Source organism: Triturus cristatus, chromosome 5_2 (genome assembly GCF_964204655.1).
Source record: "Triturus cristatus chromosome 5_2, aTriCri1.1, whole genome shotgun sequence".
Lineage (NCBI taxonomy): Eukaryota > Metazoa > Chordata > Amphibia > Caudata > Salamandridae > Triturus > Triturus cristatus.
Genome location: NC_140588.1, coordinates 1,044,108,768 through 1,044,180,856, shown reverse-complemented (window position 1 = coordinate 1,044,180,856; position 72,089 = coordinate 1,044,108,768).

The following is a 72,089-nucleotide window of genomic DNA, read 5'->3' as shown; positions in this document are numbered from 1 at the left end:
ACACAAAATGTCTCCGAGTAAATCGTAGTACTGTCTGAGCGAAGTGCAGTATTTGAGTCACCGAATTGAAAAAGGCAAGAGAAAGGTGTTACCAGATCGTATTGACGCTATTATGAATATGCCTGTGCCTACCACTCAGAGAGAAGTTCGAATGTTTTTGGGAATGGTTGGCTACTGTCGCCAGTGGATTCCCAATTTCTTCTTTGAAGCAAAGCCCTTACAACGGCTGACGCACAAGGATGTGAGTGATCCGGTACCATGGGACGAAGACTGTTTGAGATCATTTTTGAGGCTGAGAGAAGCCCTGTGTTGCGCTCCAGCTTTGGGGATCCCTGATTACAATAAGGCATTCACGTTGTTCTGTTGCGAGAGAGAAGGTTGTGCATTGGCAGTTCTGACTCAGAATCATGGAGGTATCAGTAGACCAGTTGCCTACTTTTCAGCTACTTTAGATCCAGTAGCTTCTGCGTTGCCCGGATGTCTTAATTCCGTTGCTGCAACAGGTGTCAGTATTGAAAGATGTGAGAGTATTGTAATGGGACATCCACTTACAGTTTATGTGCCACACTCTGTTGAACTGTTGATGACAAGGACTAAAACACAGCACCTCACGAACAACAGGTTGACACATTATAAGCAAGTTATACTTGCTGCAGAGAATGTGACTTTAAAGAGGTGTTCTGTTTTAAATCCTGCGACCTTGATGCCTATTCCAAATGTAGATGACGAAGATTGTGATGATCACGACTGTCTCGATGTGACTGAACTGTGCACCAAACCAAGACCAGACATTGTCGATGAACCGCTCCTTGATCCTGCCGAAATCTTCTTTGTGGACGGTTCATGCTTCCATGTCGGTCGATTGAGAGCAGCATTTGCTGTATGTACCATCACCGGGGTGGTTGAAGCTGCTTGCCTACAGGGAGTACACTCCGCACAGGTAGCTGAAATCATTGCCTTGACCCGTGCCTGTTTGGCTGCTGATCAGATTCGGAAAACGATTTATACCGATAGTCAGTACGGGTTTGGTGTCGTTCACAACTTCGGACAGTTATGGTCACAGAGGGGGTTCATGACATCTTCGGGTTCACCCATCAGAAATGGGGAATATGTGAGATTGCTGTCGTCAAATGTTCAGCTCATTCCAAGGGAAACAACTTTGTATCAATGGGAAATAACTACGCTGACGAAGTTGCCCGGTTTTGTGCAGAACAAGGATGTATCTTTACTGGAGGGTATACAGGAGAAAGCCAAGAAAGAACTGATCTCAGCATGATGCTAGCCATGGCTGATACATGGGAGGAGCTAAAATGACTGCAGGATGAGGTTTCTGATCAAGAAAGGGATGGCTGTATAAGATTGGGATGTGAGAAAGGAGATGTGGATGTGTGATGGACGAGCAGTGCTACCAGAATGTCTATTGAGTCCGATGGCAAGATTGTTACATGGTGCAGTACATCTTGGTAGAGATGCGATGGCGCGAGTGTTCCGACAGACATGGTATAATCCGAAGTTCCGCGCAGTAGCTGAGGCTGTGTGTCAAAGGTGTGTTACATGCCAGCAGATGAATGCAGGAAAGAGAACTGCTGTGACGTTGAGCCACATTGGGAGGTCAGGAGGGCCTTTCAATAGGATGCAGTTGGACTTCATTGAGATGCCGAAGTGCAATGGGTTGAGGTACATCTTAGTTGTGGTATGTGTCTTTTCAAGGTGGGTGGAGGCTTACCCAACACGTAGATGCGACACACTCGCTGTAGCTAAACTGTTGCTGAGAGAGCTTATCCCGAGGTTCGGTTTCCCGACCTCTTTGGAGTCGGATAGAGGGACACATTTCCATTTTGAGATCATGAAGTTGCTCTGTGCTGCCTTGAATGTGGATCAAAGACTACATTGTAGTTACCGACCAGAGGCTTCTGGGATAGTGGAACAAGTTAATGGGACTTTGAAAGCACGGATGGCAAAAGTGTGTTCTTCGACATCCCTGAAATGGCCTGACGCACTGCCCTTGGTCCTCATGAGCCTTCGTAGTGTTCCTGATAGGAGGACTGGGTTGTCACCTCATGAAATCATAATGGGGAGGGCAATGCGAGTACCAGCGATACCTGCCAATGCTTTGATTAACATCACTGATGACTTGATTCTCGACTACTGTAAAGGACTGGCTGACGTAGTCCGTTCTGTGTCCCAGCAGGTGCAAGCAGCAACTGTTCCAGCCGCAGGTGACCTGTGCCACGACTTGTGCCCGGTAGATTGGGTGCTCGTGCGTAAACACGTGAGGAAGAGTTGTCTGGATGTTCGTTGGCGTGGTCCGTACCAGGTAATACTGGTCACAAACACGGCAGTGAAGTGTAGGGGACTGCCGAACTGGGTGCATGTCTCCCATACCCGCAGAGTTCCAGCACCCTTGGAAGATACAGCCCCTCTCGTAAATGAAAATCCAGCTGAGGTGGCAGAGCCATCTGAGAGGGCAAGTCAAGCTGTGAGGGTTGCTGATGCAGTTGGTTGTGCACTAGATTGAACAGAAAGGGGTTGTGCAAATCGAAGCCCCAAATTTGACTCAGACGGAGAAAGTGTTGCTGTGGTTGGAGTAGAGTCAAATTCTGTTGAAGAAGGAAGTAGTGCACAGGGTATTCGAAGGGAGAGCAGAAGTGCCACAGAAGCAGAAAGAGTTTGGCCCGTGAGTCAGAGGTGGCTGAACTTGAGATTGGCACCTGAAAGAGACCTTGTCCCAGTTTCTGAAACGTCTGAATCCGAACAAAGTGACGAGGAGCAAGCTCGAGCCAACCTGAGAAGGTCGTGGAGAGCAAGAGTGCCATGTCAAAGGTACGCCTCACCTGAGTGGACTTACGCTGTGACTGATGCCAGGCGTATTGAGCACGGGGAGGCTGAGGTCTTTGACGCTGATCAGCAATTCTCCGAACCTAAAAATAGATGTGTTGTTACTGGTTCCAGGGGTGGAAATCGAAGGAATACTGACCCTCAATATTCCGAATCCACCACTTCTGAGTAAGGTCCGTGAGCTGATATTGGAGACGCTGGTTTTTCCGACTTTTGGTATTGTACCACCACACCAGGAGTTAGTGATACTTCGTCTTGGAATTCTGCAAGGTGTCTTAGAAATTTTGGGAGCTGATCTTATTCTGGATTGAAGACAAAGACTTTGCTGTACATAAAAGTCCAAAAGAGAAGATAACCTAGGCCTGAGTGGAAGAAGAATAAAGTTAGGGACTTTCCGTTGAGACGACGAAAGAGGGCTAGGGAAGTCTTTTGTGGAGTGTGTAAATAGAGAACTGAAAATTGCAAGGGGATTTCCAGCTTGAGGCGTTGTTTGAACTGGTTGACAAGCAATATACAGAGGAGAAAGAGACTCTTAGTTGTTGTGGTCGAGCCATGAACTTTGAGAACTTTGCAACATGGCAGATGCTGGGAGTAACCACCGTAGAGCTAAATTAGTAATAGGTACACTTTTGGGGCTAGTGATAGTTGCTATAATTGCGATAGTTGTAGCTTCATATGTCATTTCACATGAGCAGGAGGGGGAGGTACAGGGGACACCTACACCTACCACCTCTAGCCAGACAGAGGATACTAAAGGAGCTCAAAGAGCTTTGCTGCTAGAAGAGAGTCGTAGATTTCATATAGATCTGTCTAGAAGTGATTTTAAGCTTAATGCTTATGTAAAACTGTTGTATGAATATGTGGATGCAATGGATGCGAAAGATTGCTATGTGTGCATGCAGCTACCTTCTTCTGTAGATGAGGGTATTAGATACCATCATCTTCCATTAACTTATGGAATTTCTTGTAGTTTGTTGCTTAGTATTTTCTATGAGAGAAAACAATTTGAGTATTTCTTTTCCAATTACGATGCAGTACTTCCAGCTTATAAGCATTTGAATAAATGCGATTATTACAAGTCGGAGGACAGGCTTCGGAAGTATTTCATACCATCTTTGGAACTGGATATAGCTTATGCTCATCAACATAATTTGACATGTTCATTGTCAGATACTGAGAAGAAGTTTATAGGTCAAGTAGAAGATAGATATAGAAAACTAACACAGACACGAAATACAGGAGATAGTCCAGTAGATTGGACAAATGAGGAGAGATTGCACAGGTCCAAGGGAAGTTATGGACCCATAGCATTAGATCAGGTGCAAAAGGGGAAGTTGTGTGTGAGACGTCCTCAGACCTATTATGAAAAGGTTTCGGTAAGACAAAGTACGTGTGATCATATCTTTACCATGGAGGACTCTGCTAAGAACTTTTTGCAAGGTCCAGTGCAAGTGATTCCAACTGTGTATTATGTGTGTGGAAGGAATGCTTATGTAGGGTTACCTGCAAATTGGTATGGTACATGTTACTTGGCTATTATTTTTCTTAAAATCTATCATGCAGAGGATTTAAATCTTCTGGAGACTGGACATCATTCAAAGGTACGGAGGGCTGCAAGTGCAGGAGCAGTGATTGGTGATATCTTTGGAGCGATGATACAGAGTCTGGGTGTGATTCTGAATGATGTGAAGATCAGAAGGTTGGCGACTGTGGTTGATGAATTGTCAATGAATACTGCAAGATCCCTGTTGCTACTGGATGGAGAGATGTTGTCGATAAGGATGATGGTTTTGCAGAATCGTCTTGCTTTAGACGTATTATTGGCAAAAGAGGGTGGAGTCTGTTAACTATTAAAAGTTCAGGAATGTTGCACGTATATTCCAGATAATAGCAAGGATCTGGAGAAATATATAGACAACATTACTACGATTCATCAAGAGATTGCGGATCTGACTGAGGAGGGTGTGTGGGAAAAGATTGGTAAGGGATTTGGTCGAGTGGGAAGTTGGTTTGCAAGCTTGGGAAAAGGGTTCCTTGGATTCGTTCTTAAGCCTCTCATTATTGTTGTGGTTTGTGTGATCTGCTTGTGGGGTCTTATCAGAGCCTATAAGTGGTACAGGAGAAACAGAATTGAAAGCGCTCTCAGAGCGAGTGAGAGGCGAATGGCTAGACTGCAGGACAGTCAATATCAGAACCTCAAGAGGATGGAAGGGTTCCGAAAGGGGAGAATGGCGACACGCACTGTTTAGGTCGGTTCTTTCTCCAAGGGAAGTGATTGTGAGATGGTGTGATGACTTTTGTCATCAAAGGGGGGAACTGATAGAGCGTCATGTGATCCTGAAATCTGTAGGGGTGCATCATATTAGTTAGTCATCACCCGCATATTATTCGATGTGTGTTAAGAAGCGTCATAGAAATGTAACGCTGTAATCGTTTAACATAGAGGTGATTAGAAATGTAATAATGCTTTTGTGAAGAGTAACGCTGTAAGCTAACGTGAATATATCAGCAAACGCATAGTGATTATGTTTATGTAATGCAAAGTATTAGGTTGAACGCGTACCATGTTAAAATTATAAGTATAAGTTGCTTACTCACTTATATGAGAATCAATTAATGCTTAGAGTGTGATTTAACTGTGTGTTTAAGAGTAAAGGCCTGAATCGCATATACGTAGAGAGAAAGGCCTGTTCATTTCTTATGTTAGCTAAACGTTGTAGGCCAATAATGATTTCCCTTGTAGAGGCTTTGGGTTGCAGGGAGATGCCAAATCTTGGAGACTTGAAATTCTTTCCGTTCCCATGTTTCTGTTGCAGGTGCAAGGACATTTAGCTCGTTAGGGAGACTAGGTCTTTGTTTTAGGAGTTAGGATGCTGCGAGAAGCCAACAGGGGAGTACACTGGAATGCGAGGATGATACTTTCAGCGGAGAAGGTGCCTGGGACCCAAGGTCAAGCTAACCGTCGTTGGATGCCGGTCAAACCTGATGGAAAACTACTGGGAGAAGACCTGGCTGAATAGGTGTGCCGAAGGGCGTGTTCTATGATTTTAGGGTTTTGTATTAGGGACAGTGCCCCGTGGGTTGAGCAGTTGAGGTTTAGACGGGAAGCTAGAGAGAGCATCTTAGATCGAGCTCTGACTAAGTGAATGTACTTCTTAGAAAGTCTTCACTCTGACACCTTTTTGATACTCTTGCCTGGGAAAGGGAAATGCTAAGTAGGGATGTCACTCTAGAGATAGAGTAGGGATAGATTAATGTTTTGTCCTTTGACTAATGATTCCTAATTTAGAAATCGGATTAACTATAGTCTTTTTGATGATTTTGGAGTCAGTAATTCTTTTCGTTCTGAGTCGGATGAGAATCCTTCGTAGGCTTGCATTTGTATTAGTGCCCATTTACCTTTTACATCTCGTATTGAGGTGTCTATATGTTCAGTTATTTCTGGTTGTAATAAAATCTTATACATTTTAGATTCGGAGTTAGTGGTCCTTCCCAAATGAAGTCTAATTTTGGTAATTATGTTTTGATAATTGTATTTCCTCCCCTCCACACTATTTAGCAGATAAAAAGATCCTGGCGACCTAAGAGGATTCTTGGAGATAACCAGGTAGGCAAGAATCCGGCCCCATCACATGCAAATAAAACAAATTAATCTAGTCTCGGGAAGGTTCATAGATACATGTGGTCATTTGAGTATAATTGTATATTAGCCTACATCATTTTGACCTCTGCATAAATTTGAAGGTCATCTTCCGGACTTCTGATCAATTTAAGAGCTCTCATGAGAGCAGGGCAGGAAGGAGTTCCTCATCGATGTCATACGGGGGGCAAAAGTCATATAACAGGAGAAACATTTTAAATGTAGGGGACTTGTGATAGCCCTTGAGAGTAGAATTAGGGAGCAGGTTGTGTGGCTAGGGAGAAAAAAACAAATCCAGCACCTACATCCATTCTTGGCCAGAATAAAGGCACGAAAAATGTGCCCCCCCCTGGTGAAGTGTCGTCACGGTCCATCGAATGGCCAAGTATGGGCCCAATTAAAGGGTTAACTCACATAAAGCAAGGGAAAATGTGTTCATCTACGTGTAGAATGAATCTTCTGTCACCATAATCCAAACAATTGCGTGGTAACCAACAATGGCCATTCTTGGTAACTGATGCGTAGGTCCAGACATGGGCTTCATGTTTACTGTGCCCCAGGACTCAAGCTGCAGTACACTGAAAAGACTGAAGAACCTCGAAACTGGTCTGGGATTGTTTGTGTTCCCTTATGAAGGAGACCCTCCCTGGCTGTTTGGGATGGGCCATTCTTTTTGGAGCAGGACAAAGATTGATCTGCATAAACCATTCCTTCCATCACCTTGTTCTTTGTGCAGTGCACACCATTACTCAGAAACCTGCCTGTTCTGCTTGGGTTTTCGGAACCCGCTCAACAGAGCCTCTCTAACCCAAACCAGAACGTTACCCCCTCCCTAGGGCCTATTTACACCTAAATAACCACATATATATACCACCTAAGGACAGGGAATTCCTATTACATACATATATACCAAGACCTTACAGCCTCGCGGTCCCAAACGGACCCAGGACTTCCTGCCCAGACGGCAGCCACAGCCTCGCGGTCCCAAACGGACCCAGGACTTCCTGCCCAGACGGCAGCCACAGCCTCGCGGTCCCAAACGGACCCAGGACTTCCTGCCCAGACGGCAGCCACAGCCTCGCGGTCCCAAACGGACCCAGGACTTCCTGCCCAGACGGCAGCCACAGCCTCGCGGTCCCAAACGGACCCAGGACTTCCTGCCCAGACGGCAGCCTTAGCCTATCACGAGTTCATCCTATCATTACCACGACATACAACAAGGGAATTAATCAGTGTTACTATGTATCAGATCACACAAAGACGGCTAGTTGAGCACAACCTGTTCCCCAGTTCGAGGGGCTCCTTTCTCCCTTATTCAGTTACCACCTACCTGATCAGGATTAACATCTGTTCATGTCAAGTCACAGCTGACTAGAAGAATAGGTTACCCTCTTACACAAGAACACGTAGCACATATTGCTTTACTACAAACTGAATACTTTATTTAGTTATTACATGCACACTCACGGAACATAATACATATCACATAACCTGCAAAGAAAAGTGAAAGATTAAGTTGTACACTCTAATAGTAAGGGGTTGACATCACCTTGGTCGTATGTAGCCTGCACTCAATGGTCATCTAGGTTCACTTCTCGTCTACGCCTCGGCTTCGCCTGGAAGTCACACCTCCGCAATCACGGATTTACTCCCGTCTCCCTCTCCGAGTCACTGGGACCTCTTCCTCATCGGCTACTCTCTTCTCTTTGGAATATCTATTTCTCGGTTTTTCTCCACCTTCAAGTTTGTCATCTGTCTTCCCTGGAATAAGTAGTAGCTTTACTGCTAACGGCCAGGTGCCGCCTATGGACTAAAAGCAAGTGCCAGTATCTGCCTCAAACTTTTACTAATATAGATGTGCATTTCCTCATGGAAAATTCCAGCCCGTAACCTGCCGCCCACCAAATTCTTGTACCCCCCCGTGCCAAGGACACGTTCCCAGCCGGCCGGCCTGATGTAGTGTCTTCGGCATGAAGAAAAATACAATCCTTCGATAAGGGCCGGCCTGAACCGGTTCTCTCCAAGCGAATAACACCTCATAACTAAAACATCACCCTCGACCAAAAACATCCCAAGCTGCCGGAGCAGAAAGAAAGATGGAGTCTCTCCTGATTGAGGCCTACCAGGCCTGAATTCAGCACGGCTCCATGAAATACCCTCACTACAGGACAGGTTACCCCTAATACTAACGAATCTATCCCCTAGGCTATGTGTGCAAGCCCTGATCTATGGGGAAGAACACAGGATCATGTCGAAGTGCCTAGTAAATAGGCTCTATACACTACTCTAACCCTTAAACTTGAATGGAAAGAGACTGAAGTCATATTGGTCCCTCTTTAACACAAGAAAGGCCGGGAAAATCGAGCAGTACATTTCACCCTTGACTTCAGTCTATTATACATTCATTAAATGGAGCTAACATCTGTGGAAGAATAATATGAAACAAAGCTAACTGATCTATGTCTAGTACCAAGTGTGCAGAATTGAAGTAGTGAAGGAATACACTGAATAAAGCAACAGATAGAAATCAAAACAGCAACAGCAATCAAAATACCACCTAATGTTTGGCGTAGCATGTGTATATCGGGTAACCAATTAAAGAGCCAGTCAAACCAGCCCTGGTCAATGTGTTTTTAACTTCTTCTGTTAAGTCACGCAACTTGTCGATGTGAGCACGAATGGATTGTGTATGGTCAGACAAGTTAAAACAACAGAGACCTTCGAAGTCGGAGCAATCATGTCCATGTTTAAGCAAAAGATAATCAATGGCTGCTCTATTTTGCAAAATGGCCCTACGTTCACCCTGGGCGTCTAATAGCATGTCAGACAAGATTGTAGAAGTATGATTAATAGATTTCACCATCCAGCAAGCCATTTTCCCAATAGATTTGGCATTATAAACCGCCAAAGCAGGAACACCAATAATTGAAACAGCTAAGCTAAGGTATTCAGACTTGGAATATAAATGCAAAGATGGGTCACAATCCTCCTGTAACATTACAGTATCTCGAAGCACACGAGAGTTGGCATTCGGATGTGATGCGAACATCAGCAAACTGAGTCTCGTAATGGCACAAGGGCCTCCGGAGATGTTTGCAGGGACATATGGCCAGGAAGTATTACCACATGAGAAAAGCCATCCGGCAGGTAGTAACATCGTGCGATAGTGACTGGGGGTAACTACCAAACTATTACAAGTCATATTGTTCTGAACTGAAACACATGTGGTCGGTGTCCTTTGAAAGCACAAAGTCCGTTCATGAGCTGTAAATGAAGTGGCGCCTTTTAGTTTTAGGCGCAGACATTCAGAGATCGCACTAGGATTACACGTAAGAAAGAAGCACAAATCACCTTGTGTGATATTATAAGTAAGTATTTGGGACTGGATGGGGGTTTGCTCGTTCGGCAGTTCAATACATAGGGGGCAATATACATGGGTAGCAAAATCACCCAGGAGAATATTGGGACGGGCCTTCGAAACATTAAAAATATGAATTAAAGTTTCCAATGAGGCGGGGACAGCAACCAGACAGGTCGCCAGAATGTCATGTACAGATCTCATCGGTGTCAAACAGAAGTGAGGGGCGTCAGTCACCCTCTTGGCTAGAGCTGTCCAAAAGTTCGATGATGAATCCCACGCAGCGAAGGAACGCAACACTCGGGTTCCCAGTTCATCCCAGGTTGATAGGATCCCTCCTTTCTCGTCGTACCAGTCCGAAAACAGTCCGGCTCCGACACATCCTGCAGCAACAATCCAAAGAATGATCTGAAAGAGAACCAAATACAGGCATTAATCATTCTCGTAAATAACATTTATCAGCCGGGACCGCTTCCCAGCTATCTTTCCCTGGTCTCATAACCAAAATGGTATTGTCCTGACCGGTGGCAATGACCTCTGCTTGTTCAGGGGGATTCTTAGGCGACTGCACCCAAACTCTGGCCCCAGGATTATCCGTGGAGCCAAAACCTTTCTGGCCTCGTACAGTTAGCAACGTTGGAGCAGTGCCTTTCATTAATGCACCACTGAAAACAGGCATTATGAGTAATTGAGCCACTCGGTCAGTGCGATGTATCAGTAAGTCAACCTCACTGCTATTCAGCAGGAGCACCTTAATCTCTCCCTGATAATCACTGTCGATAATTCCTCCAAGCACCTGAATGCCTTTTACAGCCAGCCCCGATCTAGGGGCGATCAATCCGAAATTTCCAGGTGGTATCTGAACACCAACACCTGTCTCTATGATGACTTGATCTCTACTTTTTATAACAATGTCATCCATAGCATGCAAGTCTAAACCTGCCGACCCTGGGGTCGCTCTACATGGAGCCAAAGCTCCGGGAGTAATTTCCCAATACATCACAGTTTCTCTGATTTCATTAGGCATAGCCTCAACATTCGGGGGAAACAAACGCATAAGTGGAGATTCAGCATTTAAAAAAGGACGATTATTCAAAATCAATAGTGCTTGGGGCAAAAAGTCTCGCCAATTTTTATACTTGTCATCTGTTAACTTACGCAGCTGGTCCTTTAGCAGGCCATTCAATCTCTCCACCAGGCCCGAGGCCTGTGGGTAGTAGGGTATATGGAATATCCATTCAATATTATTTTCCGCACAGAATTCCTGTACCAATCTTCCACGAAAATGGGATGCATTATCAGATTGAATTTGGAATGGCACACCATAGTACATCATAATCAATTCTAATGTTTTAATGGTATTCAATTGGGTAGCTTGCTTACAGGGAAGGGCTACCAGCAGGCCACTGTATGTATCAACAATAGTGCAAACATATTGACAATTCCTACTCATGGGAAGTGGACCAATGTAATCAATCTGCCAAATTTGAGCGGGCAGTTTTCCGCGATGTAAATGACCTTTAACAATTTGGGGCACCTTACGCTGTCTGATATGCTGACAAACGGGGCTTTGTAAAATAACATTTTTAATTAGATCTAGGGGAATATAAATTCCTCGATCAGCAGCCCACCTGCTAGTGGCCTTCTCTCCAAAATGTCCTGCCTTCTGGTGTGCCCATTTCGCCAATCCCGCAATATCAGAATCTTGCCTGTCCACCACTGCCTCAGCAATTTTAGACTTCTCATCTGCAATGTTATGAAAAAATTTGTCAAGAGAATCTATCGGGGTGTGAGCATCCACATGGAAGATTGTAACAGTACTCTGTGGGAGCATCTCCCAAATCTCTTGCCATAACTCTTTTCCCCATAATTCTTTGGAGTGTAACTTCCAATTATGGGAATGCCAAGTTGGCAACCAAACAGCCAGTCCATTGGCAGTAGACCAAGAATCGGTGAAAATATGACATGTACCAGGTAACTCTTGTTTCAAAACTTGGTAAACAGCGTAAAGCTCGGCAAATTGGCTGCTTTTACCCTCACCAGTTGTGCTCAACAATTTCTGTGTAATCGGATTATAGGACACCGCCTTCCAGTGCCGTGTCATCCCTATAAACCTCGCTGAACCATCAGTGAACCAAACATGGTTTCTTTCCGCTGCGGACAAATCATCAAAAGGCTTACCCCACTTGACAGGAGACTCCTGTGCTAAAGGTACGGAACATTCACTCTCAGTCTCAGTCGATGGCGCTCGCGCCACATGCTCATGTAAAGAAGCAACTCCTTTCGGGCCCACACGTGCCCTGTCTTGTATGTACCATTTCCATTTAATCACACTCGCCTCTTGAGCGTGTCCAATTCGGTGAGTTTTCGGCGAACTCAGAACCCACTGCATGATAGGAATTTCCGGACGCAGAACTATATCATGTTCCAAAGTCAATTGCTCGGTATCCACCAGAGCCCAATAACAAGCAAGTAACTGTTTCTCAAAGGGTGTGTAACGCTCACCAGCATCAGGTAACTTTTTGGTCCAAAAACCTAACGGTACTTTACTCCTGCCTTGTTTCTGCCACAAACTCCAATTTGCATAAAGGCCCTGTACAGACACATTCAAATCCACGTCACCATCACGTACAGGCCATAAATCCAGAGCATGTTGAATTGCCTCTTTTGCCAGACTAAACGCATCTTGCTGTGGTTTATCCCATTCAAATGCATTCTTTTTACGCGTGACCCGGTACAAGGGGGCCAATATTTGACTCAAATGAGGAATATGCTGGCGCCAAAAGCCAAACAGACCAATGAAGCTCTGGGCTTCTTTCCTATTTCTAGGAACTGCAAAATCAAGAATCTTCTGTTTAACCTGAGGGATCACTTCACGGTGCCCTTCATGCCAATTAATACCCAAAAATTTTACAGCCTGGGACGGACCTTGCAATTTATCTGGGTTGATTTCCCAACCTTTCTCACGCAGGCACTCAATGACTCTGTCTAATTGGGTCTGAACTTCCTCTTGTGTTTCGCCCTGGATCAAAACATCATCAATATAATGACATATCTGAATTTGGGGATGAACCGGTACCTCAGCCAAATGCTCTGCCACCAGCCGGTGACATATCGTAGGACTATGCACATAGCCCTGGGGAAGACTTCTAAACGTCATCTGACGCCCGTTCCACGTAAAACTGAATTGTTCCTGACACTCTGGGGCAATCGGAATCGAAAAGAAAGCATTAGCAATATCAATGAACGCATACCATGTACCTGGATGCTTTTGGATTCTCTCAATTAGTGTAATAACATCCGGTACTGCAACAGTCAAAGAGGGTGTGTGACTGTTCAATTCTCGATAATCAACGGTCATGCGCCAAGAGTCATCACTCTTACGCACCGGCCAAACAGGATTATTCCAAGCAGAAGTAACTGGGGTTATGACTCCTGCATCCACCAACTCCTGAATAGTGGTACTAATCTCCTCATGACCACCTGGAATACGATACTGCTTCTGACAAACCACTTTTGTCGCCTGGGGAACTTGTATGGGGGGCATTCTTAAACGACCAACCCGTATAGGTCTGGACGATATATAATGCGTTGTTCCAAATTGGTAACATCCGTCATCTAGATGCAAAGTCATTCCTTTCAAAATATCAATCCCAATTATGAATTCTAGGAGTGGCACTACTAGTACAGAATACTCTTTTCTAGGAATTCTACCTATTCTCATTTCAAGCAAAGTTTGAACTGCAGGGGTTTCTTTTCCACCTAATCCGGTAATAGTAAAAGGCTGACCTGTAAACTTCTTCGATTTTCCATGAATAAGAGTGGCCTCCGCTCCTGTATCTACCAATGCTCGGGCCCTTTGGATATTACGATGTCTCCAATAAATTTCAATATCTACATAGGGTCTATTATCTCTGTGAGCCCATCTGTGTACCGGAGCTTGACCTATTTCCTAATCATTCTTACTGCATTCTGTATACCAGGATAAATCAGGATAAAGACTCTCACGCTTCTTAGGTATCGGTACCTCCTGTTCATATCCATTCCCAGTACGGAACGGATTCGTATCTTCTGCATTGTACTGCGGGTTACGATCGACCAAACTGTGACGATCCTCTCTCCTCCTCAACTCAGGGGATTGATCCCTATCATCTCTACGTCTGCTGTAAACATAGTCAGTTCTCCCCCTTTCTCTTTCCCCCTCTCTCTCCCTGTCTCTCTCTCGACGGGGGGACACATCACGTACAGAACGTCGATCATCACGACGAACAGAGCGCCCACGGCGGTCGTCATCACCGCTACCGTCAGAACCACCACGATCACACTCAGTGGTCCGAACACGCCGGGCACCCTCCTTTCGATCCAAGCCACGTTTGCGAAACAACTCCCACAAACGAGCGGTAGTCTCACCATCAATGTCCTCCCTCCGCACACCATCAGCCAGAAGACCAGAAAAAATATCACGTCTAGTAAGTTTATTTTCACCAGGAGTACGAGTGTCAGGCCGGGACTGACGTTCAGGTTTAAACCACTCACCCAACTCACCGAGTTGGCGCACCGATTCCAAAACCGTAGATAACACGTTACCAGTCTGATTAATCAATAAAGTCATCATGACCTGCTTATAGGCAACAGGGGAAGATCGAATGATACGGTTCCGCACAGAAGATGTCAACAAACCATCAAGCAATCTGTCAGCAGTACCCAGAAAAATTGCCGTTTTCATCACCTCCTCTTTGAGACGTTGAGCAGCATCACGCAAAGTATACCACGGCTTGTCATTCACAGGCCAGTCAGATTCAGTAGGATATTTTTGATTACAACCCTCAGTCGCCAATTGGAGTAAAGAAATCTGACCACCACCATTATAGTTACGAAAATGATCCTGCACAGTAGAATCCAAACTCAAGGAACAGAACTTTAAACAATCGCCAGTATCCAACATAATACCAGCAGCGCCCAGTTCATAAAGGCGCACCATCCATGTGAGCAAGGACTCACCAGCTCGCTGCCGAAATCGCTGCAAAATATCACTAATTTCCTGTTGAGTAAAGTCTTCTAAACAGTCCAAAGAAATACCCTGCGGAGCATTGGGAGACTGCTGCAACTTCCGACGGAAAACTGGATGCGCAGAAACCGCGGGACGAGCATCACAAGGAGCCCGATCAGTACTCGTAGAGGGACAATCAGTGTAAGAGGCATTGATCCCACTCGAAGAACGAGCGTAATCACGGGGTGCACCATCAGAGGTGCAAGAAGCAGACTTACAATCATGGCGGGAGCGAGAAGACTCGCGCTTGGCAGACTCCTCACCCGAGGAACAAGAATCAGTCGAGTTCCAGATATTACCATCCCATTCATCAGGATTCCAATCCAGCCCGGCTGTCGCCACGACCAGACGCACCTTTCGCGTCGAAACCCGACCGCGCCTGTTCTTGTATTTATAACGAGCAATTCGCACAGCCGCCCGTTCGGCAATAGTTTGGTAAGTCTCAAGTTTATCAGCAAGCAACCTATTTTGACACCGCAACAAAGTATGAGAATTCTGAATCTCAACAAAGTGCGCTTCCACATCTTTAAGAGATGTCTGTAACTTCAACAATCTCTCATGTAGAATCCTGTACGCAGACAAAACAATCCAACCTCTGCGCCCCAAAATGGGAATCTCCTCACCCTTCGATACGGGTGCCTTCTGCAAACAAGCAATCACATTAGCCGGCTCTGCCAGCTCCAAAGAAGAATTCCAATTCTCACTCAAACCAGTAGAATCAGCCCACTCACGGGCCAAGGCTTCATAAGGCGTTGAATCCCATCCGGGAATATCAACGGGCAACTTAAAAGTAGATTTAGACCTTCTAGAAAACATCGTGAAAAAGGAAAAAGAAGAAAAGAAGAAGAGAAAAAAAAAAGGAAGAAGAAAAAAAACTACACACACAATTATACAAAAATAAAATGCAAACAAAACCACGCACGCGCCGAAAGCAAACACAATAGAACACAACGCACACAGGTTTCGTAAACGGTTCGTGACGCCAAATGTTCTGCTTGGGTTTTCGGAACCCGCTCAACAGAGCCTCTCTAACCCAAACCAGAACGTTACCCCCTCCCTAGGGCCTATTTACACCTAAATAACCACATATATATACCACCTAAGGACAGGGAATTCCTATTACATACATATATACCAAGACCTTACAGCCTCGCGGTCCCAAACGGACCCAGGACTTCCTGCCCAGACGGCAGCCACAGCCTCGCGGTCCCAAACGGACCCAGGACTTCCTGCCCAGACGGCAGCCACAGCCTCGCGGTCCCAAACGGACCCAGGACTTCCTGCCCAGACGGCAGCCACAGCCTCGCGGTCCCAAATGGACCCAGGACTTCCTGCCCAGACGGCAGCCACAGCCTCGCGGTCCCAAACGGACCCAGGACTTCCTGCCCAGACGGCAGCCTTAGCCTATCACGAGTTCATCCTATCATTACCACGACATACAACAAGGGAATTAATCAGTGTTACTATGTATCAGATCACACAAAGACGGCTAGTTGAGCACAACCTGTTCCCCAGTTCGAGGGGCTCCTTTCTCCCCTATTCAGTTACCACCTACCTGATCAGGATTAACATCTGTTCATGTCAAGTCACAGCTGACTAGAAGAATAGGTTACCCTCTTACACAAGAACACGTAGCACATATTGCTTTACTACAAACTGAATACTTTATTTAGTTATTACATGCACACTCACGGAACATAATACATATCACATAACCTGCAAAGAAAAGTGAAAGATTAAGTTGTACACTCTAATAGTAAGGGGTTGACATCACCTTGGTCGTATGTAGCCTGCACTCAATGGTCATCTAGGTTCCCTTCTCGTCTACGCCTCGGCTTCGCCTGGAAGTCACACCTCCGCAATCACGGATTTACTCCCGTCTCCCTCTCCGAGTCACTGGGACCTCTTCCTCATCGGCTACTCTCTTCTCTTTGGAATATCTATTTCTCGGTTTTTCTCCACCTTCAAGTTTGTCATCTGTCTTCCCTGGAATAAGTAGTAGCTTTACTGCTAACGGCCAGGTGCCGCCTATGGACTAAAAGCAAGTGCCAGTATCTGCCTCAAACTTTTACTAATATAGATGTGCATTTCCTCATGGAAAATTCCAGCCCGTAACCTGCCGCCCACCAAATTCTTGTACCTCCCCGTGCCAAGGACACGTTCCCAGCCGGCCGGCCTGATGTAGTGTCTTCGGCATGAAGAAAAATACAATCCTTCGATAAGGGCCGGCCTGAACCGGTTCTCTCCAAGCGAATAACACCTCATAACTAAAACATCACCCTCGACCTAAAAACATCCCAAGCTGCCGGAGCAGAAAGAAAGATGGAGTCTCTCCTGATTGAGGCCTACCAGGCCTGAATTCAGCACGGCTCCATGAAATACCCTCACTACAGGACAGGTTACCCCTAATACTAACGAATCTATCCCCTAGGCTATGTGTGCAAGCCCTGATCTATGGGGAAGAACACAGGATCATGTCGAAGTGCCTAGTAAATAGGCTCTATACACTACTCTAACCCTTAAACTTGAATGGAAAGAGACTGAAGTCATATTGGTCCCTCTTTAACACAAGAAAGGCCGGGAAAATCGAGCAGTACACTGCCACGTTTTGCTTTTTATACACCTTTTTGCTACATGGCATCGGCTAATGGATGCACTGATCCTGTTGGACGGAGGGGCATGTTATTATTGTATGCACTTTGCTTTGCACACTGTAACTGGAGAATTTCAGGGCTTTTTCTGCTTTGTTTTTCTGAACCATAAGTTACCTTCAACTGTGTTTTTTTTGCGAATTTCATTAATTTCACAATGTGGATTGGTCACATTTTCTGACTGGTCATGCTCTGGGAAATATTTGCTAACTGCCTCATTTAATAAACATTCATGAAAACCAAGCCAAAAGATTTTTGTGACTTAAACTTTTATTGCCCCCATTTATCTGTGCCCCAGCCTTGATGACTCTGCTCATAAATTGATATAACCAACAGAAAGCTAAACCTGCTAATTGCCTGCCAGATTTCAAGTGGTTACCTCAATGGTGCCAAATGTATGACCATTTAAACACTTTCTTGACCCTTCCCTTTAAATCCACCTCCCTTTGATGGACCTGCATGAAACTAAGAAAGCCAGGAGTGGGATAAACATCCTAAATCTCTGCTCCATTTGGTGCTGATCCATTAAGGCGTTCCAAAATTATTAGAAATCAAATCATTTTGGCCAGCCCCATTTAACTTCCCCTCCCTCCATTGGATGTGCATGGAACCTGAAGTACCTGACCTGAGTGTCACCTGCTAACTGCTTTTGATGCAGATTCATCAAACAGTGCTAAAGTTAGACAAAAAAATGTAAATTGTATTGCCCCTCCCCCCTCAGCTTCAACCCGTCTTCATGGATTGGCACAAAAATTGGCGTACCAGTAGAAAACCAGTCATGCAAAGCTTTTGCCAAATGCTGTACAGATTTATTACACAATGTGATTAACAAAAAAAATGTTTTACTCCCCACGGCTCTTCATGGATCTGCAAGGGTAGGTAAATGTGCTAACTCACTACTAGATTTTGTGCAGATCCATCACATGATATTAATAAATCAATACATCAATAATAGATTGACCTCCATCAATACATTTCCTCCACTGCGTTGCATCTGCACAATCCCTCAAATACATGCACTGGCTGTGACTTGCTAACTGCTGCCACATTTCATGCAGATGCATCCACCGGGGCCAAAATTATAAGCCGCTGAATATGTTCATGTTCATCCCCGTCCTTTCGTGTCCCTTTGATGGATTAGCACAAAACATGACACACCAATAGAAAACTGAACCTTTCAAGGTTCTGCCAAATCTATGCACATTAGTCCCACAGTGCCAAAGCTATTAGCGAATGAACATGATTTAATGTGTACTTCAGGCTGCAGGGGGTATTACGTCTGCCATCCTGAAGGACTACCGTCTGTCAAATTTACAATCACCCCCTGGCCCAAAGGTGATCTCTGCACCATAAAAGGAAACACCATCATGGCGGTTCCTGTCAAGGCACAACAATCTTGGCAGATGGCTACCCTATGTTTCGACAGCCATCCTCCACAATTGAACAAAGTTTTTGTTTTTCAAAAACAAACTTCCAAAGTAGGAGATGAAAAAGATAAAAACTAATGACGCAATACCCAGGGAGTATTTTTTCTCTGGTTGTGAGGGTCATTAGTTGCTTTTTTCTGTCCATTACCACCAGTTATTACCTTTTTAGGTTGAACTTGATCGACCTGTTATATCTAATCTGTGGGGTTTGGCACACCCACCGGTTGCCATTGGCTCTTATCTGGGTAATTTACAATTGCTGACTTGTTATTGGTGCAGTTGCTTAAATGTCCCTCCTTTGTGGGCTTATCTCCCTCGCTGGCGATGTCACTGTTTATCCATCACAGGGTACAGGGTGTGATGGCCTCTCCTCCTCGCGCTCCTATTGGATGTCCTCTTGTCACATGAGAATTGTTGCCTTTGCAGTGCTTTTTGTTTGTAGTTCTATATAGTGTGAACTGAAGGCATTAGAGCGCTTTACATAACACTATTTAAATTACCAACAAACATTAATTATTTGGGGAGATTAGGAGATTTGCCCAGAATCACCGGATGGTGAGCCGACGCCGAGGATCGAACCGGTTCTGTAGCTCGAAAGTCTGCAGCTGTGGTCGTAAGGCCACATCCTCGCCCCTCACAGCAACAGACACAAAAGTGGGCTTTCACGCGCATTGTTTAAGTAGCTTTTCCTCTGAAACATGCTTTTCTTAGCTGGCTAGCACTCTGTCCCTTTTCCGGTCATGGCACGCGGAACAGAGGCAGTGCCGGGTAGTTTATATGTGAGCAGGTGAGCGCGTCTGAATTCTGGTGTGCCTGCATCAGCTGATATAGGTGGGCCACTGCCGGGTGGCAGTGCTAACATTCCTGAATAGCCCCTTAATAGGCAGTGATGTGGAACGTTTGGGTGGTCGTAGACCACTTGCTATAATACAAATTATCATTAACAGTGTGCGCTCTTTTCCACTGGAAATCGTCACTCTGATTTCAACAGTTCCATAACTCACACACACTTAAGGGACACGCACTTAAAACACGAGCACAAAATACGAGCACGCCTGAACAATGCAGTAGTGCAGAGCATGAGAGCCACTCCTAAGTCTCGAGGCACTTTGGAAAGTTTGTGGGCACGTTGAACAACCTGGGGCTGGTGAAAGGCAGAAGGGGCGTATTTGATCATTAGTGAGTGCAGGAGGAATCTAACTGTGGTAAGACGTGCAGGGTGCGTTACAAAGCAGGCAGCAGCGCCGGTCTCCCCACACATAGTGATAGTGAGTGTGAGCTTTCAAGTGCAGGAGGGGCTGGGGGGAAGAGGGGTGGCTTCTGTTGCCTCCGGGAATGGAAAGTGGGTTATGCATTGCTTGATGTGCAGATAGACCTTCAGGCACCGAGGTAAATGGCAGGAACCCACACAGCGCTCTCAGCACGCTACACATGTGAAAGTTCAATATCTGTTATTTCCAGCTTCTAGAATCGATAAAAGAGCTGTAAGAAGCGCTAAGTTAAAAAAAAAAACATGTTCAGATTAATGTCAATGTATTGCGCTGTAAATGTTCTGTAGCAGGCGCATAAACCCAGTGAGCGATCTCACAAGTTGCTGGTACCAGACAGTGCTTGGATACCACCTATCTGAGCGCTATAATAAAACATGTCTAATTTAAAAAAAAGCGTTTGCAATGCAATAGGTCTCGCATTTAAGCAAGTTTAAGGTATTGGCATTGTAAATGACAATGCCTACTATTTTTGTTTTTTAAAACATAAATAAAAGGCATTGTTATTTACAATGGCAATTGCTTAAACTCACGTAAATGCGAGACCTATTGCATTGCACATGCTTGTTAACATTTGCGTCAGAGTACCCTGTCTGCCAAACTCTAAATCACCCCCTAAGTGTCTTCCAGATTTCATGCATATTTGTCAAACAGTGCAACAGTTATAATGAAATCAATAAAAGGGTTTTCAACTGACAATATAGACAAGAGTTTTAAATCTTTCAAACCCAACTGGCACCTTTTTCAAACTGTAATATATCAAAACTACTGAAAGGATTTACATCAAACTACAAAAGGTGTGCATGCTGAGTAATGTTCTAATTGAATGTGAAGTTCAGCAGTTTTTGCTGTAGCATATTCAAAACACATCAAGCATATTTACAAGCCCCTTGCGCCACCGGAGTGTCACTTTTTTTGATGCTCTGGTGGCGCACAATGCTGAGGCCTGCGTGGCTTTTCATGCCCTTGTAAATATGGCCTCCTTTTCAAGTATTGCTCTTCGTGAAAAGAATGTTCCATGGGTGTTGCTGTGGGTTTCCCCAAGCAACACCCATGAATTCTGACGCATTCTCAGATTTACAAGGTTTCATAAACCTGATCATGCATTAGATTCTAACACCTCCCCTGGCGAGGTGGTAAAGTGGAGCAACGAGGAGAAACACCTTTATTTCTCCTCATCTTTTACTCTTTCTATGTGTGCTGCATTCTGGAGGAAAACGCCATTAATGATTGTTTTTGTGCAGGAAGGTATCCATTCCTGCACACAAACAATCATCCCTGCAACGCAGGCACCTTTGCTCCATGGTGCAAGGGTGCCTGCATTGGCGCTAGGCAGCCAATTGTGCGCCAACGAAGAGGAAAGCATAGGGATATGCTGTATTGCTGTAAATACGATGTATATCTGCACTTTCCTAATGATGCAGCTCGGTGCAGCAAGTTGGCTTGAAGCGCCGCGCTGCGTCACTTTCTAGAAAATATGCCCCATCCTTTTTTGATGCCCTCTTTAACTTTTCTTCCCATTTACTGAGTTCTAGGTAAATCAAAAAATACCCTTTCAATAGAAAATGTGGCTGAACTATAACTATACAGTGGCGACACTCTGCAATAGGATTAACAAGCCAATGTATAGAAATTCAATGAAAAAATCAAAGGTTACAGTAAAGGTATAGTTGTGTTGCATACAAAAACGAACATTTAAAAACAGAAAAAAACACCACCATGCACTGCTTATGACTTCACACATTACATCACACATGACATCATTGATGGCATCATTTAATCATAGTGACGCTGTCCCGTAGGATTTGTGGAATTGAAGTAATTTAACACACTACACGAATGGACAATTTCGCTGTTTTGCGGTACTCCCATGGTACTGCTGTCCAAGCTTTACCTCCATGGTACTGCTGGATAGTGCATGCTTTATCTATGGAAGCGTGCATTTTCCAGTGGTACGGATTGTGCAGGAGTACGGCGATATCTCACAGGAGGGCCAGGCTGGGTCCCATGGTAGTACCACGGGTATAAGAATTTTTTCTTTTACTTCTTCGGCCCTGTGGGGTTCCTCTGATACCCCATCATGAGTGACAAGCGGTTAGGGTGTCTATACCATGCCCCCTCATATGTTTTGTACAGTTCAGGACATGGCCTGCCAATCAGATTTTTCTGTGCCATGGGAACGGTACCTGTCCCTCTGGACCAAAAAGGCAGATGGGAGAAAAAAGATTTCTAAGCCAATCAGAAGCCCTTGTGTCTTTAAATTTATGGTACCATGCCTTTATTTTATAAATTTGCAGTACCACAGGACTCCCTTGGGACCAACCATCTAAATATCATTAACATTTTAACCACTTCCCGGCCACCCAGAGGACATCTTTAAATGCGAATTTCTTGAAATTGGCTGAACGAATTCACACCAAATTATGAAAAGGACTCTTTCTGGGTAAAACTCTAACCTAATGCCAAATTAGTTTTAATTTTAAAATATGTTTTTATATTGCGCAAACTTGACCCAAAGGTATTGGGTATCAGAGCACTTTACATGGGCACCATGACACATTCAAAATTTGTTTGGCACAGGGAGATTAAGTGATTTGCCCAGAATCACATGATGTTGCGCGTCCTGGCTGAGACTCGAACCTGGTTCCCCAGATTGGAGGTCGACCGCCCTTTCCTTTAGGCCAACTCCTCTCCCAAAGGTAATTCCGTTGAGCCGTTTCAGTGTATCGCTTTCCCAAATTTTTTAAATAATTAACATGAAAATCAATGTTTTGGAACCTATCTTTTTCTGTTCCCCCATTTTACAGATTACCAGAAGACTTTCCAGAAAAGAGCTACCGTGGATGAACTTTTTGGGGGAAAGTTTTTTGAAGATTTATCAAATGGCGCCAATGTTATTAGTGAAACAGAAAACACAGCGGCAACCACCAATGAGCAATGTTTACGTTATGTTTTGCTGACACGGTTCTCTATTTACAATGTTTATTTATACATACACTGGGAGTTTCATTGACAGATGGGGTGAGCTTGTCAGGTGCGCTCATTAATGGTTTAAGAGCACTGCTGTTGCAAATGAGTTTTTTTATCAGCACTGAAACCAAGACAAAATACTGTATTTAATGCTAAATGTTGCTATGTGACACAAGATAAACTGCATATAATTCACCACTGTGAATTACAGGAAATAATTCACAGTTATACCTCAGAGAGAGAGAACGAGAGAGAGAGAGAGAGAGGTGTAGTGAGTTCAAAGCTAAACAGAGAAAAACATTAACAAAATATATTGTATAATACTTCCTTGGAGAAAGGAAATTTCACAGGCTACAAGTCAATTTTCTTTCATGGCTGCCTGCTAGCTAAGATTGTATCTTCTGACTTTGTAAGACTGATGTGCCAATGTCTGAAAGCAAAAACCTTTACATTTTGGACGGCTAGCTCTGTGGAAGGTGGCGACTGAGCAATCATCACCGAACACCCAGTGGGACATCTGTACCTTATTACTTATTAAAGAAGCTGCCTACAGGAACACCAAAGCCACACTTCTTTTCAAGTTATTAGACTAACACAAGGGCTGAGCCCAAGAGAAAACAAGAAACTGTAGTTTAGTAAACAAGTGATGAAAATCTGAAGAGCTGCCTCGATGCCACCGGTGGAACCCACTATTGCCAGTTGAATATAGTTAAACGGGAATTCACACTCATCTTCGTAGTCACCCTGGAACGTATTCTCCACTAGAATTTGGCAAATGACAAGCTGCCTCCACCGAAATGTAATTTGATCTTGGAAGATAGAGGGTAGCAGTCTAGCCGACGACAGGGGGGGTGAAATAATTAACATTAGCGATAGACCATCTACGCCGTATCTTCCTCCACACTGAATACATTGAGCTTCGGACTTATTTAGTTAAACTTTCGAATAACACCCCTACTTTGTTTGTGAAGCATAACCTTATGGACATGATCTTGAAGAACTCGCGGATAGGGCAGCTCTATCAAAATTTATTGCTAGGCCTCCCCGATGATCTCTTCCTCTATAATACTAAATGGGGAGCTAAGTTAGGTAAGGCTAGTATAGTTATTACTCATTCATTAGAGCTGTCTAGTACGGTTTTAATTTCAGGGAGCTTACGCTCCCAAAGCTACATGGCCCTATTCGACCTTTATTACACCCCAGCTAAAATATCTAAAGGGGGTGGTAGGGGCCTGCATAGTTGCCCAAGATGTGGTTTAGCGGCAGCTAACGATGTACATATGTTTTTTACTTGCTCAAAATTGGTTCCATTTCTTCAAGATGTTCAGTTATTTATGAATACAAGCCTTAAAATTCCAGTGGAGCTATCTCCCAAACTAGTAATATTAGGATGTGAGACAGATTCTTTGGTACTAAGAGCGAGTCAAATGACAGCTCTAATATTTATTGCTATGTCTGTCACACGATTGTGTATTACATCGAAATGGGTTAGTCCTACTCCTCCTACCTTTTTGAATTGGAGAGCTAGGATGCTAGCTCTCCATAATCTAGAATTAGCTGTGTTTATGAGGGGTGGTAGGAGGAGACATGAAAGGGGGGTAAGAATCTGGGCACCTGTAATGCAATGGATGAATAGTTGATGGAAATATTCAGTCCCGTCACTGGGTAATTGCATTCTTTCTTTCTCTCTTTTCTCTTTTTTTTTCTTTTTTTGTCTTTCCCCTTTTTCCTTCTTTTTTTCTTTTTTTTCTTTTTCTCTGCCACTGTTCATTTTTTTTCCACAAAGTAGCTAGCTGTGCTTTGTGATATGTATAATTTCCAATTTTTAACCATACTTAATGACACCTATGATGTATTAATATTTTATGAATTATTGTATTACTTTCAAGCTGCTCAATAAAAAAAATTAAAAAAAAATAAAAAAGAATTTGGCAAATGAGGTCAGTCTTTAACGCTAAACTAAGGGGCAAATTCACAAGATAATAATGCAGTGCGACGCTGCAAGCCATCTTGCTCTGCCGAGCCGTGTCATCAGGAAAATGCAGGGATGCGTCGTTTTTAAAACAACACAACGCATCCCTGTGCTTTCCTCTTCACTTGCGGACAATAGGCTGCCAAGCACCAACGCAGGTATCCTTGCACCAAAAATGATTGTTTTTGTGCAGGAAGAGACAACTTCCTGCACAAACAATAATTGATGGCATTTCCCTCCTTCTATGTGTGCTGCAGAATGCAGCGCACACAGAAAGAGGGAACAATTAGGCAAAATAAAGGTATTTCCCTCGTTGCGCCGCTTTTACGCCTTCCCTGGGGAGGCGTTAGTATCTGACGCTTTCCCAGGTTTACGAAACCTTGTACATCTGGGAATGCATCAGAATCCATGGGTGGTGCTTGAGAACACCCACATCAACACCCATGGAACATGCAGAGTAATGCGTGTATGGGGGCCACGTAAACACGGGCCAGCATTTTGCGACCCCAAAAAAAGCGAATCTCCGGTAGCACAAGGGGGTTGTTAATATGCTCCCAAGTTCAGACGACCGAGCCTTTGATCGAGTATCCCTCGCGCTTCAGCAGCCCAGCAACAGATGATTGCGGCGCAGTGATCCGGTGATCTGGATATAATCATCTTTTCTTACAAACCTTCTTTAGACACCAATATCAGGGAAAGTCTATACTCTATTATGCTTGTAAATTTGGTCGTAAACAACATTTAATGACTGAATTTACCATTTTTATGACTACAAAAATTATAAATGGATTGCTGTCAAGCCAACCCCGTTTATGGATGCAGAAATATCCCCCATATGGAGAGCTCAGCCGCCGTAAATACGATTTCAGGGTGAGGAGAGTGCGTGTTTCCACGCGTCGTTTTCCACACGAGTTTAAGAACACTCACAAACTCGGAAGTTTGAAGGCATTCCCAAACTCTAACCCATCCCTGTTCCAACGTGGAAAAGGTTGAAATTCACTCCAGTGCAGAGTTGGTATCACTTCCTCTCCACTGTGGATAGAGGAATAAGACATACCCAGGATAGCGGTGGGTGTGGCGCAATTCATTTCATCACTAGGGAAAATATTTTAGCTGTAGCCAATTTTTTTGAAGTGCATTTTAACAGGGGATCCAGGCCATAATTCTGGAAATGCGTGTATTGCAAAAGAAGAACAAGCATTGGCATAGCCAATAGGTCTCGTCTTTTGGACCTTATAAGTGTAGCACATTATGCTGGGTGCTGTGCCGGCAGGGATTGAAGAGCTATACACACTGCCGGTGGCCACTGGTACAGAGCGTAGAGCTAAGCCGGTGGTCCCTCTTTCCGAACGTAGAGCACCTGCGGTGTCCCCTTATGCAGATGGTACAGCGCTGCCGGGGGGCCCTCATTCAGAGTGCTGCCGGTGGCACCTCTTTCCCAGCACAGAGCACGCTGGTGGCCCCTCGTTCAGACCGCAGACTGCTGCCGGTGTCCCCTCATGCGGAGGGTACAGCGCTGCCGGGGGGCCCTCATTCAGAGCGCTGCCATTGGCCCCTCTTTCCCAGCGTAGAGCGTACCACTGGCCCCTCGTTCAGAGCGCAGTGCACTGCCGGTGTCCCCTCATGCAGAGGATAGAGCGCTGCCGGTGGTCCCTCATTCAGAGCGTGTCGCTGGCCCCTCGTTCAGAGCGCAGTGCGCTGCCAGTGTCCCCTCATGCAGAGGATAGAGCGCTGCCGGTGGCCCCTCATTCAGAGCGTGCCGCTGGCCCCTGGTTCGAAGCGCTGCTGGCGGCCGCTTGTTCAGAGCGTAGAGCGCTGCCCCCTCATGCAGAGCGCAAGCATAACCAGGCACTGAACACCGCTTCCGCTAATCACATCGATTGGCAGAAACTTAATTGCAGCAACAGAGAGGTGTCAACAGGTTTCCACTTCGATTGTTTGAGCGCATCTCATGTGCCCCGAGTGTGCCCCAGGGTGCCCGTCGTGGAGATGAGTCCTGGTAAAAGTATGCCAGGGGCGGGATGTGTCCCTGGTGTTGACATGTGGCACAGAGGTGTGCAGTGGGAAGGTATGCTTAAAGTGCAGCAGTGTCGCCTGTAATAGGCAACGTTATGTTCATGGTATAAGGGTGGTCATGCGCGGGACCAGGTTGTACCCAGGGTGCAGATGCGACATCGGCACAGGGGTGCAATGGGTGCCCTGGTAAAGGCAGGTCATGGTACAGAAGTGCCGCTCGCACAGAGCTGTCGGTGCCATAGCGTGATGGAGCTATGCCATGGCACAGATGGGAATGTCCACAGATGTGCGCGTGCTAAAGATGTGTGTAAGCCATGTGTGTTTTCATAACACGCTGCACTTAAACCCTGAACTGCACTCTATCACTGACCTGCACTCCATGCTTCTACTGCACTGCACTCCTGCCCTCCACCTCGGCATCACACCCCACCCCTGCTCTGAACTCCTCCCGTGTACTGCACTCTAACCCACAACTGCAGTGCACTCCTGCAATGGGTAGAGTTGATAAATACAGTAAGGCACATTCTGCGGTCTTAGGTAGAATAATACAGCTAACCAGACCTCATAGGGTTGGATAGCAGCGCCTTCACACAGGTGATGGAAACCTTACAGGTTCAAGCAGTGATGGTATACCATCTACCCAAAAATATCCTCTGCGGAGGAAGACGATCGCTGGCATTCCGGATGATACTAGGTTCACCAAGCACTCTAACTACGAGACTCTGCACAGGGCTTCAATGCATAGCCTGGCCCCTTACATACCAAAACTGTGTTTGTTCTGTCAATCACTCCCTCTCCCCCACAGCAGTCACCTACACTAAGGACAGCAGCGGACTGTTATTACATACCACATCTCTGCCATGCCCGCAGCTCCATATTTATAGGTGCATCGCGAACAAAATAGGAAGACAGCCTCTCTTTCCTTATTTAGTTGCTTCCCTGTGAAATGGATCCAAAAAAGAACAATCCCGCGAGTAGTGCGCGCACGCGTGCCACAGCGAGACATGTGGTTTCAATTATCGCGCCAGTGTCTAGGCACGATAATTGAAACCACATGGTGGTTGGGGGCATTCCTGCTGAGACCCTATTTAAATCACCCCATGCAAGCGCGCAGCGCGCGCGCGCAGCGGGCGCACCGATGGTGCACCGGAGGCGCGCCAGAGTCAAGCCCGTCTGCGCCCGTCCGCGCCTCGGACGTCGCCAGCGCCAGTAACCCTACACGGTTAAACTGCGAGCTAAAACGCGTAAGCTATAGCAGATCACAATTGCTACAGTTAAATCCTTCAAAGGGCAACAAACCAGCATGTGTTGATCTTGCCTGCGGGCTAATTAATAGCCGCTCACTTGTTAAACACTTCACGGAAGTGTATAGCCTCCTGGAAGACATGGAATTAGACGTACTTTTCATGACAGAAACCTGGGCTAACACAGAATCTATCACTGCTTTGAGCGGGGCCTGCCCCAGTGGGTACAAAATTATCCACAAGCCTCGTAGCGTGGGCAGGGGGGGAGGAGTGGGTCTGATCTTTAGGGACACCCTAGACTTCAGACTATGTCAAATCGATGCTGTTGAGGGGATAGAAATCTTAGGCTTCTCTCTTCAGTCCCCTGGCGGAAGCCTACTTACGGGGATGCTCTGCTATAGGCCACCGGGCGCGAATACCCAATTCCATCTTCTCGCGGAAACCATCACCAATCTAAAACTTGCCCACACCAACATGGTCATTTTAGGTGATTTTAACCTCAGCGAGGACGGGGGCCTTAGCAGTCAACTGAGAGACCTTCTATTTACATGCTCCACCTTGAATCTCCATCAACTGGTGTGTAGCCCTACCCATCAGAAGGGCCGTATTTTGGATCTGGTCTTCTCAAGTCCAGATATAATGAAAGTGATCAATATAACACCTTTGAATTGGACTGATCACTTTCTTATTTGCTTGAGTCTGGAGATGCCGCACCAGAAGAACTTGCCCAGACAGCAGGGCTTTTTTAGGATGGACAGAGAATGGGCCAAATTGGCTAAGGTTGACTCTTTGATCACCTCTCTCGATGTCAATCTTTTCCATCCCAATAAGTCTGTGGAGGATAACTATAAGTTATTCACTGACCACATAACTAAGGTTTTAGATCATTGTATTCCTATAAAGCCACTAAAGAAGGCAAGGAAGCGATCAGCGCCCTGGTACAATGAGAAGCTGCGCCTTCTCCGACTCTCTCGTAGACAGGCAGAGAGGAAATGGAGGAGAAGCTACTCCGAGGCAGACAAAAAGGATCTAAGACAGGTACAATTACAATATAAAACTCTTATCCTGAGATCTAAGGCAGATTTCTATGCCAATTCCATCACACAGGCATCTAATGGGTCTAAAGCTCTCTTTAAGATCGTCCGAGACCTCACTAACCCAGACTGTACGAGCAATAGAGTCGCCCCCTCGCAAACTCTATGCAATGAAATCGCCTCTTTTTTCCAGGAGAAGATCCTTAATATTGTAAATAATTTACAGGTTCACATCCAACAGCATGGCTCTGAGGAAGCAACCAGCCTGAATAACAGAGATCCTAAAACGACCGCCTTCTTAGACAGCTTCCAACTTTTCTCTCAGGAAACTTTTGATAACCTGACAGAAAGCGTGTCGTCGGGCTCACCTCTAGATCCTATACCCCACAAGATCTGGAAGCTGTACGGACATCATACCTTCCCTTGGCTAAGGATGATCTGTAATCAATCTTTAACAGATGGATCCGTTCCAGACTGCTGGAAACTAGCAGTGGTAACTCCACTGATAAAGAAGCCGAATCTGGACCCTTTGGTGCTAGCCAATTTCAGGCCTATTTCTCTTCTACCTTATCCGGTGAAATTATTGGAGAAATCCGTAAGCAAGATCTTATCTCAGTTTCTGGAAGAGAACCTTCTGTTGCATAGGGACCAATTCGGTTTCCGTCCCGGCCACGGAACCGAAACAGCTTTAACCACCATGCTGGATCACCTTCGAATGCAGGCGGACAAAGGGAATGCCATGATTTTGGTGCTCCTTGATATGTCAGCAGCTTTTGACACGGTTAGCCACCCTGTCCTGCTGGAGAGGCTGAGGCAGATAGGTGTAAAGGGTAGAGCGCTGCAATGGCTTCAATCCTATCTAGAAGACAGGCAGCAGGTAGTTACCTTGGCACCGTTCTCTTCTAGCAGGTCTCCAGTTGCGTATGGGGTGCCGCAGGGATCCGCAATTAGTCCCATCCTCTTTAATATTTACCTGCGGCCCTTATTCCCGTTAATAAAATCTTTCGGAGTCAGCTTGGTGAACTATGCTGACGATACGCAGCTGGCCTTCTCTCTTGAGGGTGAAGACGCCCTGTCTATGGATCATTTCCATCAATGCATGAACCAGACTAAGGACTGGCTGAGAAAGAACTCGCTCCAATTTAACAGCGGCAAAACAGAGGTGGTCTTTTGTTCACCATTTAGGATCCCTAAACATCTCCCCTCCGAATTCTGTCTTACACCGGAGGAAGGACCCCTCACACCAGTTAGGAAGGTCCGTAATCTTGGGGTGATCATTGACGACGACCTTCAGATGGTATCCCAGGCAAGCAAGAGTGCTAATGTCTGCTTTGCCTTGCTGCGGCTGCTTCGTAGTATTCTACCTCTGCTCCCTAGGGAGTCGCGAGCTACAGTGGTGCGCAGCACGGTATTAAGCAGACTCGATTACTGCAACTCCCTTTACTTGGGGGCTCCGCAGTACATTCTTCAAGGATTGCAGAGGATACAGTCTGCCGCAGCTAAATTGGTACTTGAGAGGCGATGCTGTGCCTCGTCCACCAGAGCACTGAAGGATCTACACTGGCTTCCTGTAAGGGAAAGGGTCCTTTTTAAGTCCATGTGCATCTCCTTTCGAGCAGTGCATGGACTGGGCCCAGCCCCCCTACAGGATAAGTTCGCCCACTACCTACCAAGTAGGCAATTGCGCTCCTCTACTGCTGGCCTATTGGTGGTTCCGAGGTATAAGCGTGTTAGGGTGGGTGGAAGAGCCTTCAGCACAGTAGCCTCCGGCATGTGGAACAAGCTTCCGGTGAACTTGCGGCAGTGCAATTCCCTTCTTGAATTCCGTAAGGGACTCAAGACCTGGTTATATCCCAAAGCTTAAACCAGGCTAGCGGTCATGACTCCTTTCTGTTATCTCTGTTGTCGTTCCTCAGTCTAAGCGCCAGGATGCCCGTAGGGCGATAGTTGCGCTATATAAGTTCCCCATCAATCAATCAATCACATGGCAGCAGTGCACATAATAGACAGCAATAGGCCATGGGCGGAGCAATGCGCCCGCCTTTGGCCAATTGAGTGCTATCTTTGATCAAAAGACGCATGCAAAGGCCAATAGCGTGGTCCAAAAGGAAAAGCACATGCACGAGTGTGTGCGCAATTCCTAGGTCCATTTTCAAACCCCTTACAAGAGGTCTCTCACTGCACGAGACCTACAAAGCAGTGGAAGTACTTTCAATGGCAGGGATGTCACATCCCTCCTCCTCTAGGCCTCTATTCACCAGGCACCCTTCTCCAGAGTTTTCCATTGAAAACACTGCTCGCACCATCCGTATACCAGCAAACCACCGGCCCCGCCCTGGTGATAGGAACACTGGACATTGTAACAACAAAATGCCCCCATTTGTCAGGTAGAGGGGAACTAATGGATAAACAGGGATGGCGTCGGCATCACTTCATCTCCATGCACCTAAAAACATAACATTTACCTGACCTTGTGTAATGTAACTGGCACTTTTGTAAAGCGCTCCAACACCTTTGGGTCGCTCAAGGTCACATTAAATAATAAGAAACGCTCCACAGTCCCTGGGTAGCTGCCGTGAATGTGGTTTGAAATTAGTACTCTGAGAGTAGGAGGATGACAGGAATAGGCAGCGGGTGAGCACGCATCAACATGGTAGGAGGTGGGAGGTACAAATGCTGCTACCATTTGTCAGGTAGAGGGGAAAAAATGATTGAACAGGGGTCAAGTCGGCATCAATTAATCTCCTTGCTCCTAAAAAAAATGTTTTTTAAATCCCTGACCTTGTGTAATGTAACTGCCACTTTTGTAAAGCGCTTCAATACCTTTGGGGCAGTTGAGTTTGCGCTCTATAAAGATGCCCCCAAAAATGCATCTGGCTTTGTGTGATGTAACTATTGCTCATGTAAAGTGCTCCAACACCTTCAGGTCGCTTGAGGTCACATTATATAAACAAGCAACAGAGAATATGCGATGGGAATTGCCCAATCCTTGCCCTTAACTGTACTGCACTGTTAGGCCGCTGTAGGCCCAGTGACCGAGGCTTGGTAAAGCAAGAGCCAGTGAAGCAGGGCGGGTTTGTGGGAAATCCTCGTAGTTCGAAGGCAGAGAAAAGAGATGATTCAGAAAACAGCATCTGACATTTCATCTCTTTATTTGAACGAGACGGGGAGATTAAGTGACTGGCGCCGAAGCTGAACCTCTGAAGATGGGAAAACAGTGACACGAGCAGGAATCATAGAAAAAAATAGTCCCCTAATCAAACACATAAACTTAGACGAGTAATGTTAACAGTAATTGCGTGGAGCTCTGTGGGAGGAAACAAAACAGAAAAAGTAGGGACAAAGAGGAAGGATTAGCCAATAGCAAGCAAGCATTTCAAAACGACAATCTAAGTTACAAATAAAAAGGCAGTGGGCGGGCTGGGCTGTAAGCCCACAGAGTGAATTCAGCATGTCTCGAAGAGACAGTGCATGTGCTGCCTAGGCTCGACCTCGAAGGTATATTCTGGTGGAAATGGAGATCTCTGCCCGTACTTATTCTGACATTTCTGTGAACTGTGTGGGAGGTAGAGATGGGCCCTAGGTGTGAGAGTATGGTCCCTGACAGCTCTCACCACAGCCTCAAGGATCAGTAGCCCTATTGTGGTGAATTACTCTGCGTGAATCAAACAGTGTCCTGCTTGGATTGTGAGTCACTGCAACTTCAGACCACCTCCAGCAATGATAGTCAAACAGCAGACCTGGTAATGGCACAAGGATCTTGGTAGACTCTGCACATCTGTAGCCTCTCCAAACCTAGGGTTCCTGTGCAGCTTTGAGTATTTTTCTCCGTTCTAGGCTCCTTCCCAAAAGATTCCCGGGTGCCCCATTCAAGACTGCAGGGCATGGCACCACTGGTCTATTCAGTAGCTCCTGGTGACTCTCTCACTATCATTAAAACATTCTTGTGAATGGGAGGTAAATCTTTTGAGGTGTGTGGTAAATATTTCATTACCGGTACTATTTTTTATGCGGTAAAGTCTAGTAAGAATAACTCAGTAAATATAAGAGGCAGAATCCGTGGTATTAGAGGTTCTAAAAGGCTTTATTCCTATACAAAGGAATACAATTCGAATTGCAGGCTTCTATTCCATCACCACGAACGTTCAGGAAGGAAGGGCATACATTATTGACAGATAATCAGTTTTATAGAAAATACACTACAGTGAAACAGATGCAAGAGGCGTAACAGCTGATTATACAGATAAAATGTGCATACGTAACTAAAGAGGCGGACATATGGGTGTAATTTAATAAACGTCATCATACATGATGTCACAAGTGGGTGGATCCATAAGAGAATCCTGCAATGTCAGCAGAAATATTTGGCAGAGATGCGCGCGCAGCCGCATGACGTGTGATTGACGTGCAACTAGAGGGTGAAGGGGACTTGACATTTAGCTCTACATGTGGAGACAGAAGTCTGGGGGTCATGTCAACCTAATCCCAAATCATATCTAATATCCTATGTTTAAAGAACTGTGTTATCCAAAAGGAGAGGTTTCTAGGATAGAATCTATTCTATACTGACTGTTAGTGCGTGTACAAGCGTCTAAGTGTCTACATGAGATGCGAGGGGGTAGGAATATTCCATGGTAACGGGGCTATGAATTACTTGCATGAGGACAGCGAGGCCTGGCCCTTTGCACGGTAGCTGGAGGAATGTTTACCTAAACTACTAGACAGGAATGCATCGGATGAGGAGCGAAGCAGATAATCTTGAAGGTGAAATACAGTTTTTGGCAGGCAACAGGCTGGATCAGGCACCGTTAGCCGCGCAGGGAGTAGGACAAAGTTCATGGATACAGATGCAGGCTCAGACTGGAGCTTTCAGAGGCAGAAGGCAGGAAAAGGCTTGATGACAGAATTCTGGGCCTACTCGCCTGAATCTGTAAAATGTGGAAAGTGAACCACATAAAGTCGGTGGCCTTTCATACTTAGGAATGGAATATCTGACCCATTCATGGCGGATCTGAAAGAGGACATGTTGACGGTGGACGCACATATATTTGCGTCTTCAAAACTGGAACTGGAGGGAACATACATGTACTTATAGCATGCACATGGAGCCGTTGGGGTCTACGATAGGGGACATAACTGATCACAAAATTCATATTTCCTCATTCCCTCCTTGTCCCCTACGGACCCTCAGGAGATATCGATCTTCATCAATCCATCGATCTGTTCATATAGCATCATTTGTTCTTCTTTCTTCTTCCGGGATCTCGAACGAAAACTTGGATGTGGGATACACGATGTGGCACACAGACCACAAATCGCTGGCCCACATTGTAGACATAAGCAGCAACTGAATAGTATGAGGAAGCCAATACCTAGGAAGGATAGGATTCTCCATCCCCAGGCTGACAGCACGCTCCAAAACCAACCGGACCAAGTCCAGGTGCCTGGACTCTGGTGTATCTGGCTTACAATCTTATGAAGGCGAGTTATGGCTTTATATACTGACGGCGAATTTTCTGGTATGAAAACGCAGCAACTTGATCCGATGACCCTACAAGCTCCGCCCCTATCGGCCAGGATGACGTCAAGGACAAGACGATTTTGAAGCACAACAATCCGCATAGCAGACTGCTCTTCTGTTAAATTGCCTAAGGCGGAAGTAGTCTCGTTCACTACTGCTTCAAGGGTTCTGGTTAATCTACGTATCAGCTTACTATTAGTAACTGTACCTATATAGGGAAAGAAACCTTTATTGAAATCTGTGTATTGCTCCCATGCTGTTTCAGTGTAATCGACAATGGGGAGATCTCTCTGCTGTCTATTGTGTACTAAATGGGTATTTCTATGATAATCAGGAGGAGCTAGGAAAACAGGTGGCAGAAGGAATGCTATGTAACAGGTACCATCCCAGTCTAGAGGTAGACGTATATATGCGGTCTGGCCACATATGAAGTAGGAATGACGGGAAGCTCTAAATGTAGACTTGCCTTGATCACTGAATGTTATTACATGGTGCATTTACTATGGCCCAGGTGTATGGAACCATTCTTTCTTACACATAATTCCCCTTTTACTGGGAATACCGACATGGTGGGCAAGATTGGTGTAGCTTCAGATTCAACGTTCAGGATCATGAGGTTAAGTGTAAAATTACCTAATCCATATACTTCATTTTCTAGATCAGTTCCTGTTCTCTTGGGAAGTCCCTCCTTGTTAGGGTAGCAGACTTTAAGCAAAACTAGGTTCAGGTTTCCCCATACCCAGTTGTCTTGATAAACTGCGGAATTTGAATCTAGGGAATTAATCAAACTAAACCATGCTCCACAGGAGCCATTGTGTGTGAACGGATAGGGAAAGAGGGGCAAAACTCCCTTATAGTTCTGATAGGGAGGGAGTCGGCCACATATCCAACAATTTGTGGCATTGCTGGTCTGATGGGAATGATGTAACATACTAATGAATGTGTTATTGCGCAGCGCAAATCTATAGGACAACTCATGCGGAGGTAATTCGCTAAAAGAATGTTCTGCAGTTACATTGTAAGCACGTTTAAGGATAGGGTAATACATGTGCAATAGTATGCTGGAAATAATGATCAGAAGACTTAGAAAAAACAAAATTAATAATGTTACTATGCAGTGACTACGAAGTGATTTACAATACGCATGCCTTTTAAGCTGCATCTGTTGATTTCTTTCTCTATTCCGGTCTAGAGGATACATGTCAGAGACAAATTCAACCGATTCACCTTGGAGAGGACTTAAACAATCAAATTGTCTGACTTGCTAGACCTTAACTTCAGTTTATAAAGTTCAGAGTTTGTTAATTCAGCCAAGGGGAGCTTTGAGTCTGTCTGTGAGGGAATGCAGGGCTGAGCGTTCACACTAGATGGTAGTCCATAAAATTTCTTGATATGACTCGAGTGCAACCACCCTTTACGTCCCTCAATCTTCACGGCTGTCCTCGTAGTTAGTAGAACCAATTTTGGCGATGTCCATCTAGGCTCCAGTTGGGTCTTTCGGTCAAAATTCCTGACCAGAACCAGGTCGCCAGGAACCACGTCATGGGGCTTCACCTTAGTATTATCGGGAAAAGCTGCGGCTACCTGTGAACGACAAGATTGTAGTGCAGACATCAAGGAAGCCAGGTAATCTGTCAGCATATTACAGTCAACATCAGTGATTTTGCGAGGTATAGGCGTCCCCCACATATTTGGTGGTCTACCGAAGATCACCTCGTACGGGGATAGCCCTGTTCGAGAATGTGCTACCATTCTCATGTAAAAGAGCGCAACTGGTAAGGCTACTATCCAATCGACACCTTTTTCCCTACATATTTTGGACAATCTAATTTTCAGAGTTTGATTATGGCGTTCCACGAGACCTGCTGCCTCGGGATGTCGGACACAGTGGAATTTCCATTGGTAGCCTAACAAAAGGGAAACGTGTTTCATTAATTCGGATGAGAACGGCTGGCCATTATCTGAGTAGACAACACGTGGTAAACCGTACCGTGGGAAGAATTCTCGAACTAACTGTTTGGCAGTAGTCGGGGCAGTGTAATCTGAAACCGGGTAGGCTTCTGTCCAACGGGAAAGAGCACAGACAACTACGAGGACATATTTGAATCCTCGACATCGTTCCATCTGGATATAATCCATCTGGAGGACTTCAAAAGCATGATCGGGAGTTTGAAATCCACCCTGCTCTACGGGGATGCTTTTACCTGGATTAAACTGACAACATATCATACAGGTACGTACTTTCTGTTTAGCTGCGGCTCGTAAATGTTTGTTAAACCAGATGTGTTGAATGCTGTCTAGCATAGCTTTTTCTCCTAGGTGCGCTGGACTATGTATAGTGTTAATGATGACTTGAACCATGGAGTCGGGAAGAAACCATATAGATTTTTCCAGCGTCATCCATCCTTGATCTGTTTGGATCCCTCCTAATTCAGTCCATTTCTTTATTTCTTCTGGTGTAGCATGTGTCTGTATGTCAATTACATCAAGGGCGGGATCCTTAACTGTCATGCAATGTGTTGGTGTCAGAACTATTGTCTTTGTCGCGTCAGTTGTATGAGTCTGATTCTGAGCAGTCTGTTTAGCTGTTCTGTCAGCTAGGTCATTACCCTGAGAAATGATATCGGTAACCTTTGTATGGGCTTTGCATTTCATAATCGATATTGCAGTAGGTAGATGAATCGCGTCTAATAGGGCTTGAATGAGGGGTCCGTGTTGGATGTGGGCACCGTGAGAAGTTAAATAACCTCTCTCTCTCCACAGTACGCCGAAGTCATGGACGACTCCGAATGCATAACGTGAATCTGTGTATATGTTGACTTTCTTGTTTTTGGCTTGAATACAGGCTTGTGTCAGAGCGATGAGCTCTGCTGCTTGGGCTGACAAAGTGTTAATACAATTTGTTTCAATGACTTCAGTGTCTGTTGTGACTGCATAAGCGGCCACTAACTCTCCTGTACTTGTTCTCATACATGACCCATCTACATACAATGTCAAGTCTGGATCTGACAAAGGGATATCTGTCAAGTCTTGTCTGGGTTTCGTCGTGATATTAATGACTTCGACACAATCATGTGCCAATGGATCTGTTCCGCCCACTGGTAACAGTGTGGCAGGATTTAACGTATTACAACGTCTGATTTCTATGTGTGGCTGAAACAATGTTAATTCGTAACCCGTGAGTCTCGCTATAGTCAAGTGTTGTGTCTGTGTGCGGTTCAAGAGAACCTCTACTGCGTGTGGTACTTGTACTGTCAATTGATGTCCTAACACTATGGCATCGCTTTGTCTGATTGCTAAAGCTGTTGCTGCGACTGATTTCAGGCACGCAGGAAGAGCCTGAGCTACGGGATCTAATGTACTAGAAAAATAAGCACATGGTTTGTGTGATCCTGCTTGTTCCTGAGTGAGTACTGACAAGGCAGTACCGTCGCGTTCTGTAACAAAGAGTGTAAACTGTTTACTGTAACATGGTGTTGCTAAAACGGGTGCTTGGCATAAAGCTTTCTTTAAGCTTTCAAAGGCGTGTGTATGTTCTTGAGTCCAAGGGAGGACAGTGGATGTGGCTGCCCCCTGTGTTGTCAACTGGATGAGTGGTTTTGCTAGAAATGCATATTGAGGGATCCACTGCCTACAGTATGAAATGAGGCCTATAAAAGCCCGCACCTCCTTTTGTGTCTTGGGTGGTGACATGTTAGCAATTAACTGGATGCGGTCGGGTGTAAGCTGCCTCCCCTCCTTGGACAGCGAGTGCCCAAGGTAAACAACTCGCTGGACACAGAATTGCAGCTTAGAAGGGGACACCTTGTGCCCCTTGTCGGCCAGAAATTTTAAAACCGTCAGTGACGCTGTTTCACATTCAGGTTCGCTTCGGGCGGTGATCAGCAGATCATCGACATATTGAAGCAAGGCAGTGTTAACTGGCATGTGGATACTGTCAAGTTCTCGTTTCAGTGCTTGGCTATAGATGCTGGGGCTTTCTGTAAATCCTTGAGGTGCGCGTGTGAATTTAAAACTTCGTCCGTTTAAACTGAATCCGAACAGATATTGACTCTCCGGATCGATTGGGACGCTAAAGAAAGCATTCTTAAGATCAATTACAGTGAAAAACGTTGCTTCTGAGTCAATAGCGGTGAGTAATGAAGAGATATCTGGGACCACAGGGTATTGTGGTACAATGCATTTATTTAATTCGCGCAGATCAATAACTAATCGATATACCGGTGGTGCTTTTGGATCCGTTCTTTTAAGAATCGGAATTATCGGGGAATTACATACATTGGAGTCGGTTTCGACAACCACTCCTTGTGCAATGAGCTCGTCAATGATTTGCAGCAAAGCCACGACAGCATCTGGTGGTAACTTGTATTGTCGCATTCGTGGTAGTACTACTCCTGTTTTTAGTGTGAGACGATATGGTGTAATATTCATGCAACCAACATCAGTGGGGCCTTGTGCCCATAAATGTGTAGGTAAATTCTGCAGTCGGTGATCCATGTCTCTGGACACGTAGTGACCTTTAAAGTCACGTAAAAATAGTCGTACTCCTTCCGGAGAACAACATATTATGGCTCCTAGAGCTTTCAATGTTTTTATACCTAACAAGTTTTCTGGACATGATTTAGTAAGCAATAAATCTGTAGTACGTGTCAATGGACCGACCGTAAGTGGAAGAGGTTGTGTTACGTCATTGATTATAGGTTTTCCTGAGAATCCAAGGGAAATATTTTGTGAGCCTGAGAGGGGTGCCCCTGGAACTTCACTGCGTTTTATAGTTGTTCTGCTTGCCCCTGTATCAAGTAAAAACTTTCTGTCTTCCCCTAATAGTTCACTATGTACATAAGGTCCCTCTTGGTCTACAGGAACCTCTATAAGGGGTAAGCCAACTTCCCTCTCTAGGCTATTTCATGTGTATCGCTGGTAATCGGGATAATCTGCTTGTGCATACTGATACATCTGTTGTGTCGTTGCTTGTGTTGCAGCAATAGGCTGCGCTTGTGGTGGTGCTACGATCTGTTGTGGAGCTGCCTGTTGCGGAGCTAATTGTTGCGGAGCTAACCTAGGTTGTGCATGCTGTGGGATTTGTTGTTGATTCTGATCCTGTCTAGGTGGTCGTGGTCTCTCCTGGGTTCTACCTGTGGCAATATTATGTTTCAAGACTGGACAATCGTGTATATAATGACCATGTTGTTTACAATAGTTGCATGTCCCTTTCGTTGGACCTGCGGAATCACCCTTTTGATGACCATCAGCTGGAACTGACTGTGCAACAAGCATTTTCATTTTTGTATCTTTCATACGTCTTTGTTCATGTTCTTGTTCTTCTCTAATTCTATTGTGGTGATATTGTAACATCTGTAACATCTGTGATGGGGTATTACCTTGCCAGGTACTTTCGAATTTCAATACTCTATTCTTGACTTGCAGCAGAGAATTTTCAACTAATTTTGTCACAAACAGATGTGGATATGACTCACTACTGGCTTTTATGCCACTATTTATACTAAAACATTTTTCAAATCGGGAATAGAAATCACTAGTGTCTTCATCTGGCTTTTGTTTACAGGCTGATATTGCACCCCAGTCTTCCTTTTTCGTAGTTAATAAACGTGGCAGTACCTGCACTAGTAATCCTGGTAGTGCTGTAGTCTTTTCTCCAAGCCCTGCTCCTGCAGCTCGGGCCCTTTCTTCGTTTTCTAATGCTATCCAATCTATCTTTTGGTCTCCCACCTCCCATTCTTTTTCTTTGAGTTTCTCATAAACACCGGCGGGTAATAGGACTTTCAATATTTTCATAATGTCGGGGTAGGTATACTCTCCCATGAGTAACATGTCTTTTATTTCACGGTGGAAACCTGCTGGATCCTTGTCATGGCTGGGTACTACTTTCTTCATTTCTAATAATTCCAATTTAGTTATAGGTGTGTACACAAACACGCGTGTAAAGTTATTACCGTCACCTCTGATTGGGTGTACTTCACGTAACGGGTTCTGTCTATCTATGTGATACATTTTTCTTCCCATGATGGGAACTGGAACGTGTTCTGGGCATACGAAAGTTAAATATTGGTTTCGAAATTCTAGAATTTCTTTAATCAAATCAGTACCTGACCCTCTCCATTTATTCGTGAGTAGTTCTGTCAATATGTCAGGTAAGGGTCCTGGATCGGAGTGTTGGCTTTTATATAATATAAGGAGGTGTTGAATCATGTATATACTAGCTAAACGCTGTTCGTATGGGTCAAGATTCAGAAACGTGTGTGCAAGTACATCATCATTGTATTCGCTGGGACTGTCAGCCCATTGTACTGCTGACCTGGCTAATTCTTGTTCGTCCATGGAATCGAGCATGTGGTACCCCCTTCGGTCTCGGAGTAATTTATCAGCGGCTTGGAATAGGTGTTCAGGGGATCTTGTATTTAACATAGGGGTTTGAAAATGTCTATTATATTCTGGACGTATCGGACGTATCGGATCATTAAAGCCTCTAGTATTATTATGGGGTCTTCCTCTACCTACATAAGCTATCGTTTCTAATTGTTCTGATTCTTGCTCCTCGTCTTCTTCTGATTCTACTCTGTCTGTTTCTCGTCTTTCTTTATGTATTCGTTCTACTTCCTTGCGGATCTTTCGACACATGGCGATTATACACGCCTGTCTATCATGTTTCTCTTCTGATATGTTCTGACCCCATTTGGCAAGTCTTTGCATGGTATCGTGATCTGCCCCAGGCCTGTCTTGATTCCTAATTACGCAATTTATGAAAATACGTAGTAGTTGTCTTTGGACATCCACTTTCTGGTATTCCATAGCTTCGTTAATACTTTCTGGACCTCGCCCTGTTTGGACAAAGCGATATATATTGTCTAGGTGTTCAACCATTCCTGGTATCGTCGTTAAATATAATGTAGCTCGTCGTATACGTAGTGATGATATGAGCAATTTGTCCTGTCTACCTGGTACTGGGTCGTATCTACAATCCACAAGCTGTTCTTTAAACATGTCGGATGTTGCTAGTTGGGGTGTACGTTGGAGTGCTAAATCTCTAAGGGTCTGTTTATTTCGCGGCGGTGTGGCAAACCTGTCTGTCGTACCTCCTGTAGCACCATCTGAGGTGCTGGGCAAGAAAGGATTCGTTGGACGTAGGATAGAAATTGTAGATGCGGGAAAAACTGTAGAAACGGACCGACCTGTTGGGACTTGCGTAGGAGTTTGTTGTTGCGGGGGTACAGACGGATGCTCTTGGTGTTGAGCACCATCGGCAAGCGGTGTGGGTGGTATGGCATTAGCATACTCGGGAGCTACGTCATCTAAATAGGAGGAAAGGAAAACGTCCTTTGCTGTTTTGGGATGTGTTTTGGGATGTGCTTTTATCGGGAGCAATGGAGGAGTTAAGTCTTTTGGTATTTCCGGGGTAGCCTTAGGTAACCCTTCGGCCAGAAGAGGATACATACCATTCATAAGAGTGTTTCTTTGTCTTTCTACCTGTTCTGATTTTACTCGGGTACCTTCCTCAAGTAATAGATTTTCTCGTGTTTTATTCGAATTCTCTCTACCTTTCTCTTCCTGTCTGAGCGCTTTTTCTGTTCGTCTATATGATTCTTTACGCCATAATTCAATGGCATCTTTCTGTGACTGTCTGGCTTTCTTTTTCCATAATTCTTCTTCTACTCTCATGATGCAATCTGCATCCCAGGTCCCCGCTGAGGGCCATCTCTGACTTTCTGGTAAATCCTTGGTGTAGTCCACCCATAAATCAAGAAATAATACGGCATCTAGGCCATGTTTATGATACATAAAATATCCTGGAGTGTCCCTAGGTGGGATGGGAACAGCTTCTTCGAGTACCCCTTTTCTAGTTTTGATCTGTCTTAATTTCGAAAAGAGCGGCATTTTTAGATGGTTGCTAGAACACACTTTATACAGTAAACACAATAATGAACAATCATTCACACCACAATATATAGAACGTATTAAAACATTTAACACTTAACAGTTTTTAACGAACGATGATAACTAATGAAAAGCTAGTTAATGACATAATACTGACACTAGATAATACTTATTTATATGCAAGACATACTATATATACTGCTAAACAGTACAGATACACTGCTGAAACAGTGCAGACCGGATTTGTGTACCCAAACCCGTCTTGACCGGCACAGACTATGTGCACGTTAAATGCCTCCCCGGTAATGGTACTCACCGGGTAGCCCGGAACGGAAGGCCTCGGAACGGAACTGAAACTGGACCGGACTGGACTCGACTCGACTGGACTCGGAACTTCGGAACCTGGCGGGCCTCTGTATACCTCGGATCTTGCTCTCTCAGCTAGGCTCTGGTCGGGATACTTCGCACTTCTCACCGCCTCGTCTGGGTGTTGATCGCAGCCTCAGTCGCCTCCGCTTGGCCGGAGGGAGATACAGGAAATCCTGCAGGTACACATTTTTGTCCGTTCAGCTGTGGCAGGAGACCGGGCCTGCAACGCACCGCCGGCGCGTGAGATGAGAAAGTGTCCCTGTTCGGGCGCCAATTTCTGTGGTAAATATTTCATTACCGGTACTATTTTTTATGCGGTAAAGTCTAGTAAGAATAACTCAGTAAATATAAGAGGCAGATAAGAGGCAGAATCCGTGGTATTAGAGGTTCTAAAAGGCTTTATTCCTATACAAAGGAATACAATTCGAATTGCAGGCTTCTATTCCATCACCACGAAAGTTCAGGAAGGAAGGGCATACATTATTGACAGATAATCAGTTTTATAGAAAATACACTACAGTGAAACAGATGCAAGAGGCGTAACAGCTGATTATACAGATAAAATGTGCATACGTAACTAAAGAGGCGGACATATGGGTGTAATTTAATAAACGTCATCATACATGATGTCACAAGTGGGTGGATCCATAAGAGAATCCTGCAATGTCAGCAGAAATATTTGGCAGAGATGCGCGCGCAGCCGCATGACGTGTGATTGACGTGCAACTAGAGGGTGAAGGGGACTTGACATTTAGCTCTACATGTGGAGACAGAAGTCTGGGGGTCATGTCAACCTAATCCCAAATCATATCTAATATCCTATGTTTAAAGAACTGTGTTATCCAAAAGGAGAGGTTTCTAGGATAGAATCTATTCTATACTGACTGTTAGTGCGTGTACAAGCGTCTAAGTGTCTACATGAGATGCGTGGGGGTAGGAATATTCCATGGTAACGGGGCTATGAATTACTTGCATGAGGACAGTGAGGCCTGACCCTTTGCACGGTAGCTGGAGGAATGTTTACCTAAACTACTAGACAGGAATGCATCGGATGAGGAGCGAAGCAGATAATCTTGAAGGTGAAATACAGTTTTTGGCAGGCAACAGGCTGGATCAGGCACCGTTAGCCGCGCAGGGAGTAGGACAAAGTTCATGGATACAGATGCAGGCTCAGACTGGAGCTTTCAGAGGCAGAAGGCAGGAAAAGGCTTGATGACAGAATTCTGGGCCTACTCGCCTGAATGTGTAAAATGTGTACACCAAGTACATGCAATGACCTACACTAATTTTCATCCCTCAAATATTTTTGGCTTAGGAGCTGACATTTCATTGATAGCGCTAAATTCTGACATCCGTGTGCTTCATGACGCCGTCAAAATGTCCTCCCTCTCCGAAGAGCTCAGCGAGTGACTTTTCGTCTCAGGGTCCTATTTTTGTAAACAGAATGTTTCTGAATATGGGAGTATGTTACTTTCCCCTAGCGGTACAACATGTTTTTCATCATCAGTGCATTTTTAGGGGTGTGAGGCAAACTTCTGCAACCTCTGTCATGCAGGGGAGCCCAAGCTCTCCGCCCCCCCCCCCCCAGATTCCCCCCAACACATACAGTTGCTTTAGTACTGTAAGCCAATTCTATAAAACAGAGGGTTTAAGGCCTGAGCCCACTTTTCATAAAATTGAGGGACCGCGGTTTGGGAGAAAGCCTATTTTCAAACATAATTAGAGTAATGAATGTAAAACAAAAATTTACAATATGTTTTCACTAATGTTACAGTAAGAAAACGCATTAGATATAAGGATACATTTATAGAAGAAATACTCTTGAGTATTAGTAGGCTGGAGATTCAACTATAACCATAATTGGCTGTTGTATCGACTATGCTAAATGATGCCTAGTGGAGATGTATTTGTATCTCATGGACCTATGTCCATGAGACACAGAATATCTCATGGAGACCCTGTTGAACATTGATATGATACAATTGGTCATACACTTGCGTGTAGTAATGGTGTACACTTGCAGCTCCACAATCACATAGAACGATTCCTACTCCTTGACCACTGTCAATCCTGTTTCCGTTCGGGTCATAGCACGGAAAATGCCATGGTCCACATTGTCGAAAATGCCCTGCGCTCACTCAACCAAAATTAATCTTGCCTCCTGATCCTGCTGGATCTGTCTGCAGCCTTTGACACCATCAACCATGCTACCCTACTTGACCTTCTAGAACATAGGATGGGCCTCTCTGGCACCGTGCTATAATGGTTCCCCTCCTGTTTACACAACTGATTGCAGCGCTTGCTAATCAATCACACTCTTTCCGAGTGGTCTCTGCTATTGCTGGGTGTCCCTCAATGTTCTATCCTCTCCCCAACACTGTTTAACCTCTATATGGAGCCCTTTACTGAACTCCTCAAACTCTCCCACGTCTCCTACCATATGTATGCTGACAACACTCAACTTTATATGAGAATAACCTCCATTGAGGACATCCACACTCTCAATGTCACCCTAACAAAAACTTGTAACCACTTCAGGCTCAATGCTCTTAAAACCAAATTCTTACTGATTGCTCCACCCACTACCACTCCTAACGTCAATGACTGGCTCCCCCTTCTCTCTGTCTTAAATTGCACTCCACACAATGTCAACTCCACCAAATCCCCAGGTATAACACTAGAGAAGGACCTCTCCATGCAAAAACACATCAGCGCCATCACTGGAGGAGCTAACCATCAGCTACATATCCTTAGAAAACAAAAACCTTTACTCCCGGCGGCCAGCCTCACAACTGCAACTCATACATTTGTGCTCTCAAAACGTGACAACGGTAGCACTACCCTTGTGGGCCTCTTGAAAACCTCACTTGCACCTCGGAAGGCTACTCTCAATGCTGCAGCAAGGCTCATCAAAGGTTCATAAATAAGTGATACATCACCCCTGAACTTCATGCATTGAATTGGCTTCCCTTCGAGGCCAGGATGCATTTCAAAATTCGTCAGCGTAGCCCACAAAGCACTGCACCACAATGCCCCCTTCTACCTGTCCCAGGAACTGACCCTATCAGGAGGAAACAGATCCTCCAGAAGCACAAGCTCCCTACTTCTCAAGCCATAAAAATTCAAGAAAAGGAAAACCTACAACCGTCCTTTCTCTGGAATGACCCCAAACATTTGGAGCTCTCTACCCACAGAGATCAGATGAACCCATCCACATCCCTCTTCCGAAAAGAAGTAAAAATGTTTCTATCCAACATATTCCTCTCTCACTAGGACTAGGCCACCGGTACCGCTACCCCACACCCTCCACATAACATGTGCATCACTACCTCGGGGAAAACTAGGTCTCTACTCTCCCCACGTCCCTCAGGGGACCTAGCTGAGTCTTACTCTTTTTAATATGCATATTACCCCCTTCATTGAGCTTCTTAGATCAGTTGGCTTCTCAGTGCTCTCTTATGGAGATGACACCTCGACAGTTGTGTTGGTCTCCTCAAACCCTGAAACAATTACCAAGCAATTTAAACCTCCATGACTAATATTGTTGAATGGATTCAGAAAAACAGCTAGAAACTTAACTCAGAGAAAACCGAGGTGATGCTTTTTGGTAACAATGCCTCCTTTTGGAATACATCTTGGTGTCCCCCTTATTTAGGTTCTCTTCCATCACCAGTCAAACAACTAGGAATTTAGGGGTCATTTTAGACACCAAGCTGGTGCTTGCTGACCATGCTCATCAGGTTTCTTCTTCCTGTTTCTTCACATTGAAATTCTAAAGAAAATTCTCCCCTTTCTTCTTTTAGAGCTGAAGAAAACTGTAATCTCTGCCTTGGTCATTTTGAGGCTTGACTATGGTAATGCTCTTTATGTAGGCTCTCCAGTAGCGCATCGTTAGTAAGTTGCAAACACTCCGAAATACTGCAGTGTGAGTGCTGATGAATGTCCCTAGATTTAGCTCCATCTCACAGAGCATCCCAGATCTGCACTGGTTCCTAATTAGGGAGCAGATTCAATTCAAGTCCCTGTGCTGGGCCTATAATGCCCTTCACAAGGGTGGCCCTCTTTCTCTTTAAAAGACCTGCAAGTGGTATTCACTTACTCACACTCTCGTTCTTCCACTGCTAACAAGGTAGCGGTCCCCAGAATCCGAAAGGCCCACTGGAGAGGAAGAAGTTTTCTTCATACCACCTGCAAATGGTGGAGTGCACTGCCTGACCATTTTAGGGCACAGCCTAATCTCATAAGTTTTAGAAAACAATTAAAACCTTGGCTATTCCCCCGGCTGATAATTAGGTTCCTGTTGCCTTTCTCCTTCAGACACTGTACAGAACCAGCTCCAAGACTTTTATTTCTGATATTTCACGCTCTACAAAATTTATTAACATAACATAATTTATTTCATTTTATACCTGACACCCTGTTGTTTATGTTTAGAATATATGTAAAAGAAAGCTATTTTTCTTGTACATTTTTAATAAAATGATGAATTGTTATTTTCTCTAATTTGTTAAATGGCACTTCCAAATCCATTCATCAACTGGAGGGAACGTTCCTTCCTAGAACACAGAGGAAAGCACACAACATAAACCCGCGGTGCTTCTCAGTGGGGGGAATTAGTGCTTGGACAGGTGGGAAAGGCACAGCTGAGCACAGCTTCATCTGAATGCAAATTCTGATTTATTCCACCTCATGCCTTTCCTGTCGCCATGTATCTTCTTTTACTATTTTTGCTTTTCTCTCTCCATTCTTTCTGTCTTTGTCTTTGTCTGTCCTTTTCTTTGCTTCTTTCTCTTTATCTTACTTTCATGCAATTTTAATTTGCTTCGATTCTGTTCAATCGTTTTTGATTCATGGGATTACAAGTGCTGCCAATACTTTAAAGGCTCACAGGCACTCCCATGTCTGAACGGCATTTTCTTTGTAGCTATGTCTGAGGTGGACAAGTATTATTCTGTTATTTCTATTAACTGTGGATTTTCTCCCAGTGCAATGAAGAACTTTTGTTGGTTTTCAAGCTTTAGTCCTAGACCTCAGGGCAGAGTTCCACTTGCCCCATATTTGGCCAGGGGCATAAGGAAGTGTATTCTATTTTCTGTAAGATCAAATGTATAGGTGTTTTTTTCCTACCGATAAGTGTGCAAAGGTGTGGTGGGGGTTGGGACAGTGTGTCTGTGTTGTGTGTGACTGACCGACCAACCACTGTTCCACTGTGAGGACAGCGTGTGTGTGAGTGTGGTAAGCTGTGCTTTGTTTGTTTCCTTTAATCAATAAAGCTTGCTTAGTTTGTACTGTGATGTAATGGAGTATACTACAGTGAGTATGTGTGTGTACGGTTGACGGACCACTGTTCAACTTTGGGAGCAGGGTGTGTGTTTGCGATTGACTGACTACCGCTCCGCCATCGGGGCGGGGTGTGTGCATTAACTGATTAGCATTCAGGGGTGTCAGAGTGGTATCACAGAGCATAGAATGTGTTTCTAAAGTCCAGCAGGGGTTAGCGGTGCTGGAGTTACATTTCTTTGTGGATTCTGATTGGATGGGAGATAGGAGCTGAAAGCATAATAAGACAATAATAAAGAATTTTATTAAGCGCACAGCTCCCCCAACGGGGTGTCCCGGCGCTATAGCAGACAGGGGCAGAGCAAATGGGCAGCAAAGCTAGGTGGAGCGACTAAAAAGCCAGGTTTTAAGGGACTTACGGAACTCCAGGTCTGATTAAATCAAGCGTAGCTCAAGAGGTAAGTTATTCCAGTATTGAGTGGCACCCACCTGAGGAAATATGAATTTTGTGATCAGTTATGTCCCCTATCGTAGACCCCAACGGCTCCATGTGCATGCTATAAGTACATGTATGTTCCCTCCAGTTCCAGTTTTGAAGACGCAAATATATGTGCGTCCACCGTCAACATGTCCTCTTTCAGATCCGCCATGAATGGGTCAGATATTCCATTCCTAAGTATGAAAGGCCACCGACTTTATGTGGTTCACTTTCCACATTTTAAGGTATGTTTGTACACAAAGGACAGTGGAAGCTCATATGTGAATCCAGTGCTAGGATTACGAAGGTGCACTGTGGGCATTAAAGCTTCTTCATATGACCAAGATGTTCCTCTGCTTCATTCAAGAGTTCTGTTGCCTTGCATTGGGGAATTTCCCAAGGGTGCGCCATTAGGACCCAATCAGTTGATGCTCTACCAAATTTTATCTAAGCGTCCTGAAGTGTAGCGTGGTCCCGACTCACGAGTGAGGGGAAAAACCCAAACTGTGCATATGCAATGGTTTGGAGGTCAATGCTCAAGGATCACAGAGATAGTCTTCTAGGTGAACCTGTATGAGGGATCCATGGAAACCTGTTGGGTCTCTTGTGTGCCCTGCAGGTCCAGGTTACCCCAACATACATACACAGATGTGAGTTTAAGACTGAAGTGTCTATAGTGCACCTGCCAGCCATCTTTATGGGGAGGGGAGGGTCAAAATGTGAAATCTAATTTAGGCACCAAACACTAACAAAATCAAAGGGGAGTAAGAACGTAAACACAGGAAGTACCTGGTTTAATGGGGTCAGGCAGAGATGAAAGAAAGCATGGATAAATGTATTGGGTGTAGGTGAATGAGTAAAGTACATACACGTATTGTAAGAGGTTAAGCACCTCTAAGGTCTAAGGCTATAATGCAGCAAATTCGAGATCTCTTGCATTAATGGTGTAAGGCAAAAATGAATATAAAAACGTCTACGCCTAGTTCATTAGGCTACGTGGTGAGAGAATCCACTCCGAAGCCGGCCTTTCGGTGTCTCGCGGATACAGGATAAACAACTTCTGATCCCATAGTCCACAAGCTTCTTCCAGATGCTGAATTTTCTTGGTGTGGAGCTGATCAAAGTGGGGCAGAGTGGGCCAGGCATGGTCAGACCTTTCCGTGAGATAGGACCACTGCCATTGGCAGTCCCGCCTTGCATCCCGGTGTCCCCTGCCAGCCATATCCCGCTCACTGTTGTTGGGTGAATCACACATTGCAAGTATTAACTCATTGAACCCCTATCAAAGACATCTTCATCGATCGCATTCATGATGGATCAGAACAGGGATTAAATAATGCATCTCTAATATTACATTTATGCTGTCTAAAGGCGCTTCTTCGATCCTTTCATTCATATTCAATGCCGCGCTCTTCACGATGGATTGCACAGAGATGTTCATGATTAATTATAGAGAAAATCTGAAATAGGAAAGCAATTTGTTCTCATTTTGGTTTCTGTTACACGTTCTCGTTCTTTTCTTTAAAAAAAGAAGAAAATTCTGAGAAAGCTCAAAAATCAATGTGATTCATTTTTCAACTCAGATCGAATGAAAAAGTGTGCGCCATTCTCTGTAATAATCTTTTACTGCCCTTGAATTTATGCCTTTATTAAATGTGATACTCATTTTGTAATTTGATTCTACTCTTGAAATCCAAAGTTAGGGCACAGCAATCCACAACTGGCCATTCACAAATGTTTAGCGATCGAATTTACTGAGCCGTAACTTGGAGGCAGAGGCGACTCAGTGTCGCGGACTATAGGTCAACGCTGGTTCTTCTGTGGACAGTACTAGGTCGCCAAGGAGAGCGCCATTAGGAAATCCACACTAGCGGGCTTATTTACAAGCCCCTTGCGCCACTTTTGCGTCACTTTTCCCATGTTAAAAGTGATGCAAAAGTGGGGCAAGGGGCTTGTAAATAAGCCCCTAGGTTCCTTCCCACATCACAAATGTGGATCAAATTCGAGGGGAATTGCTGGCAAAATGTTATTTCGCCATTTACAGTGTGGAGTTACTGGCTAACTCCATGTCACTGCTACACTTTGGGGCAGATTTACAAGCCCCTTGCGTGTCTTTTGCGCCACCATTGCGTCATTTTTGTGACGCAGCTGCGGCATAAATGTTGCGGCCCATTTACAATGTGACGCATCTAGGGAGATGCGTCACGTTGTAAAGCCCTGCGTCACATTATACCTGCGTCAGGTATAATGTATGCAGGGTGGGCGTTCTCACGCAGGAACGACTCATAAAAGTGACGCAATGAAATCTACACGATTTCACTGTGCCACTTTTAGGACGTCACTGTGCCAAAACCTTACGCCTGCCCAAAGCAGGCGTAAGGAGTGACGCAGTACAGTAAGTATAGGCCTCAAAATACATTGCTGGAGTTGCGTCGTGCTTGTGACACAACTCCAACAATGCGTCACTTTTGGGCCAACAGATGCGTCAGAATTCTGACACATCTGTTAATCTTTGCGTCATGGAGCACTGTAGTGTAAATACAGCGCATCCATGGTGGCGCAAGGACATTTAACTCTGATGCAAGGAAACTGACGCATCTATGCAGATGCGTCTGTTCCTTGCAAATCTGCCCCTTGTTTCCTGTCTGGGCGACCCTGGGCCTTTAATTAGCAAATGATTAGATTCTGGGATTTATACTTGTTAGTCAGTCCAAAGCATTTGGCTAACACATCTGAAAGCAGTGATTTGAGAAAGAAAGTCTAGGACTGGAAAATAAAGTTATCTGGTAACACAAAGTAGATTTCTGTGCGTATCTCATTGTATAATGCTTGTTCTAATACTTGTAACAATACTTTTCTGATTATAAATTCAGGACAATGATTACTACAATGCAAAACAATTCCAAAACTATGCAAAATGAGTTTGGAATTTGGCAACCTGTCGTTTAAATTAAAAGCATTGGCAAAGCTAAATAGTTTTATTTTACGAATGTTTGGCACTATTTTAGACACAACTATAAAAAAAATTGTTTTAATATCTGTCATTTTGCGGCTGCACACAATGTGGCAGCCATCTTGGAAGCTAAGAAAATAGAATTCCAAGATGACTGGCCGCTGACAATTGTTTTGCTGATGCTGGATCAATTTTAGAAGCATTGGGAAAACCATTTGAAGTGAGCTGAGAGTAGCAACTGGGTGTGCTAAAGGAGGTATGGGGGTCTCAGGGGAGGGAGTTTTAGAGTTGAAAGGAGAGGGAGTGTGTCATACCAAAACAGGGAGTTGGGAAGTAAAAGAGAAGAGTGGGTCCTGAGGCAAAAAAAGCGAAGGAGTGTGCAAAGGAGAGCTAGGGAAGAGAGGAGAGAGAAACGTGCCAAGGTACCTTACTGTTTTAGCCAAGATTGTTGTGTTTATGCAGTAAGTGTTTAGACCGAAAGACCTCTTACCGACTCACACCAGACGCCAAAAAGGGTTGAGTCTTTTTTATTTGTTTTGTTTCCCAGCAACCTGTGCGGTCGTTGTCATCTCGCTCGATTGCTTTGCTTAAGGTACGCACTGCAAGCCATAGAGTTACCTGCGTGAGCTCCATGTCTGATGCTAAGCCTGTTTTCTTAAAACCTATGTATGTTCCGTGCGCTATGTTTTGATTCCGCACACTCGCAGGCCAGAGCTTCAGACCCAGATCTAAGGCCAGGCTCAGACAGAAAATAGGCCCAGACCCCAAAATAAAAGTGCCCCCCCCCCCCCCCTTAGCGAATCAGATATTTATAGAATAAGAGTAAAACAAGCATTGGCATAGCCAATAGGTCTCGCTTTTGAGGCTTATAAGTATTTAGTTATGCAGCACAATATCCTTGGTGCAACAACATCAACTGTTGCATGGCTAAACACTTAAAAGGTCCCAAAGGCGAGACCTATTGTCTATCCCAATGCTTGTTTTACTTGATTTTATATTGTGATTTTTTTCCTTTCAGCTTTGTTTTAATTTATCTTTAAAAAATGTCTCCCATGGACAAGCAGAGCCATCCAAAGCGTAATAAGATAGCTGTAAAATATTTATGAGCTTTGCTTTAATTAAAAACATCACTGCTTCGAAGGAAGACACGTATGTTCCTGGTATCCGACATTTTGGTACTCGATTAAATGGTTAAAAAAAACAATGCTTCGGTCTCTGAAATTTGACATAAAAAGAGCTGCCACCTGTACTACAGGTGCAGTACAAAGTTGGGGCGTGGAGGGATTTTTTTAACGTCTTTGTTCAAACTAATTCCTTTAAGAAACCCCTTCATTTTCTGCAAACTGTTAAACGTGCATTTTTATGTTAACATAGTATTAAACAACACTCGGGATCGTTGTCACAAGGCTGCATAGCTAGGGCAAGAACCCCCTGTTCATCTAAGCTCTGTGATGAGAATTGATTTGTTCGGCTTATGAAAGACCCAACATAAAATGACACTAGCTATTTTAACCATTACACTCGGTTATATTTGTGTCCTATTCTGATTCAAGACTCACCATCAGCTTGTATAAATTAGGCTATGTACGATTAATGCAGCTCTAATGATGTTATTGACACCAAGCAGATATGCTATAAATAGTGAGTATGAATACACTTTCGTAAAAGTGGTCTTGTTTTCATTATAACAACCCTATTTAAAACAAGCAACAGAGCAGGAGGTGCGCCGCAACTATGAAAGATTTATCGTGGCGGCCGGGACGAGGGTAGCAAAAAACGGAACAGGATCTGCGGCAATTATGAAAGAAGCACGGCACCGGAAACAAGCTCAACAAAGTAGTGTTTACTGAAGCCGTTATGGCACTTGTCACGTGACAAGGTGTGAGGCAGTTCAAAATAAACATGGCAGGAGGGGTGACAGAAGCGGACGGCAAAATAATCAATGAGCTTCAAAAGTAACTGCAGACACAAAAGAACATGGAAGGGGGGGAGGGGCGGTGAGTGCTAAAGCAACACAGGGAAGGCTGGCATATGGTGAACACTTTCGCGGGCTCTTTGATGTTCTCAGTGGCCGCGCGGCTCACTGAGAACATCAAAGCGCCCGCGAAATGTACACGCAGGCTGCCAAATGGTGCGCGCGCCCGGCGCACATGCACTGTAGTTGGGGGCCTGAAAAGCACTCGTTTGCACTTCCAAATCCCCGTTTTCTATAGCTCTCGCCAGAGCAGCGCTAAAGCGCTGGCTCAGGCGAGACCTAAAAAACTGCCCACCAAACCATAAACCAGGCCCTCAAATAGGCAAAAACCCAACCCACACACTGGCCTATCAGACCAACCCTTTGGGCACTGCCAGATTGGCTCCTAGGCCAGTCTGACCCTAAGGAGTGTAGCTTTAGTGGGGGTGTTTGGGGTATGACATCCACAAAAAGCTTGCATTCTTGGCTTGGTAGGTGGTCCTGGGGACCCTGAGTTGGGTACTATGGGAGAAAGAGAGAAAAAGACAGAGAAACCCATGTGGTGGCTAAATTTCTAAATGTGAAACCAGATCACCAATCCCAGCTTCGCTGATTATCCAAACTGTGTGATCCTAGGCAAATATTTTATTTAACAGAGCTCACTTTTTCTTTATTATCAAATGAGTGCACTTTTTTATACTTGAGTTAAAGATGGCACTATACAACACCTCTTATATTTGATTTAATAGACTGTAATGTTGTACCGTCTAAAATAAGAATTTAGGACAGATTTAGGGTTTACATGACTATTGACTTGCCTCTTAGTTCACCAATGGCATTGTCATTGGTGTGCGAACCATGAATGTTTTGAAAACCGTTGCTTTTAATAAATGTCTGTCTATGCAGTGATATAATCTGATGTGCTGAGGTGAAACCAAACAATTCCACATGTTATAGAAATACAGTTTTTTGTATTTTGAAGAGATTCTATCATATGTTTCTATTATGTGTGTTGCAGGATATAAATGACAAACGTTTTCAGGTCATGCACGGACCCTTGGAGCCTAGTTAGACCCATGGCTTGACTCTGGCTCGCTCTATTAATGTGCTTGCATGCCCTCTTCCATTTGCAAATCAGGCTTATGACATGGAGCAGTCAGTCACTTTGTAAAATGATTGTAAAAGGCGAGCACTAGAAACATAGGGCCTCATTTATGAAAAGTGACGAATCACTGCGTGAAAACAGTGATGCGTCACTTTTCACTGCGCCCTCCCTGCGACTCCAATGATGCGTCATATTTACAGTATGACGCATCATGTCGCAAGGAGTCACAGATACGTCAGTATTTCTGACGTATCTGTAGATGCAAAAGTGACGCATTGCTGGAGTGTGTCACAAAAGTGACGCAACTCCAGCAATGTATCCTTTCACATGGGGCAAGCCCCATGTGAAAGGGCCTGCGTCAGTCTTACGCCTGCTGTGAGACAGGCGCAAGATATTGACGCATTTGCACCCTAGAAGTGGCGCAGTGAAATCTCGTAGATTTCACTGCGTTACTTCTACGATGCTTACTTACGTGGGAACACCCACACTGCATACATTATACCTGACGCAGGTATAATATAGCGCAGGGGTTTACAAAGTGACGCATCTACCTAGATACGTCACTTTGTAAATATGGTGCAACAAGGTCCAGTTTTTACACCGCTGATGCATCACAAAAAGTGATGCACCGGCGGCGCAAAAGTGACGCAAGAACTCATAAATGAGCCCCGTAGAGCTCTTCCCAGATACACCGATCTGACAACCCTACCTACCATCAAGCCTTCTTGAAGCAGAGATTCAGAAGAATGTGTGCAGGGAAAATACATTTAAAGTAAGCCATCCCAGAGCAGAGTCTCTAGGCTGTTTTGTTGTACGTGACTGTAGTCATGAGTTCCACGGGACAACAACCAGGCCGAGGTGGGAAATGCAGGGACATAGCTTCAACAGTGGTGATTGGGGTGTGACACCCCTCAAATCCATTCTTAGTATGTTAGTTATGTCTGGGGACCTTAAGTCCGGTCTGCTATGCCTATGTTGTTGCTTTTCTCTCCACTTTCATTTCACTAAGCGGTTTTACCTTGATCATTTTTTGGGGGGGGGAGAGAGAGAGAGAAAGAGAGAGAGAGAGAGAGAGAGAGAGAGAGAGAGAGAGAGAGAGAGAGAGAGAGAGAGAGAGAGAGAGAGAGAGAGAGAGAGAATATAGTGACCTGTTTATCAGAAAAATAGTATCTTTGCACCCACTGAAGTAATCGTTGAATGAGTGCCAATTTGCTACTTGTTGGAATGCACAAACATTGGCAGTAATAGGCTTAGAAGGCTCTGTCTGTCTCAGGTTTCCAGGCACACTACTGGCAATCAAACACCCAAAAGGTGATGGGATGAATGCTTGTAAATAGTCTAACTATTGGGAATCACCCATCGTTTTTTGCCCCCTGTGCCATTCTAGACAGAAGCCCACCTAATGCAATCAGTACTGACCCTGTTCCTCATGGAAACAGTCCATCCCGAACCCTGGTCATCTCTTCCCTGCACCCTGCAGACCACTGCTTTTAAGGAGGGAAATGTGAGATTCCCCCTTCCACCCCTCCCCTTCCCCCCCCCCCCCACCCCCCCCTGTGAATCGCACTGACTAAGATACGCCCCTGGTGACCCCGACCGTAATAAACCTAAAAGGAAGAATTTGTCTTATTTCTGATTTTGCTTTGTATTAAGCATGTTACAGAAATAACGCGGTGGAGCCACGTTTGTTTTCCATTGTAGCAGAGCATAAGGGGTTTCTGAAAACCTTTTCAAATAAGCGTGTTAATGCTTAAAAAGCTATTTAGGATTTTTCTTCAAAAGACGTTTATTTTCTTTTTTTTTAACTGCGATACATGCTGACTGTGAATACGAAGCAAAGCATTAACTACTGGATTGCTGTGGCAACACTTGGAGTAAGAAAGAAAAACGTTGGCATTCAAAAGAGGAGAAGATGTGGCCTAAAGGCTAGAGCAGTCGACCTTGAAGCTAGGGAACCAGGTTTGAGTCTCAGCAGGGACGCTCAATGTCCTGTGATTCTGGGAAAATCACTTAATTTTCCTGTGCCTAACAAAAATATATGTGTCCATCTGTAATGCAACTGGTACTCATGTAAAGTGCTCTGATACCTTCTGGTTGACTTTGCGCTATATAAAACTCTACTAAAAATAAATAAGAGGCTTTTAAGATAAAAAATTTTTTTATAAACTTTAATTGAAAAAAGCTCCAGAGAATTTAAATGAATAATTATGACTGCAGGTTTCCAGCAGAGCATTTGATGGCAGAATTTGTTTTGATAAATTTGGAAGGCACAGTTCATTTTCACTGCAAAAGAGCACCTTGCATATTGTTTAGATTATGGCTTATTTGATTATTTTTTTTGCAGCATTTGTGGCAGAGCTGAATTGGTTATCAGATCAATACAGAAAAAGAATGAGAGACCCCCAGAGTGTTTTGTATTTCCAAAGCTTAGAAATTTCCCATGTAATGCAAGAGTACAAAAATTCCTGGTAGACTGAATCACTAAGCATTAATACAATACTCTTGTTTATTCTGGTGTATGTCTGCCAAGTCAATAGAAAAATAGAGTTGTTCAAAGATAACAGGATACAGAAGAGCATCAGGTGGGAGTAAATATATTGACTTTATGTACGGTAACAAAATATTACTTTACATTAAAATCAAATAGAAATTCACTGAGAAAAACAAAGGTTAAAATACCGTTATAGTTAGGTGAAAATTTCAATCAAACATTTGTAAAGCGTACCACATCACCCAGGAGGCTTTCGAGGTGCTGGAGTTGTTTGCTGCTGTATGGATGTTCATCAGGGTTGTTGGTACGTCCGGGGTCCAGGGCTCAGAGGTCAGAGGCGGTGTACCTTAGTGGGTGGAAGAGCCAGAGGTCAGACCTGGGGCTGGTGAGACAGGAGCAGCAGAGGGCACTTAGAGAAACGGGGAAAAAGGAAGAAGGAAGCAGTAAACTGCGGCAGAAGCAGGAGAGAGCGAGGCAGCGGCACAGAAGAGCTGGGCCTGCGCCATTTCAGTGACAACTTAACGTTTTAAGCAGTGCTTAATTTGTAAAATATTAAGTGCCAGGGCTCTGGCCAGGAGGTCACTGCAGCTTGCACCACCCATCGCCCTTGTCATCATTGCTAAAACAACTACTAACCATCTCTCTCGCATGTAGACGCGACAGTTCAGATTATTCCAGGTCCCCAAAGTTAAAGGAATGGCTGGGGAGGCAGGTATTCGCAATTTTAATGTATTTTGTATTCCTAAACTACCGTTGTTCTGCTCATCCCTAAATTAAATAAGCAGCGCCACCATGTGGTGGACTGTTCCAAGTATGGTGTTGACAATTAGGTGCGAGTACTGGAAACCAATTAAGTGCGGGTGCTCAGCATTGGAAAGCCCCGGCTCAAATTAAGCACTGGTTTTAAGCATACAAGATCACTGAAATTCCCGAGTTATATTTAGCTCTGGTAACTATAACTCATGCCCTCACCATGAACTGCTAAATGCCCCACATATTACATCACTCATGACATCATGGATAACAGCACTGCAACATGTGCCATTCAATTTTTGCTAAGAAACCTGTGCATGGCGTTGGCACAAGCTATAGTTACCTTAGGGCGCAAGCAGTACCGGCTTAAGGGCGGGACGACCGGTGCCCTTGCACCAGGTGCCAAGTTTGGGGAGCGCCATTTGCACTCTGACCGAACCGAGCCTCATTGCCATATTTCATTTCCATAACGGAATGGAAATGAAAGACAAACAACGCTGCTCACGCGGACACGATGCGCATTCCACATGGCCTGCTCAGCTTGACTTCTTCATTTCTTGATTTTAAAAAAAGCGCACTTCTATTAGTAAATAATGACTGCTAACATTCCAAAATCAATTTAGACAATTTACTTTCTAGTCAGGGGTTGTGAAGCCAGTGTATCATCTCCGGTGCAGCACAAAAGCGGTGCCCACAGAGAGGGGTGGGATAGCTGCATTCAGTTTTGCAATTTTACCAGTTACTGTTTGAAAAACCGAAGGGGCATATTAACAAGGAACAGGGAAAATTAACGCTAAGGGCGCTTAGCGTTAATTTTTTTAACGCCCGCTATCGCTGGATAATATCGCCTGGTTATCGCGTTATTAACAACGCCAACCGCCTAGGCGATAAAAAATCCAGCGATAGCGGCATTTTGGGAGGTTATCGCTGGTAATGCAGCGATAAAACTACAAGGATGGGGATATCCTTGTTGATAGCCAATGGTGGATTTAGCCATGTAATCCACCTCCCATTGGATTACATGGCTAAGTCTGAAAATTAGCAGACGTAAAAAAGCAGCGTTAACTGTGGTTAGCGCTGCTTTTTTTGTCTCTAACAGGGTTAGCGTGAAGCTTGATAATAGGAGAAATGTCGCTTAGCGACATTTTTCCTATTATTTTACTCTGGAACGCCCACTTTGCATCTCATTAGAGATGCAAAGGGAAGCATAGTGAAAAAGGGTGCTAACATGCGATTTTGCATGTTAGCACCCTGTTGTTGATAGGGCGATATTGTTATCTCCGCTTCTTTGGCTTTTAAAGCCAAAAAACGCGGAGATAAAGCCCTTGTTAATATGCCCCGAAGTTTTTTGACTTTACATGGGATTTCTAAATATTTTCAAAAAATCCCTTGATGTGACTGTATTTTTTCAAGATCCTTTTCAGTTTTCAAACCGGAGTTTCTTTCATTTTCCAAAAGAAAGCCATCCCTTCTCCAGTCAGTGCGGCCCGCTCCCTTGTCTATAACCCCCTCCTCTGGACTCGATAACAGAGGAGTGCTGTGGCACCGCTGCATCTGGCATCAGGAACAAATTGCATCATGGCCGCCCGTGCCGTGGTACCCAGAAATCCAAACCACCCTCTGTTTGCACCCGAAGCATCCACCAGCTCTCCGTCGGCATTGTGACACCATGGGGCCCCCATCACCTGCATCCTCGCGGCCCTCCTCGCTGAGGGCGAGCTCTCCTGCTCCTATAACATATCCTGCAAACGCTATGGTTTCTTGGCGCTTGTAGTAGGAGCAGCAATGATTTCTCAATTTATTGCTGAGTCAACTCTTTAACATGGCCCCTTTGTCAGTAGGGTTTTAACATGTCCAGTACACTTAGTGGACCTGGAAACTGTCAGCAAGGAGCATTAACCCTTAGAGCTATTTTAATGGGATTGGCACCTATGAGCTAGAAGTTGCACAGCTAAGCTCTGCAGCAAGTGTGTTAACACCCTGAGCTGTTGTACTCAGATCGGTGGGCTGCAGGCTATGCACACAGCTCTCCTGCAGGCATGCTGGCAGGCGTGGCTGCTGCAACTACACAGTGGCAGGGCGGGGGAGCAAGGGGGGTGGGGGGTTATATGAAATTTAAAAAAAATGACTTGCTTGATGCTATCGGCCGCCTTGTGCTCCACTGCTACCCCCGGCAGTCCATGGGACACCATAGCAGACCCCTCCCATCCAATCAAGACGCTGCTCTCATGCTATGAGGATTGGCCTGAGCAGGCTGCTTTGATAATCGATAGGGCACAGAGAGTCTGCTCTGTTTCTCCATGGTTGGAGACAGTGGTCGAAGTGGGAAAAAAAAAGTAGGGGAACTGTGGGCGTGGCATCAGGGGGCGGGAATATTCCGAGGATTGGGTCAGTGGGCGGAGTCAGAAGTGTGGCTAAAAAAAAGAGCAAAACATCCCAATTTTTTAGTATGTTTGGCATTTCACTGACGAGTTACAGCTTATGATGTTATTTAATGCAACCAATAGATAAACGTTTATTTGAGGTTTAATAGATGAGTTTTTGACATTAAAATTCATTTACAATGTGGGATACGTATTCAATCACAGAATGTCCCAAATACGCATATATATGGAATCATAAGCCATTTGTTTCCGAGTCATGCAGTTTCTTTCATTAGCACTTCTCCTCCCTTTTTCTAACCATTTCTGAACATAACATTTGGCTTTAGATTCGATGACAGGAAGCCCCACGTGTTGGGGAGCACTGTTGATGACATCATTCTGTGCCCCACAGTCAATGCAAAATTGTATTCATGTGTTCTTACATGCTTCACGCAACCTGTCATTAAGCCAGCATTAGATGCCTCTTAGTTTCCTGTTATTGTATCTAGACCTACCACTCTAAAACAACCCAGACCTGTTGGTTTTGCAGATGCTTTTAGCAGTATCAGATGAATGAGATACAACTATTTTATGAGTAGTTTGTGTAATTACCACTCAAGTTAGATAGCTATCAGAATTGCAAATGCATCAATTCTGAAATTATGAGACTCAAACATTGGTAGAGTCAAAAATAGGTAGTGGTCCTCAGATTATTTCAATCAGTTATTTTCTCCCCTACAGGCTACTACCCTCTGCAATCACTATTAGGCACCTTCCTGCTTTGTCTCTCCATGAGCACTGTAGGTGTATAGGAATACCACCCACCAGAGACTGCATGAGAGAAGTTCAAACATGAATGGCAAAATATCCTAGTTTGCAAATGTTTTCCACATAATTATAACTCTGCCGTGTTTGCCACATAAAGCACCATCTGCTTCATAAGCTGATGGTTGTACCTAAAAATGTGTTTGCATCTCAAATGGATCAAAACAACGTGACTTGTGTTGCTGTGAAGTGGAGGGCCCTTTACAAAGGTTGACTGGTCACGTTCTCAGGGCTGCTATTAATGAGGCGAAAGCTTTACAGAGACTGTTAGTATGTGTAAAAATTTCAAAATAACAAAGTATCAGAAAATGTACCACATTAAGCTGCAGTCTTTCTTTGCTGCATAATTTAGTCAACACTGCAACATAATTTTGCCCTCCATTGCTGCGTAATTGCAGCGGCCCAAAAGCAGGCAGCACATGATAAAAGTGCTTGCTGCTTGAAGCAAAGAGACACCGTGAAGTTTGAGAATTTAGGGACATATTTACGGGAATGGTGGTGCAACGCATCAAGTTACTTTGCTGTGCTGCCCTGGGTCACAGGGAAAGGGCAGAAATGCACCGTCTTTATCCAATACGGTGCATTCCTGCCCTTTCCAAGTGTGCTGGTGCCGTTTCGTCAGCCTAGCGCCAACGCAGGCACCCTTGCACCATGGTGCAAGGGTACCTCCATTGCATGCAGCCTTGTTTTTGTGCACAAAAGCAAACCTGAGAGGCTTTTTCTTCTTTGTATGAGTGCTGCACACATAGAAAGAGGAAAACAGGGAGAAATAAAGATTTTTCTCCTTGTTGTGCCTCCCTTGGGGAGGCGTCGGATTTGGAATCAGTCCCAGGTTTACAAGTCCTTGTAAATCTGGGAATGCATAAAAAACGGGAGAGTTGAGTGGGAACACCCACTGCAACGCCTCCCTTGTGCAGAGTAAGTCAAAGCAGCAATTTGCGCTGTGTTGATTTACTCCATATTTATGAAACCATTCAAAGCCATGCAAAGTGGCTTCATAAATATGATTTGCAGATTTGTGACGTGCATTTACCACATTCCATGGTGCAAGCATGACGCAAGGCCCTTGTAAACATGCCCCTTAGCCTGGTGTGCATGCAAATCCTGCATTGCCAATCCCTGGTGAGTTGCATTAATACCACTGGAACAAGGCCAATGGAGGCACCAATGTGTGAGGCGGACTGGCCTCAAGGGTCCTGTGACCTCAGTGACAAAGTCACTGCTGTTCTGGTAGATAAGCAGAACGTGAGAGCTGTGACAAACTAACCTTTCCTCCAGCTAGGGGTTCAGCATACACTCCATGATGGGCATATCAATGTAACTAGATCTCAACAGTCCGAATCTGTATTTGTTTTCATAGGCTGCTGTTCAATACTCTTACAGTTGCATCCATCAGAGCGGTGCACTCACAGGTGAATTCACTACGGGGGAACCACCAGAGTCGTGCACTCACAGGTGAATTCACTGCATGGAATAGACCAGAGGCGCGCACTCACAGGTGAATTTACTGCACAGAATCCACCGGAGCGTGCACTCACAGGTGAATTCACTGCACGGAATCCACCAGAGCCATGCACTCATGAGTGAATTCACTGCATGGAATAGACCAGAGCTGTGCACTCACAAGTAAATTCACTGCACGGAATCCATCAGAGCCGTGCACTCACGGGTGAATTAACTGCACGGAATCCATCAGAGCGGTGCACTCATGGGTTAATTCACTGCACGGAATCCACTGGAGCCGTTCACTCACAGGGAATTCAGTGCATGGAATAGACCAGAGCAGTACACTCACGGGTGAATTCACTGCACAGCATCGATCAGAGCCGTGCACTCATGGGTGAATTTACTGCACAGAATCCACCAGAGCGTGCACTCGCAGGTGAATTCAGTGCACAAAATATACCAGAGCAGTGCACTCACAGGTGAATTCACTGCACGGAATCCATCGGAGCGGTGCACTCACGGGTGCATTCACTGCGGGGAATCCACCAGAGTCGTGCACTCACAGGTGAATTCACTGCATGAAATAGACCAGAGCAGTACACTCACGGCTGAATTCACTGCACGACATTGATCAGAGCCGTGCACTCAGGGGTGAATTTACTGCACGGAATCCATCAGAGCGGTGCACTTACAGGTGAATTCACTGCGGGAAATCCACCAGAGCCGTGCACTCACAGGTGAATTCACTGCATGGAATAAACCAGAGCCATTCTCTCATGGGTGAATTTACTGTATAGAATCCACCAGAGTGTGCACTCACAGGTGAATTCACTGCACAGAAACCACCAGAGCCGTGCACTCATAAGTGAATTCACTGCATGGAATAGACCAGAGCCATGCACTCACAGGTAAATTCACTGCACAGAATCCATCAGAGCGGTGCACTCATGGGTGAATTCACTGCACGGCATCCATTAGTGCCGTGCACTCACGAGTGAATTCACTGCACGGTGATGAGGAGACAAAAGGGAACAAACATGGCTATCGACACTTCCTAAAGGCTCACAGAGGCAGCACGTGCGGCTGTTGCTAATATGTAACAGACCACCCAAGACATGTTCAGACCACAGAGGGCGAGTGCAGTCTTATAGCGCCTCGCTCATTAACCGTAAGACGTGCAGCTGCATCTCTGCAGTGACTTGCATTTGTGGCAAAATGTAATAGGCTCCGCGGAATAGTTTTATAGTCCATTAAATCAAACATATGAGATGCTTTTACAGCACACATCTAAAACGTAAGTATTTAAAAGTGTTCTGTTACGTAATAATAAAGAACAAGCATTTGCAATGCAATAGGTCTCCCGTTTACGCGAGTTTAAGCTATCGGCATTGTAAATGATTGCCTTTTATTTATGTTTTAAAAACTAAAACAAAAATAAAAGGCATTGTTATTTGCTATGTCAATAGCTCAGACCCATGTAAATGCGAGACCTATTGCATTGCAAATGCTTGTTTTAAAAAGCGCCAATGTTTGAGCACAGTCTGCCACAGAATTCCACATGAAGTCCTCTTCCTTTCCGTGTGGCATCGTCAGTCTGGGTGAGCTGGAAAATAAAGGGCAGATGAGGTCAAGGGCGGGGCCGCCAATGCGTCCTAATGTGTCCATTGTATTGGTCACAGTGAGGGCAGGTGGGTGGCCTCCTCACTAAATGAGGTGTAAATCACCGGGCCCATCAGAGGTAACCAGGTTTTTGTGCTGATTGATTGCTCCTCCATTGCACCTCGGCTCCTACAGTGCTGCTGGGCAGGCCTCTGCCCACAGATACAGTGGGGAATAGGGAGGGGGTCCTGGCAGCTGCAGAGGCCTTTCTCGCTATGCAGCACCGGCCTGGATGATCCTGTAGTTTTTTTTTTTTAAGCTCAGAGCATTCCTGCCGTCCCGGGACGCATTTTTGAAATGAAGAAGTAGGGGAACGGACTTTGCTAAATTAAATAAGTAGGGGCACGCCATGCCCCTCCGTTCCCGCCCACTTCGACCACTGGTTGGAGAAACCTAAGTGTGCACGTCGGTTTGCCCGTTCGACGACAGACACCCAAACCGGCGTGTGCATTTACAGTGCCCATTACTCCGCCTCCCTGTCATGGCCCCGCGGCACCCCTCCCTACACATGCATGGCTCAGCCAGTCACTTCAAAAATAAAATGATATTAGAATTGTTTTATTATCATTTTATTTTTCAACTGCTGGCTTGGGGCAGTGGGGCGATGCTCCTCCGCCATGATGGAGCTGCTCAAGTAGGTGGTAAACCACTCGCAAAGGGGAGGGGGTCCCCAAAGTACCACTTTCCCATTGGGAGTATGTTGGAAAATGATTTTTAAGAGCAGGCAGGGGTCCCAGAGACCACTGCTTGCCCTTAAAAAAATGAAACAAAAAGTTTCATTTTTTTTTTTTAAATGCATCCCGTTTTCCTTTGAGGAAAATGGGCTGCATTTAAAAAAAAAAGCTGCTTTATTGAAAAGCAGTCCCAGACATGGTGGTGTGCTGAGCCCAGCAGACCACCATCCCTGGGAGGGCTGGCATTCCCAATGGCCTTACAAATTGCAAGAGGCTCTCATTAATATGAATGAGCCTCGCAATTTGCGACCCCATTGGGAATCGCAAAACAGTGTAATAACACTGTTGTACATTTGATTTAGAGCCTCGCAAATTGCGACTCGCAATGAGTCGCAAATTGCGAGGCGCTAAATGAAAGGGTCGTACGTCTGGCCCTCCTTGTTTTGCATATGTGAAACGTTTACATAAACTTGCACGACAGTTGCAGTATGAGCATTTTACTTAAATAAAAAGAGCTATTGAGATATTTTGAAGAGGCTCGGCGTACAGTGATCCTGGCCATCACATGAGCCCCTCCAGTCCACTCCTGGGGTTTTGCTCCATAATTAATCCTGGCTTCATCAATTTTCTGCTTTACGGATTTTTTAAATTCTAGCATTTCAGTGTGGAATGTGAGAGATTTCATGCCCTCAAGGTCCTAGAAGTTGGAGATAACTAAGCTGTCAGCTGCTAATATTATATTAATATCATTTGAATATCAGAATTAACAGGTTTATAGCTGACACTGCAAAGCTGCATCTCAGAGTTAGATACAGCTTTGGGGCACTTATTAACAGCAGTCTTTGTGTTTTTAACATTTGAAGGATGAAGGATTGAGATACTGGGTCACAGTATAGATCCCTCCCACAAAAAAGGCTGTCATCCAATTCCACTAGTGACTGCAGTGGCCACCACCTGTGACCTGTCACCGGCAAGTATTTGCACGAACACGCTGTGGTGCGTCCCAGCCATGAGTGAGCCCTGGAAGAGCACTTTTTATGCAATGTGTTTGTAGTACTTATGGCAAGATAACTCTGGTGGTTAATGTACTTGCTGAAGAGTCCTGTGTTTTGTCTAGTCACAGTTTTCACTCATCACAAAGTAGCATAGTGTGTTAATGTGCCTGTTGCAAAGTACAACTTGTAACATGCCTATCACAGATTTATACTTATTTGTGGATAGTTCAGTGGGTTTTGTCACAGAGATCTTTTTGTTACTTGCAGTTTAGAAGTTACAAACCTTTGAATATAACACAGTGAGTTACCAACAGGCATCAAAGAGCTGCATGCAGACTGAAAAGCGAGAGTTTAGAAGGTAATTTTTTTCCTCAATATTTCCTCATTTTAAGGTTGGTAAACAATGCTTCTTTCTGTAGTGATACACAAATCAAACCACTATGTTATGTTTTCAATCCTGAGCGTATGATTTCCCACATTAAGGATTTGTAACATATAATGGCTACCAGTACAGATTACATGTGACTCCAAATCCTTGTATCCCCCGTTGTCTCGTGCGACATTTCCTATATATTGATTTACACATTTGTATGAACCATTGTCTCAGCGTAATACGTGTACTTGTATGTAAAGTGCTCGGACCCCCTACTTGGGATGAGTGACACCATAAAAGAAATTAAATTAATGTGAAAATGGCTATGAAGTGACCACTGGAGAGTGGTAGCGGAGAGGCGCAACAAACAGTGTCGCACCAGGCACCACCAATGCTAAAGCCGGCCTCAGGCACGAGTTATAGAAACCAGAGCTAACCATCCATGGGGCATTTAAGTGGTTGTGTGCGTTTAAAACATTACGTTGTCACTGAAATTCTCACCTAACTAGAACTATGTTTATTCATGCAAGCATTCATTCATCACCTTGGAGCTGAATCTGGGAGAAGTTCCACACTCTGAATCCATGCAGTTTCCACAGGAGAAAAGAAAAACAGGTCTGTGCTCTAGTATTGTGACAAAAAGAGAGAGAAAGGAGTGGGCCATTCACTCCCCATGCGGTGCCAAATCATAATTGATGTAAAAAACATAAAAGAAGAAAACAGGTTCCCTGATGTCAGCAGTGGAAAATTACAATGAACCAGTCAAAAAGGAAGGTGAAACCTGTATGCTCCAGGGGTGGAACAAAAACAGGAAAGTATTGAATTGGGAGTAGCATTGGAATAGACAAACCATCCTATCACGAGTATGCGGCTGACCAAATAATACTGTACATAATGCTGTCTGAGACAGGTGTCTACATCAGGACCGCACAAAAGGCCAATTTTCAAGGGGGTGCGCACTTCATCTCAGTACACCAGCCCAGTGGAGTCTGTGACGTATGTGTTGCAGAAACAAATTCTGACTCTTTAAGCAAACTTTAGTTACGGAAGGGGCATTATTAGTGAGTGAATGAATGAATACATGAAGGAATGAGTGAGAATTTGTAAAGCGAGTGTTCAGCCAAGGATTACTCGGTGGTAAGGCAGAAGGCTTGGCACTGGGCCAGGACTGCCTTTAAGAGGGAGGCGCATTCTAACAGCTTTTCTGAAGAGCAGACGATCACCAAATTGTCAGGTTGAGAGGTGCAAATGTTTGGGGACAGTCGGAAGGAGTTCAGTTGTGCACGAATCAATCTGTCAGCCAGAACGTGGTTGGGGAGGAGACAGTAAGCACGTGAATTTACCAGGGCGAGAACCTTAAACTTGTGACATCTTAGGGCCACGGAAGGCTGACTGGCCACCGATACAGGCCACGATCCGGGGGGGGGGGGGGGGGTGAACCGCTCTGGATCTCTCAACCACAGCTAAGATATATGCTAATGGTTTCCGTGTCCTTATCTCTGCTGGCAGCTGGTGGGGGCGTGTGAGCGTGACACAGACCATGCCTGAGAGGAATGCTGACAGTGGATGGCAGCCGGGAGGGCCGCCTGGAACCAAACACAACGCGTTATTTATGGGAGGGCTTGGACCCGACAGCTCTGAAGCATGCCCGGGCGGCCATCTCTGATAGAGTGCGCGCGCATAAGCCGCCGCGCGCTGCCAGGCCCGCGCGCGCTATCTCCAGCAACCAGGCTCGTGTTTCCCTTTCATCGCCCTCTGAGGGGGCGCAGACAATGCCCCTCCACAGATTCCTTGAAAGTAAAAGCAAAGAACAGTAAAAGAATACTATTAATGGAAACAACACCAATAATGTGGTTTTACAAAGCGCCTCAAATCACACTTCTGCTGCTTTGAAGTGCTGTTAAATAATTATCACTCGATTTATGGTTAAAAATGAGTTTAGGAACAAACCTGGTTTACTTTGGGCAGGGTCACACGGTTGAACGTCACTAATTCCCAGGCATTTACGCTCTAAACCATGGTTACTCACAAACTTTCTCTCAGGTGGGGGGAGGGGGGCAAATTTACAGTGTGGTGTGTGGCCGAGGGCCGCACTGGTGAGGGAGGGTTCAGTGGGGAAGGGGGGCGGGGCTAGAGCCACAAAAAAACTGTGACCATGAGGTTAAACACAGGTCCCTGCAGCGGACGCCTTCGTCCACTGAGCCACCAGACCCGGCATATACACATATATCTCTCTCTGTCTCCCTCCCTCTCTCTGTCTCCCTCTCTCTCCCTCCCTCTCTCCCTGTCTCCCTCTGTCTCCCTCACTCTGACTGTCTCACTCCCTCTCTCTCTCTGTCTCCGTCTCTCTCTCTGTCTCCTCCCTCTCCCTCACTCTGTCTCCCTCACTCTGTCATCTCACCCTGCGTGTGTGTCAGCCGGGGCTGAGACAGCTTCCGGGGCAAACTAACAGCCACACCGAGCACTTCACAGGTCTTTAAAAGGCCATTTGCATGTTAATGAGGCTTTGTTGTATTTCACCTCTTCTTAAGCCCCGCAGCTCCACTCTGACTATCCCTGGAACCGCCCGGCCCCCACAGAGCAGAGTCTCGCTGGTGCAACCGGCAGTGTTTGGGAACACTCATTAATTTTTTTTTTTAAAACACAGGTACGATGTCTGCAAGGTCCGCGGGCCACCAAGGAAGGCGGGCCACCAAGAAAGGAGTACCCGTGCTCTAAATTATTACTTCGTATTGTTTAGTGAGGATTGCATTTAGTTTGGGCTACAAGGTTTAAAAAAAAATCGTTATTTGTTATTTTATCGTCCAAAATTAATATAAAGCATAGCACGTAACTTTCGGAAGTACTCAACTTCGAAAGGATCTCATAGATCAGTAAACGCACAATATATAGTCAGTGGAAGCGATATTACATTCAGTTTTCTCACATCTTTCCATTTCCATTCCAAGCAATGCTTTAGTACATGTCATCCTCGTTCTTCTTGTAACCCCCATACACTCTCTCCCATCCCCACCTCCTCTTAGACTACTCAGATCAGAGACTCAACTAGAGCCAAATTTGGGGGGGGGGGTAAATTTCGTGGGGCGGGGCCTAATTCTTCAAGCAATAGGCAGAGTGGAGATGTAGGGGCTCTAACAAGGGGTGAAAAAACAACAAAGCCTCGTTAGCAAGTAAATGGTCTTTTGAAGACCTGTGAAGTACTTGTGTGCAGCATTGTGCGCATGGGAAGCTGTCTCAGCCGGGGCTGCCACACATGATGGGGGGGCGTGGGGCTGAAGCCCTTTGAACCCAAGGGGCATTGCGCGCCTCACTCAGATAATTTCCTAATCTTTCAGTTATGGATACTCTCGTTGGTGATATGCCGCACTCTACAAGTACTGACTGATTGAATTAACTGGGTTTTTTTGGGTAGCCTCCCGTATATTCTGGAACATTGAAGGGTCCACTAGCCGACTGACCATAACCCGAGATCCCACTCCACATGCTTATCCACTCTTACCTGATGCACTCTATGCTTCTCCGTCACTGCCCACTCATACAAGATCACTGTCCAGGATTGGAACCTGGGGGCAAATGGAGAAAGCCAATGTATGGCGATAGCTAGGAGTAGCCCCAAAGACTCAAATCTATTCCATATTTTGCAACCTTATTTTAGCCTGGGAATCAACCCCAAGAAGCATTGTTTAATAGTCACCTTCAGCTACAGCGCTGGCACCCCCCTAATTGACTCCACCAAATCAGTCCAAAATGTTTCTATCGTATTGCATGTCCAGGTCAGATGCAGAAAGGTGGCAAGGCTCACACCACACCTCGTGCAGGACTAATAGGGTTATTTACAATTATTTCAGATTCCATTTTTGTTGTTCTGTTGTTATTTGTTTTACTATTAAGTCCTTATCTTATTATTTTATTTTTTAAAATGTCTAAATAATTAAGTGTTGCTCCAAACATCTATCTATCTATCTATCTATCTATCTATCTATCTATCTATCTATCTATCTATCTATCTATCTATCTATCTATCTATCTATCTATCTATCTATCTATCTATCTATCTATCTATCTATCTATCTATCTATCTATCTTCTATCTATCTATCATCTATCTATCTAGCTATCTATCTATCTATCTATCTATATGATAGATATATGTATGTATATATATATTTGAAAAATCAATTTCCTAAGTGAATCTAGTTTCCAAAATATTTTTAAGCACTCCATTAAAACATGTTCACCTTAAAAAGCCCTTGTCACTGTGTTGGTGTTAAGTCTCACTCCTCCTTAATTGCACATCAATTAAAATCATAAAAATAACAAAGGCTATGGTGGGGTTGTGGGATTCAAGTCAGTATGTGAAGTTAGCATAACGTATCTTGGTCTGTATTCCTACTCCATAAACAACGAGAACTGTTTTATAAGATGGCCCACTCATTCTCCGTGTCTTGCATGATAGAAAGGGTCGAAAAGCCATACTGCGGCCATCTTAGATTATGACCAGTTGTGCCTCAGATCACGTGGTTCTCTCTGAACACCGTCTGTGTGATTTAGCTCGTACCAGCCTAGAGACAGGGTGAATTGTATTTACGACTAAGGCCCAAGGTCTCATCTGCAGTAGGGAGTATCAAGAGAAATTCCTCTGGGCCCGAGACGAAAGGGAGTCACCCCGCCGACCTTCTCTGCAGAAGATAGTAACCTTATGTGTGCCGATGGTATGAGCTCATTTAGGAGCTCTAGGGCTAACTGGTGTTTTTCCACTTGCAATGCTTTGTATGCTGAATCTGTTATGTATATAAGTATGATTCTGTCAAGGGGCCAGCAGTCTTCCTCGGCGCACCTGATGGGTGAGGATCGATGAGGCTCCTCTATGTAGAGTTCTATCGTGGCCAATAAACGCTTGAACCTTCTACGTTGCCAACTGCTTATTATTGACTTGATATTGCGGGCCACTGGTAAGTGTGGCCCTTTGGATTACTATTTAGATTACTACAGTTGGCGACCACGAAGGGACCTCGTGATAGGGTCTTTCCTCCCCCGTATTCGGGTGGCAGGATCGAGGGCGTCTTGGCCGGGTGGGCGGAGGGGAGTTCACGTCCACTCCGTGCGCCCGATCGGGGTGCCCTCTGCTGCTAGTCGCCCTTCACCGGGGTCCTACGGGCTGAAACCCAGGAACTGACCGTGTTGGTCGTAAGAAGTTGGCAGCGGAGAACGAACATTCGTACCTGGGTGCAACCGGTGAGTAATTTGTTTGTTTGAAGCATGCGCTGTTGAGCGGTGCATGTGTTTGAAGCACGCGCTATTAAAGCGGTGCATTTGGAACAGTTAACTGTATTTGATTTGAGGGGTCGTGGGTACCCTAGGAGAATTACGGAGGTCTTGCAGGGTGGTCCGGTAGGGACTGACTGTAGAGACTCCGCGGATCTTGTTGTGATTTTGAGATACTGATCAGATGCCTAGTTGTTACCTGTGAGTAATGCACAGCCGGATTGC